The sequence below is a fragment of the Urocampus carinirostris genome, chromosome 2 (genome assembly GCF_059441175.1).
Source record: "Urocampus carinirostris isolate Australia breed hairy pipefish chromosome 2, RoL_Ucar_1.0, whole genome shotgun sequence".
Classification (NCBI taxonomy): Eukaryota; Metazoa; Chordata; class Actinopteri; order Syngnathiformes; family Syngnathidae; genus Urocampus; species Urocampus carinirostris.
Genome location: NC_142350.1, coordinates 63,292,539 through 63,364,627, shown reverse-complemented (window position 1 = coordinate 63,364,627; position 72,089 = coordinate 63,292,539). Strand labels below are relative to the sequence as shown.

The following is a 72,089-nucleotide window of genomic DNA, read 5'->3' as shown; positions in this document are numbered from 1 at the left end:
CTGCGCTCCCCGTGCGCTTCGATGTTTTCCACCAGCACTCGATGATCTTATTTGGTCATGAGTTCGCATTTACCATGATTACGGATGGTACCGAAGACTTATAACGCCGCTAGCCGCTTCGCTAGCTCCGGCTTTTCCTCCACGATAGGCCCCTTCATCACGCCGGCACGAGAATTTTTCAGGGCAAGGAGTTGAAATTCCTTGAATACACGCATTTCTTGTGCGTTAAAACCCATGTCCATAGGATAGAAGTAATCCATAGTGTAGTTGTCAAAACGGGAAGAAAAAACACCGAAGATAGGAGCAGACAATAAACAATAGGGCAGCTGCTGGAAAAGACAGCCGCTTGTGGCAGCGCCGTATATGAAATCCATGCCATTTTGCTATTTCTCCCAATTAGAAATCATGGAGGGGTCTGAAATTTTCATCATAGGTCCACTGTGAGAGAGATAAACTAAAAAGAAAAAATCCAGAAATCACAATGCATGATTTTTTTTAACGATTTATTTGTGTGATACAGCTGCAAATAAGTATTTGAACACTTGAGAAAATGAATGTTAATATTTGGTACAGAAGCCTTTGTTTGTTATTACAGAGGTCAAACGTCAAATTAATCGATCAGACTCGGGTTGAGTCGGGCTGGATTATTTTAGGCTTACGTTCATACAGAAAAAGGAAATGAAAACATGCTAATAATGTGAAAATGCAGCCTTGGTGCAAACAGTTCTAGACACAGATGCCCTAAAACGTTTTTTTTCCACTGTTTGCCATTTTTGCTCTAAAACCAAACCTGAAAGCCATATTGTGCACTGTATACATTTATTGGGACACCCTCTATTCGAATATATTTTTAATTTTAGAATTTTTATGATGACAGGTGAGGCACTGTCACACCTGCCTCCCCTTAGTCACTAATAGGCAGGCAACTAAATCTTTATTAGTTTTTGCTGTGTAGGTTTATCAAGTAAAATCAAAACATTAAATAAGCATAGAAAAAACATTTCTCGAAACAATAAAAATGTCAATAGAATTGGTGGAGAAATTCTATTATTGTCATGATTACTGATGGGATTTACCTGTGCCGGTTCCTTTGGCGCCAACTGCCTCGGTCTCTGATTGGCTCCCTGTCCCTATTTAAACCCACTCCTGTCCCCTTTTGTCAGTCCGTCTGCGAACCTCAGTTACCATTAGGCAAGCCGTTTTCGACCCTGACTCCCACCTGTTTTTTGCTCCTGTCTGTTCCCCTGTTCGGCCCGTTGTTGATCCTGACCACGTCTACTTTCCCGTCCCGGCTTTCGACCGGTTTTTTGATCCTGACCACGTCTACTCTCCTTTCCCGGATTACGACTCGCCTCCGACCCGACCACATTTTTGCTCTCCTGTACCGGCTACTGACCCGCTTTTCCCTTCCCGACATCGCTCGCCACGGATGATCCACTTCCGCGTTCAGAGCGACCGGCTTCCCGCGTCCAGCCATCCCCAGATTGTGGGCGCAACCCTTTCTCTTTCTTCCAATAAAACGCAACGCAAGTGGGTCCTGTCTCCGTTCTGGTCCTGACAATTATAGAATTGAAAAGAGTTGCACAGCTTCGAAATCTTCGTACAGGCTGCTTTATGCCGTAAAATCATTACAGCGTTACGCTGATCAAGGTTTATTTTCTCCCGGGTTTTTCCAAGGTTTGTTTTGGAGAAGGAATCAGATTCAGGGAGAATGGGTTAAACAAATGCTCCTGAGGTTGGCACCAATATTTTTAACATAGCTTGGAAAATAGAGCCAATATCACTGGCAGGTTTTGACCCGCGTAGTCAGTTTTGTTTTTTTAGCCCAAACAACGTTGATGTAAATAGCCAGTGGGGTTCCTCAGGGCATTTTGGATACAGGGTGCATGTGTGTGAGTCCGGGTTATAAAGGTATTTTATTCCATTGCCAAATAGGATGGATTATTTTGTGCACCCTTGCAATACATGACTACAGTGGAACCTCGGTTTTCGAACGCCTCTCAGTTCGAACAAATCGGAGTCCGACCAAAAATTTTGAGAAATTCTTGCTGTTCGGTCAAAAAAACGGAGTTCGAACGCCGGTAATGTGTGAGTGCGTACGCTAGGGTGCGATGCTGAGCGGTGTACGGGTGTAGATCGCTCTTTTCGTTATCGCGTGCGGACGTGCTTCGTTTTGCTTTCGCTTTTAATATAGGTGTACCAAGTGTTTTACCCCCTAATTATGCCTCTGAAGAAAGCAAAGTTTCTGCAGGTGAAAAAAAGAAAAGTAGTGCGTACAACTATTGCAAGAAATAATAGCAAAATATGAAGGAGGTGTGCGAGTGTCTGATCTTGCTAGGGAATACCCCACTGTCCACCTACGCCACAGGTGTCAAACAGGCGGCCCGCGGGCCAAATCAGGCCCGCGAAGGGATTGAATCCGGCCCAAGAGATAACACACAGAGAAGCGCAAGAGAAAAACAAGCTGCAGGTTGAAATATGTCAACTTAATGTTGCCAAAGCCAGGTGCCTCGAACACTGTACTTGTATTTACTTCTCTCTTTCTCTCTCTCTCTTCCTCTCTTTTTCCCTTTCTCTCTCTCTCTCTCTCTCTCTCTCTCTCTTTTCCACCCCTTTTCTCCCACTCTGTCTCTTTCACTCTCTGTGTCTCTCTTTTTCTCTTCCTTTGTTGCTCTTTGTCACTTTCTCTCTCTGTGTCTTTTAACCTCTTGCTCTAACCTCCTTTTATTCCTTTTCTCTCTTCTCTCTTTCTCTCTTCATACCCTTCGCGCTTTCTTTTCTCTTTTCTCTCCTTCTGTCTTTCTATTTCTCTTTGGATTTATTTCTTCCTCTCCCTTTCTTTTCCCCCTCTCTCGCGACTTTTTATCTTTTGTTTCTCTCTCTCTCTCTCTCTCTCTCTCTCTCTCTCACTCTCTCTCTTTCTTTGTCCCGCCCTCTCTCTTGTTTTCCATCCCTCTTTCTCTTATTTCTTTATCTCTCTTTTTCTTTCTTTTTATTCTACTAGTCCGGCCCCCGACAGAATGTTTGTTCTATCGTGTGGCCCCCGAGTTCAAATGAGTTTGACACCCCTGACCTACGCCTTCTGCTGACCACCACAAAGGTAAGAAATCCTATTCATAATTATTTTCTTTATCCTTTTTTTTTATTTTTACACGTTCATGTTAGCGTAATATTTCGTACGGAAGATTACAATAACGCGAACGTACGATTAGCCTGGGTTAGCTTTATGATTCGAGGTAAACATTCAGGGTGTTGGAACGCAGCCCCCTTTCCAATGAACCGCTCACCACTTGTTGTGGAGACGCGGGTGCTAAATGACTTGTAAACGACCTGATTTTTTTATTTTTACAAGTTCATGTAATCGTAATATTTCGTACGGAAGATTACGATAACGCGAACGTACGATTAGCCTGGGTTAGCATTATGTTTACGTTGAACATTCAAGGTAAACATTCAGGGTGTTGGAACGGATTAAAACGATTTACATTATTTTTAATGGGAAAAATGATTTCGGTGATCGAACAAATCGGTTTCCGAACAGGGTTCTGGAACGGATTATGGTCGAGAACCGAGGTTCCACTGTATAATTTTTTTTTGGGTAGCCATATTTGGACGACTGTTATGATTTTTATTTTGATGTAGGCAAGTTGCTCTTTACTTAAGGCAAAAAAAGAAAGCCCTTTTGAAAAAAATGTATATGAACCAGTTTACCCATTTTTTGTTTCTTTATTTTGCCCAGCCTTTCACAAGGTTTTTGATTTTTGGGGGGTACGTGTAGAAGTAAGATGGTGTCAGGACCAGAACGGAAACAGGACCCAATTGTGTTACGTTTCTCACAAGTTTTAAGTGTCCGCCAACCTGCTGCTACGGGTACCGCTAAAGACCAAAAACCTTGTGAAAGGCTATGCAAAAAAGAGAAGAAAAACAATGCTTTTTGGTCACCATGAATCTCTGCAGTGTGTTTGTGGATTGTTTATTGTAGTTTCCCAATGCTTTTCGGCACTCGTTTTCAGTTTCACAATGCAGCGACATCTAGGGCTGAAATATTACACGTTGTCCCTGTGAATCATGTGATAAATATATGTTTCTCAATGTGCTGGTTTTGACCAGGTAAGGAAGGACTACATTTGGCAGGAGCTCAGTAGGTATCAAGCTCGATTTTGTAACCAAGAGGTTGCAGGTTTGATTCCCGGATCTTCAGAGTTTAGTGTCTAATTGTGTCAGGACCAGAACGGAGACAGGACCCAATTGCGTTACTTTTCTCTCAGTTTTATTGAAAGAAAGGAAAGGGTTGCACCCACAATCCTGTGATCGCTGGACGCGGGAAGCAGGTCGCTCTGAACGCGGAACTGGGACTTCCGTGGCGAGTGATGGTGGTGTTGGGAACGGAAAAAACGGGTCAGTCGCCGGGACAGGAGAGCAAAAAACCTGGTCAGGATCGGAAACAAGTCGAAAGCCAGGAGAGGAGAGTAGACGTGGTCAAGATCAAAAAATGGGTCGAAGCCGGGAAACAGACAGATGGGGGTCAGGGTCGAGAAAGCTTGCCTATACTACACTGAGGTTCGCAGATGGACTGACAACAGGTGACAGAAAGGAATGGATTTAATTTGGGACAGGGAGCCAATCAGAGTCCGAGGCAGTAGGCGCCAAAGGAACGGGCACAGGTGCATGACATCGGTAATCATGACAGAGTGACTCTGGGCAAGACACTGAACCCCTCACGCCCACGGTAAGCAGGTAGGCTCCTAGCATTGCTGACCCCGGTATCGCTTTGTGAGTGTGTAAGTGAACGGGTAAGTGTGAAGTACATTGTAAAGGGAGGTCTTCAGCGACTGGTTAAAAGCACTATAGAAATACATGACGTGTCCTGCATGGTCGCCGTGGCGACCGGCTGGCCCCGCCCCCTGGGTACCGGCTGTAGTAAATCAGCTAATTTGCGTGTGTGCTACTTAAGGGTGGGTTGTGGGTATTGCGGGTGCTGGTTCATTACATTTTCTGTTCTGTTTTGCTCTGTCCTGTTTTGTTTGAGTCGGAAGAAACCTGTGTTTGCACGTTTTGAGTTAAAACCTGTTTTGTGAGTATTCCCTGGTCTTAGTTCCTGTTTGCCTGTAAGCCTGTTTTTGTTTTGTTTGTCCCTGAGAGTTGGACGACTTTTATTTTGCTAAATAAAAGTACTAATCGTTAACGGAAATGAGTTCTCCCTTCCTGCCTCCTGCCTCCGTTCTGGTCCGGTCTCCTCGTGATAATACAGTCTATTTACCATGTCTAGGAATTTAAAGACCAGTTAAATAAATACTGTTTTATGATGATACCTTTGATGCCAGGTTGCAGATTTCCATATTCTGTGCCTGGATCTGTTTTGTATCCCCTTGTGATAATGAGGGGTGTTCATTTCATTAGAAATCTAATAAACAGGTCTTAATATGTTACTGTTTATGTCGGGTTTCCAATTACGCTCACATTATGCGACAATGAAGCCTGCGTTTAGCTCGGCGATGACAGCCAGCCATCCAGTCATCGCTGACAGACATTTTTTTTCTCTCTCTGCTGCCATAGCAACACGCTGGGAAAAAAAAGCATACTGACCTGATGTTAATATGATCTGACAGGCAAGAACGTGCAAGCGTGCATGTGTGTGTGTGTGCTTTACTCAAATAGACACTTTTTGTCTGCGTTTCTGCCTGCAGTTATTGTGTTTGGGCATGCACACGCGTGTTTGGGGAAAAAAACAACCCATAAATGGGCCGTTGTTCTGCTTCTCAGCGGGGAAAAACAAACCTGAACCAGCCCACCAGTCCCACTCACTCACAAGGTTAGTGTGGGAAGGATGGCGGAATTAGAGCCAGAGTTCTTTGATAAGCAGTTTTTTGTGTTGTTGGTTTGAGAATCAATTGAAAACCATACACAGGGTAGGATATCGGGATCATACCAATATTTTATTCATGCAGATGATTTAATAAAAATTTTCACTTCACAACTGTTATTTAAGGTCAACAAAAACATAGTGCCAGAAAACATACAAAAATTATTCACTCGGGGGCAGCACGGCGGCGCAGTGGTTAGCGCGTGTGCGGGCACAGTTCTGAGGTCGTGGGAACCTCCTGCGTGGGTTCAAATTCAGCTACCGGCCTTACTGTGCGGAGTTTGTATGTTCTCCCGTGCTTGCGTGGGTTTCCTCTGGGCACTCCGGTTTCCTCCCACATTCCAAAGACATGCATTTCAGGTGGATTGGAAATATACTTTTTTTTTCCTTGGATTACTTTCAACGGGACCCGGACTCTGCAGGTCTGCATCAAACCTTAAGTACCGGTATTATTATCTGTTCATTTTGCCGGCTGTGGTTTTTAGACTGTGCACTGTCTGTCCCCTTGTGCCCTGCGATTGGCTGGCAACCAGTTCAGGGTGTGCCCTGCCCACTGCCTGGAGATGGCTGGGATGGGCTCCATTTCGCAATATCAGAAAATGACCAAACAATGTCAAGACACGTGAAGTGAATACTGTGTTTTAAGTCAATCACATAGATATGTTATCTGACTGATACTGGTGGAATGTAAGGTTGGGGAGCGGGGCGTTAGCTTGCATTTGTGCATCAAAGGTTGCCTTGACAACTCTACCATAGGGGGGTTTGCCCCTCCCAGGAGACCGGAAACCAGAGCTGGTATAGTCGCACCTCACAAGGGATGTCTGAATTCGGCCAGCCAGAAAGCAACAGAGCATATCCTAACAAGAAGATCTGGACCCAAACCTGACCTGAATTCTCAGCTCAAGGGGCAGCCAGAGAACCTTGCCAAGTCAGCAGCCAAGCTTGATCAAGCTAACGGCCATGGTCAGGATCAAAACGGGTCGTAGCCGGAGACAGACGGGAGCAAAAACGGGTTGAAAAAGGCTTGCCTAGTATACACTGAGGTTCGCAGACGAACTGACAACAGGGGATTGACAGGACTGGGTTTAAATAGGGACAGGGAGCCAATCAGAGCCCGCAGCGATTGGCGCAAAATGATAATGCATAGGCGATTCACATCGGTAATCATGACAGCTAATGGGTGATCATTTTATCTAAAAGAAAATTAAAAAAACATGAATTGCCTATCTCATTTACTCAACTTATTTTTTTTAAATATAATTGCATTTAATCCTAATATAAGTGCAAAAATTTAATGACCCAAAAATGAAATGAAGCAGTAGCTCAGGAGGTAGAGCGCTCGTCTTGGGATCAAGGGGTTCCTGTTCGAATCCCGGCTCGTCCGTGTTACATGTCGAAGTGTCCTTGGGTAAGACACTGAACCCCTAATACCCCCAATAAGCAGGTGAGCGCCTTCCATGGCTGCAAGGCCGCTATTGGGAAATGTGGAGCACATTGTAAAGCGCTTTGGGAAGTCTTCATTGACTTGAAAAGCGCTACATAAATGCAGATCATTTCATTTCAATAACCCAAAACAAAACTTTCTCCAAGAAGTAACATACTGTAAAAAATATGCAGCAATTATTGGTGTATAATACAAAAGATTCACCTCATGGGCTGTAGAAAATGTCTTGCGGGACAGTTTTGGCTCATGTGCCTTCCTTGACTTACGTGCACTACTTGGATACGTTTGGGTCCAACATTCTTGGTTGGTTTGCAAAAACAAAATGATTTTTTGGGATGTTGTTAATGAAATGAGTGTTGGGGGCATTGTTTAATGCAATACTAGCCGAGTGTTTTAGCCTTTTAATCAGTAACGACCAGTTTGGCAATTTAAAACAAGGTGACCCATTTTTACTCCTACAATACATCCCATTTTTGGGCCATTCTAATAAACAGAAAACACAATTTTGAGGGGGCTTTAGAGGAAAACAAGCCGTTTTGTGGTTGATGTATCATTTAGCACCTCTTGGAAGTAAAAACAAATACATATAATAATACAGTGGAACCTCGGTTCTCGACGATAATTCGTTCCAGAACCCTGTTCGAAAACCGATTTGTTCGATCACCGAAATCATTTTTCCCATTAAAAATAATGCAAATCGTTTTAATCCGTTCCAACACCCTGAATGTTTACCTTGAATGTTTAACGTAAATAAAGCTAACCCAGGCTAATCGTACGTTCGCGTTAGCGTAATCTTCCATACGAAAAATTACGCTAACATGAAAAGGGGGCTCCGTTTAAACACCCTGAATGTTGGGCTCCGTTACAACACCCCGAATGTTAACCTTCCTTGAATAATTAACGTAAACATAAAGCTAACCCGGTCTAATCGTACGTTAAGGTTATCGTAATCTTCCGTACGAAAGATTACGCTAACATGAACGTGTAAAAATAAAAAAATTTAGGTCGTTTACAAGTCGTTTAGCACCCGGGTCTCCACAACAAGTGGTGAGCGGTTCATTGGAATGGGGGCTGCGTTCCAACACCTTCAATGTTGGGCTCCGTTCCAACACCCTGAATGTTTACCTGAATGTTCAACGTAAACATAATGCTAACCCGGGCTAATCGTACGTTCACGTTATCGTAATCGCATGAACGTGTATAATTAAAAAAGGGCTAAAACACTCCGTACACCTATATTAAAAGCGAAAGCAAAACAAAGCGCGTCCGCACGCATAACAGTTGTTCACGAAAAGAGCGATCTACACCAGTACGCCGCTCAACATCGCACCCTGGCGTACGCACTCACGCATTACCGCGTTCGAACTCCGATTTTTTGACCGAACAGCAAGAATTTCTCAAAATTTTTGGTCGGACTCCGATTTGTTCGAACCGAGAGGCGTTCGAAAACCGAGGTTCCACTGTAATACATTGTATTTCGAAGCGTCTTTCAGAACACCCAAGGTCGCTGTAGTAGGACAAAACAATAAACGAAGAGGAAAACAAGAAGGTAATAAATAGCAAATAAAACACATTAGAGTTAAAAGGGGCAGTGTGTGAGGCATATGGTCAAGAATAGGCAAGTCTGAAGAGGTGAGTTTGGAGTCCGGATTTGAAGGTGGACAGGGTCTCAGAATTTCGGAGGTCCTGCAGCAATGAGTTCCAGAGCTGGGGGGCAGAGCGGCTGAAAGCTCTGCTCCCCGTGGAGCTGAGGCGGGCACGGGTATAGTGAGATGGAGGGAGGAAGATGATCTGAGGGTATGGGATGGCGTGGCAGTGTGAAGGAGGTTGGAGAGGTAGGGAGGGGCAAGGTTAAGAACGGCCAATGTAAAGCAGGATTTGGAGTAGATTGAATGCCAGTTGAGTTGTTGAAGGACAGGGGTGATGTGATGGCCAGAGGGTTTTTTTTTTATGTTTTAGTTATGGACCAGCTAAAGTTTGTGGAGGGACTTTTAAAGTAAACCGTAGAGGAAATTGAATTAATCAAGGCGTGAGGTGACAAGATTATGGACAAGGATGGCTGTTTTGTGTGGGGTGAGGGATGGGCAGAGAAGGCTGACCGGGTGATGTTATTTATATGAGAGTTAAAGGAGCGTGTGCTGTCGAGGATGACATCCAGACTTTTGACCAGAGGGGAGGGAAAACTGAGGAATTGTCAATGGAAAGAGAGAATAATTACCATAAATTCCGGACTATACTAGAGCGCACCTGATTATAAGCCGCACCCACCAAATCTTAAGAGGATAACCGCTTTTGTACTTACACAAGCCGCACCTGCATATAAGCCGCATGCGCCCACTTTAAAACATGTAACACAATCACAAAATTAACCCAAAACCGACTGTAAGTCCCCCGATTGTAACTGAATATAAAGTGCACAGTCTAAAAACCACAGCCGGCAAAATGAACAGATAATGATACCGGTACTTAAGGTTTGATGCAGACCTGCAGAGTCCGGGTCCCGTTGAAAGTAATCCAAGGAAAAAAAATGTATATTTCCAAAGGTAAGGGTGGGAAGAATATATATCCACTATTGTCCGCTGCGTCCACAAACACTCACCTTTACCGGTCCGCTCTTCCCGTCAGCCCGCGTTTTTTTCACCCCTTCTTTTTTATTCGCCCGTGGGAAACATATCAGAATAAGTCTCTAAAATAAATACATTACAAAAATATACAGTTGCAAATACATCTTATACATGGTTACACATATTTACAAAGAAAGTCGGTACACCGAGAGAATTTTCAAAGCTTTAATAATAATAATATAACTTTCATCCCAAACCGTGCCTTTGAAAGGTAGCAACACGCTACTAGGAACACGATCGCGACACAGTAAACGGGTCTGTTAAAAAAATATACCGTACTTGTAAAAATCAAGGTAAACCGTCCTCACCTTCTTCCTTAGAACTGACGCCATCAAAGTCGTCTTCTTCAGTATCGGACAGAAACTGTCATCCAAGCTAAGAAGTTGCAGTCTTCCTCGGCGCATATATTCCATCGGTCTAAATCTTACTTTGTGTACTCGAGCGCCGCTGGCGGCCGTTAGAAAAAATACATAAATCGGCCGCATCACTGAATAAGCCGCAGGGCTGAACGTTTGGGAAAAAAGTAGCGGCTTATAGTCCGGAATTTACGGTAATCTTTAGAGAGGGTGGATTTGGTGCCGATGAGAAGTAGTTCCGTTTTATTGCTGTTTCTTTTTTAGAAAGTTGACGGTGAACCATGATTTTATTTCAGAAAGGCAAGAGTTGAGGTCAGGTGGTGGGAGTATCGAGTTGGGTTTGCAGGAAAGGTAAAGCTTGGTATCATTCAAAATCACTAATTAAAAAACAATCAGGGTTGGGTAAGGTTACTTTATCTTGATTACTTTCAATTACTTTTGGATTACTCCAATACCAAATATGCTAATAAAAGACAAAAGAAACGAAATAAAAAGTGCATTTTTATCCCAGGTCATTAAATGTTTATTAATATGAGACTCATCTCATGGAGCTGACAAGATTGTCTGTCATCTTGCTGCTAAGGATACTTAAATAAAAACAAAACCCTGTGAAAGGCTGAGAAAGAAAATAACCGAGACGAAAATGTTGAGGTTTTGGTAATTATTTGTCAGGACCAGAACAGAAACAGGACCCACTCACGTAACATTTCTCACAGTTTTATTGGGAAGAAGTGAAAGGATTGCACAAACGATCCGGTGATCGCTGGGCGCGGGAATCAGGTCGTTCTGAACGCGGAAGTGGCACTTCCGTGGCGAGCGATGGCGGTGTTGGGAGCGGAAAAAACAGGCCAGTAGCCGGGATAGGAGAGCAATAACGTGGTCGGGATCGGAAACAAGTCGAAAGCCAGGAGCGGAGATTAAAAATGGTCAAGATCAATAACGGATCGTTATTCGGGACGGAAGAGTGGTCGTGGTAGAGATCAAAGCAGATCGTAGCGGTAGACAAACAGGAGCAAAAAACGGGACAAGCGAAAAAGGGCTTGCCGTGTAAAAACAGAGATTCGCAGACGGACCGACAACCGAGGATTGACATGACAGGGTTAAAATGGTGGGGAAGCCAATCTGTCAACAAGCTGCAACTGGCGCCACACGGGCGGGGCCAATTGGGTGCCATGGCAACAGTGACATTATTAGTCTCTGTTATTTGTTTTTTATAGCACTCAATTTTGTTGCGCGAAACAATAGAGCACATGTAGTGATAACAGTATACGCTATAAACCTTTATGGTGGGTTGAATTAAAGAAAAACAATTTGTGCTTGTATGTATGTTTGTTTATTCTATATTTTAGGCAACTAGTCTTATACTGGACCATTGTTTTGTCAAAAATAGCAAATTTGTGAAGATATTGAAACAAAATGTTTCCACAACAACAAAACAGAAAACACAGGAAGCAGAGACGGGTTCAATTAGATAGAGGACCGGTCCACTGTTAAACAAATTTGGGTTATTTTTACACCAAGTATTTCAGATTGCATCTTTTATGTATATGCATTTCCCAATTTTCCATTCACGGGTGGACTTAAACTTGTTACGCTGTTGTCTGTTTATTTTCGAAACTGTCAGCCTGCATTCGAGCTCGGTGCATCTAATTTGTCATTGTTTATTTCCAGGTTCCGGCTTACATATTTGTTATTATTTTAGGTTTTTCCTTATTTCAGAGTCCACTGCTCCCAATGCCACTCTATAAATCTATCTATCTATCTACCGTGGTCATATCCCTAGAGAGGGGTGACCGAAAGCAAGACAAACACATACAAAAAAAAAAAGGAAATAAAAAAAGGGTAAAAGAAGCAAAAAACATAAAAAATCTGACCATGGCCAACCCAAATGCCTTCGTCCTTCCAGATGAAACGGGACACCAGAAAGCGGCCGTGTCACTCGGGTCAGGGTGACACAACACACTCTTCTATTCAACAGCAGCGCCCGACAGCTTTCGCTGGTTTACCCCTGCCGTATCATACAAGTGCTCTGCCCATCCCTTAGAATGCGTCCAAACATCCCACTATCCTGGGGCGGCAGTAGCTCAGGAGGTAGAGCGATCGTTTTAGGATTAAGGGATCCCAGTTCGAATCCCGGATTGTCCGTGTTACATGTCGAAGTGTCCTTGGGTAAGACACTGAACCCCCAATACCCCCAATAAGCAGGTTAGCGCCTTGCATGGCTGCACAGATATTGGGAAATGTGAAGCACAATGTATTTCATTTTATTTCATCCTTTCGCAACGCCTCCACCAAGAAACTCTATCAAGAACTATATATATATATATATATATATATATATACAGTATATATATATATATATATATATATATATATATATATATATATATATATATATATATATATATATATATATATATATATATATATATACCGTATTTTCCGCCCTATATATATATATATATATATATATATATATATATATATATATATATATATATATATATATATATACCGTATTTTCCGCCCTATAAGGCGCACCGGGTTATAGGGCGCACCCCGAAAAAATAGTTTTTGGTCCTATTTTTGACATACATAAGACGCACCGGATTATAAGGCGCTACAATGGGAACGTCGACAAAACAGTCAGATAGTTCAGTCAAACTTATTACCCCCTTAACGTTCCGAAAGCTTGAAAAGACGCAAATACGTGTCGAGAACACGTGCGGATGCGGTGTCCGTAAGATGTCACTCAAATGCATTGTTCCATCATTCGGAAGGTTAAAGTCTTGGGATTCAAGAAATGCCAACCATTCCTTAGTTTCTATTTTCTCTTTCGCTCGCAACTTTACTGTATATATGACAATAAACACTTGGAATTGAGATTAATTTAAAAATGGACACTCCATTCCATCCGTTATCTGCATCGCTTATCACAGAAACATCGAGTTCAGTCTGAAACAAGATACAGGGATAATATAGAAAGCCGGAGTAGCTCACCGAAGTCGTTGTGTTCAAAATAATGTGCAGCCGTGGTCCTCTTATATCCGTGAGTTTAGTAAATCCAGGAGAATAAAATACTTACAAATACAAAATTGTAAAAAAATGCTTTCTGTATGCCGTCAGCCATGTGCTATACGCATTCATCTTTTTCGGCCAATTGCAGGCTTTGTTTTACAGCTTAAGCCTATGCGAGCCTGTAAATGATAAAAAGGATCCTCCCCTTGACCTCCGAATAACTTTAGCCAATAGTAATCCATTCAAATGATGATTGACACATTGGTTAGCCAATGAAACGCCGGTAAATAAATCCCAGCACACACCGCGGACTACTTGGCGTTCGGGGGGAAATCTAGTCGTCGGCGGCAAGTTAGTCGCAAGACTTTGCGAATTAATACTGATCCATAAATAAGGCGCACTGTATTATAAGGCGCATGGTCAGCTTTTGAAAAAAATAAAGGCTTTTGGGTGCGCCTTATAGTGCGGAAAATACGGTATGTTGATTTGAACTTACTTTTACTTACTTACTTTCGGAAAATGCTCTTCAAGAGTTAATCGACTTCCGTCTCCGTGGTAAAAAGTGGCCGAAAATAAGCGATCAGACCATTTTCTCAACCGCATCAAGCTTTCATATTCCGCTTTCATTTTTCACACCAAAGATATTGAATGGATGCACGGGATATTAGACAACAAAAATGTCAAAGTTCTTAGCGCGCTGGAGATACAGTATTGAATTTTTACGAATGAACTAGGAAGAAGAGGCGGATTTCTTCTTTGGGGAGGATGTTCGGTGACCTCTCACAGCGCCAAATGGATATTTTTCAATATCCGGAAAAATGTTAGTATCTACCGTAGTAAGTAGGGGAGCGTCTGATAACCATTTGATATATTTTTGAAAGTATCCGGTTTGTATGCATGATGAAGCAAAGCCTCACCCTGCCTCCTCTGACTGCACATCACTAATTGTGACGGTTTTAGCTTTTAACATTTCATACCTGGGCAAATACCTGTCGCCCTCTAGTAGGCGCTACAGGTTTCTTAAAATGAAGATAAACAAGCTCAGAGACTTTTTCTTCCCCAGGGCCATCACAACACTAAACGAGCGCTCAAAACTGTGAAAATATACATCTTCTGACCTATTCGTAAATCTGTGTTGCTGCTAGATATTTATCGCACTACTTTTAAAAAAAAACAAGATATTGCTTAACTGTTACAATGCACTGTTCTATTATTGCGCTATTATCACAACTCAGGCCAGTCTCTAAGCACGACGTTGCGAATATCAAGCCTATTATAAAATCCAAACTACAAAGTAAGTACATGTGCTCAGTGCAGTAGAGAGATTCACTGACTGTTTTTTTTCGAGGTACATTAGAAGGTTAGGCTGTCTGGAATGCATCAGACGTATTTTGATAACAGAATTCCTGTGAGTGCTGACGGGAGAAGGCCAGATGCACAAGGACGTCAGGCATCTGCTGATATGAGTTTTTTTAGACATTGCAACGCCCTTCGGCGAGGAGGTGGTGAAGCTGGCACCTGGCGCGCCCATGGGTGGAGTCAGCATGCCCATGGGAGGAGTCAGCACGCCCATGGGAGGAGCCGGCACGCCAGCTTGTGAAAAGACAGGGGCAGAAGAACTTTAGAAGATCGATCGCGAGGGACAATCGAGAGAGAGGCTCGACAAAGAGCGACAATAATTCGGCTAATTCGATGAAATTCACTTAGTTAAATACTTTAGGAAAATAAATTTCCCCCCGTGTGAAAACGTCGGCTATTCTTGTCCATCTTTTCCCAGAAAGAAACGAGCATGCATTGTTAGGAGAATGAAGTTTGTGTTTGGTTAATGGAGTCAGATAACAAATTCGAACAATTTGGTAAACGCGACATTTTTACTAGTTTAATTCTAAACAGTTGGCAGCACGGCGGAGCAGTGGTTAGCGCGTGTGCAGCACAGTTCTAAGGTCTTCGGAACCTCCTGTGTGGGTTCAAATCCAGCTGCCGGACTTCCTGTGCGGAGTTTGTATGTTCTCCCCGTGCTTGCGTGGGTTTCCTCCCACATTCCAAAGACATGCATTTCAGGTGGATTGGCCGGTCCAAATTGTCCCTGGGTGTGAATGAGCGAGCGAATTGTCTGTCCCTGTGTGCCCTGCGATTGGCTGGCAACCATTTCAGGGTGTCCCCTGCCCTCTGCCTGATGATTACTGGGATGGGCTCCAGCAACCCCGCGACCCTACTGAGGATAGGCGGTGCAGCTAATGAGATGAGATGAAATAATTCCTACCACTATGTATTCCGACAGTCTTCTGTCTTATTTTTCTCTTTAAAGAATTAATTACATGTCAACCCTGGAGTACCATGTCTTATCTGGTGGCATACAATGTTCCACCACGCTATTATCAATGTCGATAAAGACATTTCTTTTTTATACTCGAAAGTTCAAAACTTCCTACTCGAAGTAGGAACCGGTGCCGGTGATTTTTTCATCTGTTCCGAGACGATAAGAAATAGCCACACATTTTAAAAGTGAATGTGAGACTCTGGTGGCACATACACCCAGAAACACAATCGTGTCCTCAGGCATACTGTGCTTCCCAAATAGCTGATTCATTAGTCTGAAGAGAGATTCCGAGAGGGCCTCATTAACAGTAACTGAGAAACTACGAAATCTTCTCATCCGTGGGATGCCTTTCCACCATGATCCTACCTTCTTTCGTATACTGACGACATCTTTCCCTCCAGGTCTTCTGGATACCATGGCAGTGTAGTTAAGTTCCTCTCACGCCGCCTGATCAATTTACTAAATGAGAAGGTGATCAAGAGCCGGGAGAGTCGCCACATCCGACTGTCACATCCGATTTGTTGTGTCGACCGTCAAGGAGCGACGCCCATGACTCGTCGGCCTCCAGTTGAAGATCTGACACGCCTTCGCCGCCTTCATCTCGACACTTCTTTGGTCTCTCTGACAGTACGAGTAGAAGTCATTACTGCAAGGCTGGGGGACGGGAGCTTCGTAGTTCTTTGTGTGAAAAAGAGCTACGATCCTACGATTATGCTCGGTTGAAATCAACAGTTGCTCAAGATCCGATTCGGAACCGGCATGATTTTTTTTAGGTTAAATGAAAAGATCTGTACTTATATAGCGCTTTTCAAGTCATTGACTTCCCAAAGGGCTTTACAATGTGCTCCACATTTTCCAATAGCGGCCTAGCAGCCATGTAAGGCGCTAACCTGCTTATTGGGGGTATTAGGGGTTCAGTGTCTTACCCAAGGACACTTCGACATGTAACACGGACGAGCCGGGATTCGAACTGGGATCCCTTGATCCCAAGACGAGCGCTCTACCTCCTGAGCTACTACCGCCGCCCATAGGCCAGGTTGTCCGCAAAGATCTGTAAACAGGGTTGGGTAGGGTTACTTTAACTTGATTACTTTCAATTACTTTTGGATCACTCCAATACCAAATACAGTATGGCAGGAGGGGATGTCCTAACAGGAGGAACTGGAACAAGGCCCTGGCTGCTCCTGACCAAAATGACTAAATTTTGTGCAGGCTTGGGGAGTAACGGAATACGTGGAACGGCAAAAATGATGTTGGCAAGCTGTTTGGATTTATTTTCATTTTGTTTCTGTCGTATTTTATGTTAGTTTTGCCAGAGATCCGATTTTCAATCAGTCCAGTCCTACGATTGATAGCACGACTGACAGTGTCATGATATGCTTCACCTGTGCCCGATACTTTGGCGCCAACTGCCTCGGACTCTGATTGGCTCTCTGTCCCTATTATACCTACTCCTATCCGTCCCCTGTTGTCAGTCCGTCTGCAAACCTCAGTTTACAATAAGCAAGCCTTTTCTCCGACCCGGACTCCAACCTGTTTTTTGCTCCTGACCATGTCTACTCTCCTTTCCTGGCTTCCGACCACATTTTTGTTCTCCTGTCCCGGCTACTGACCTGTTTTCCGTTCCTGACACCACCATCGCTCTCCACAAAAGATCCACTTCCGCGTTTAGAGCAACCTGCTTCCCGCGCAACCCTTTCTCTTTCTTCCAATAAAACCTGTGAGCAGTGTTAGGTAGGGTTACTTTAACTGGATTACTTTCAATTACTTTTGGATTACTCCAATACCAAGTATGCTAATAAAAGACAAAATAAACTAAATATGAATAGAATAACAAAATTTTGTGCAGGCCTGGGGAGTAACGGAACACATGGAACGGCAAAAATGATGTTGGCAAGCTTTTTGTTTTGCCGGAGATCAAAGAGATCAAAGCCAGGAGAGAAAGCTTAACACGTGTTGTGAGTCATCATTTTATTCATATTTAGTTTATTTTGTCTTTTATTAGTAGATTTGGTATTGGAGTAATCCAAAAGTCATTGAAAGTAATCCAGTTAAAGTAACTCTACCCAACCCTGTCTGTGAGTTCTGAGTTCTGAAAGCTTCTGTGTAGGGGAGTAATATAATCTTAAAGCGACATTGTGTATCAGTTAATAATGATAAATAAAGTTGAGTTTAACTTACTTTTGGAAGATGTGCTTCAAGATTTAGGTGACTTCCTCCTCCGTGGTAAAAAGTGGCCAAAAAAAAAACAATCCGACCAAGCTTTCTTATTCCACTATCATTTCCTTTTCCAAGTGGTGAACAAAAAACTATTGCATACAAAACATATAGTATTTTGCAATTTAAGGCAAATTGTACAAAAGGATCGCCACCAATAGTCTTTTGTGAAATAGTTTTCATATTTAAGGTGCTTTGGAATATGAGGAGCATGAAATTAGCTACAGTAAGAGATAGGGTAGCATTTAAACAAAAATAATTGATTTTATAGAACACTCGAAGACCACTCTATATGTTTCTCAAAGGCAGAAAAGTTACCGAATTCCAGTGGTTCTGAAATATCGGGGCGGACCCCCCTCGGTAGGTGCGAGGCTCTGTCAAGAGGGCCACGCGTTTGACCTTTGGGACCCTTTTTTTAACTATCTAGAGCAGTGTTTTTCAACCAGTGTGCCGGGGCACACTAGTGTGCCAAGAGACTTTGTCTAGCGTGCTGCTGGAATTTGCCCAATTTGATCTTTCCAAATAAATCAAGCCATTATTCAGTATTTTTGCTTTCTTCAGATGAAGAACTGTAATAGTCATCCATACCAGTAGGTGGCAGTAGATTTTCATACACTTTTTATATACTAATCTGCTGTCAGGACTAGAACAGAAACAAGACCCAATTGCGTTAAGTTTGTCAAAATTTTTATTGAAGGGAAGAAGAAAGGCTGCGCCCAAGATCCAGTGTTCGCTGGGCGCGGAAAGCAAGTCGCTCCCGTACTCGGATTGTGATCCCAAGGTGGATCTTCCGTAGGGAACGATAGCGGTGTCAGGGACAGTAAAACCGGTCGATAGCCGGGACAGGAGAGCAAAAAGTTGGTCGGGATCGGAAACGAGTCGTACGACAGAACGGGAGAGTAGACATAGTTGGGTACAAAAAAAAGTCGTAAGCCAGAACGGGAGAGTAGACGTGGTCAGGACCAAAACTGATCGAAGCCGGAGACAGACGGAAGCAAAAACGGGACAGGTGGGAGTCAGGGTCGAAAAAGGCTTGCATAGTATATACTTGGGTTTGCAGACGGACTGACAACTGGGGACAGACAAGAGTTGGCGCCAAAAGAGCGTGCACAGCTGAGTTACATCAGTAATCATGACATCTGCTCATGAGGTAGTACACTACATTTAAAAACTTAATTTGTTTAACAAAGCAGTTTAAGATTCTTTTTATATACTAATTATCTGCTTATGAGGTAGTGAAATATTTGACATGACTTAAATTTTCGAACATTTTCGAAGGACGGTGTGCCTTGGAACTTTTTTATAAATAAAAGTGTACCTTGGTTCAAAAAGGATTGAAAAACACTGATCTAGAGAATGAAGTGCCATAGCACCTCCACTACACTAGGGAGCAGTAGCGCCCTCATTGGCAGCGTTTTGTTTCCATTTAACCTTACCAATGGAACACTAGGGCTCAAAATCCATCCGTCCATCAGATGTCTGCACGGCTTATCCTCAGTAGGGTTGCGGGGATGCCAGAGCCCGTCCCAGCTATCTTCAGGCAATGGCCAGGGGACACCCTGAACTGGTTGCCAGCCTTTCCCATGGCAAACAGGGACAGACAACTCATTAGGCCATTAAACCTGACACGCATGTTTTTGGGAAGGAAACCGGAGCGCCCAGAGGAAACCCACGCAAGCATGGGGAGAACATGCAAACTCCGCACAGGAAGGCTAGTAGCTGGATTAGATCCCATGACCTCAGAATTGTGCTGCGGACGCGCTTAAACTAAAATTGTAAGAATTTGATTTAATTTAGCTTTTCGAAAGGCTGCTGTTTTATTTTTTATATAAATGCATGCAGCGTTTTAATGATATATTTTTGGGGCGAAATAAGGGGTATACCACGCACGTTCCATTTTGTTGTTGTTTTTTCAAATCAAAATAAAGATGACTTCACAAATTGGATTTCTTCAGTGCATTTTTTTAATGTTATCAAAGCAATGAGTCATAATGTAATTCATTTATTTTGTAATGAAGTTAAACTTGTGGCAGTATTCTAGAACAGAGTAGTCACGTGGTGCATCATTCTCCAAAGGATGTCCAGCATTCAACCTAGTCATTTTCAGGGTTGGGTAGGGTTACTTTAACTGGATTACTTTCAATGACTTTTGGATTACTCCAATACCAAATATGCTAATAAAAGACAAAAGAAACTAAATATGAATAAAATGATGACTCACAACACGCGGTAAGCTTTCTCTCTTTGCTTTGATCTCTTTGATCACCGGCAAAACTAACATAAAATGCGACAAAAACAAAATGAAAATAAATCCATAAAATAAAATAATATGCTCTATAAAAATAAATTAAGTGAAGTTTAACTTACTTTCCAAAGATGGGTTTCAAGAGTTTGGCTACTTTCTCCTCCGAGGAAAAAAGTAACCAAAAATAAGTGATCCAACCATTTTCTCAACCGCATCAAGCTTTCTTATTCCACTTTCATTTCAAATGAAACGGCTCGCCTCTTCTTTAACACTTTACAATAAAATGATGACTCACAGCACGTGGTAAGCTTTCTCTCCTGGCTTTGATCTCTTTGATCTCCGGCAAAACGAACATAAAATGCGACAGAAACAAAATGAAAATAAATCCAAACAGCTTGCCGACATCATTTTTGCCGTTCCATGTATTCCGTTACTCCCCAAGCCTGCACAAAATTTAGTCGTTTTATTCATATTTAGTTTCTTTTGTCTTTTATTAGCATATTTGCTATTGGAGTAATCCAAAAGTAATTGAAAGTAATCCAGTTAAAGTAACCCTACCCAACCCTGGTCATTTTGATAGTAGGCTTATATGGCTAACTCATTAAAAGGCTTTTATGGTTGGTTGGTTGGTTGGTTGGTTGCCTGCTTGGTTGAGTAGCAAATATGGGTGTTGAATAAATTGTTATAACACACAATTTAATGACCAATTGAATTAAAGAGCCGAGTTTATTCTTTTCAAAACTCGTCTGGCCTTTTTGGAGCACCACAATTGTTTTTAGATCATCATGTCAGGAAAACGCAAGAAAAACCTTGTTTAGTTAGTCTGAAGAGTGGCTACACACACTTTAGGTGAATTTTTTTTACCGTTTACTTAAATCAAGATGCACGGGCTCTTGATTTTATGGACTTTTTTTTAATAAATCATCTACTGAGGAAGCTTGGATAGAACACAAATCACCGAGAAGAAAATAAACCAGACAACTGTAAGTTGAGAACCTAAACGGGCACCGTTTGGAAAGGAAACAACGTTGGCTTGATTATTACGTTTTGATAGTGTGTTTTGATAGAATTCCCCATTTTATGTCAAACCAATACCTAGCAACAACGAGATGTTCTGCGAAGTTCTGATTTGATGAAGATGATGGCCCAGTCTTTGTGTTCTCGGCTGTGGAGCGAAGAGAAATCCTGGTAGGCCTGGTATGAGGACCACCAGGATGCAGGGTGTTGAAGCAGAGGTTGACTGTTGGTGGCCCAAGGCTTCTCTGAGGTCGCTGGCCTTGTCCCACTAATTTGGCCGCAAGCCTGATCCAACCTGGCTGCTGACTTGGCAAGGCTCTCTGGCTGCCCATTGAGCTGAGACTTGGTCAGGACCGGCCAGGGCCTTGGTCCAGTTCCTCCTGTTAGGACATTCCCTCCTGCCTTCTGGCTGGCTAAATTCAGACTTCCCTTGCGAGGTGAAACGTGTACCAGCTCTGGGTTCTGGTCTCCTAGGAGGGGCGGACCCCTTGTGGTGGAGTTGTCACGGCAACCTTTGATGCGCAAATGACAGCTAACGCCCCCCTCCCAAACCTCATATTCCACCAGTATCAGTCAGATAACATATCTATGTGATTGACTTAAAACACAGTCTTCACTTCACATGTTTTGACATTGTTTGATCATTTTCTGACATTGCAAAACGAAATTTTGACCAAACATTGAATACTCTAGAGTTGGTTGGTTGGTTGCTCACTTGGTTGGTTGGTTGGTTGCTGTTTAATGTTTTTTTTGCGTCTCCAGACAAATTTGTTTTTGTTTTCTTGGTCCACTATGGCTCTTTCAATATTTTTGGCTGCCGCCCCCGGTTCATAGGGATGCAGTGTTCTCGTTTGCCCGCGTCCCTGCGTCCTAGACGCATCATTTTTGCTGGGGACGCATAGTGTCAAGTCAACGTACGTCCCCGGGACGCAACTTTTTTGACACAAAATTGTCATTTTTACCCAATTACATTTTTTTTAAAACAAAGATTTACCGCTCTCCAAACTTTTCCTCAGGCAGATCCGCCATTGTTGTTTTGGTCTCGCGGTTCGAGTTTTCGTCTGCACGCCGATCTCGGCAAACGAGATCTCTTTGTTTCGAGATTACGTCATTGTTGTGGTGGTTATCGTCGCCTCCGAAAAAAGTAAGTATTATGTGAAAATCAACACAAAATTGGTAATTTCTTTAGTGTCAGTGATAAGTCAAAACTTAATGCAGAAAGTGATAACAACGGCAATAATTCCGGCACGAAAAAACGGCGGAGAAATTCTTCGGAAGATCGCAAAGGCAAGGAAAACACGTGTGTTGAAGCCAACGATTCGACGAAAGAAAACAAACAAAAGATAGATAGATAGATAGATAGATAGATAGATAGATAGATAGATAGATAGATAGATAGATAGATAGATAGATAGATAGATAGATGAAACAGAAAGATGTTATCAAGGCTATAAAACCCGCATGTGTGACTATTTCAAAATTGCGAACCACTAATCAAGACGAGATGGAGAGACTTTTAATATTGTGGATACAACGAGCTAGCGAGAGATACCGGCACGAAGAGCAGGAGTCGCTGTCTATCTACAGGGACTGGAAAATTGAGGTATCGTCGGGTACAATCGGAATAGATTTCAATGCCCGCCATGGATAGTTTGAGAAATTCAAGAAGACGGCTGGCTCTGTCATTGGGGTTTGGCATGAAGCAGCAGCGAGTGATAGATAGATAGATAGATAGATAGATAGATAGATAGATAGATAGATAGATAGATAGATAGATAGATAGATAGATAGATAGATAGATAGATAGATAGATAGATAGATAGATAGATAGATAGATAGATAGATAGATAGATAGATAGATAGATAGATAGATAGATAGATAGATAGATAGATAGATAGATAGATAGATAGATAGATAGATACTTTATTCATCCTCATAGGGAAATTCACACTTCCAGCAGTCTACCCTGTTGTTTATTAACAGATTAACATGATGCCCTAGGGGTGCTTGTAGCGGAGTGGATGACGTCACACGCTAGTCCAAAAGTTCGACATCCCTGCGGCAGATGAAAATCTTTTCTTTGTGTCCAGGGATACACCACCTCGTGTTAGCAAGTCCGCCTCCTCTCCGATTCCCGCAGGCTTTCGTGTCTCTGTATAGCGGCGCTGAAGCCGGATAGCTCCGGGTAGCTCCAGGTGGCTACACGTTAGCGTCCGGAATGCTAAACGTGAGCCACGTTTCCGCAAAACACAGCAACTGCGCTCCCTGTGCGCTTCGATGTTTTCCACCAGCACTCGTTGGTCTTATTTGGTAGTGAGTTCACATTTACCATGATTACGGATGGTACCGAAGACTTATAACGCCGCTAGCCGCTTCGCTAGCTCCGGCTCTTCTTCCACGATAGGCCCCTTCATCACGCCGGCACGAGAATTCTTCAGGGCAAGGAGTTGATTCCTTGAATAAACGCATTTTTGTCCATAGGATTGAAAGTAATCCATAGTGTAGTTGTCAAAACGGGAAGAAAAACACCAAAGATAGAAGCAGACAATAAAACAAAAAAATCACAAAAAGTGAGAGATAACAGTGGAGCTGCTGGAAAGGCAGCCGCTCGGTGGCGGCGCCGCTTTGATACTCCTAGCAAGGACTTTTCTGCCAAAATGGACTCAATTATATTCCTGGTTACGCTATGAGGAGGATGATAATGGATTGGACCTTGAGAAGGCATTACAACTGTGGCGGGATAGCAAACCACGAAGAATATATGAATTGGAAAATCTGAAGTGATAACTTGCTTTGGATTACCAATTAACTGTGATGATTAAAACTGAATGAATATATAGATTTATATGATATATTTGTCGCCGATTTACAATGTCATCCTTGATAACACTAATTTTTGGGGACCCTAGATCTCTGTTGGGACCCATAGATTTTTGAGCATGCGAGTCCCCGGGATCCATCACTTTTCACTGGTCAAATGAACACTGGGGATGCGAGAGGGGCCGGGCATTAGAAAACGACGCACAATTCAGGTCGAGCAGGCCACAACTGAAGACGACAGATGTGCGGGGAATGATTACACACACACTTCCACACACAAACAATACACAAAACCCCTGTTGTGCTCCATTTGCTCCCTGAAGTGTCCGAGTGCAGGTTGTTGGCCTGTAACAGGACGTCCTGGTGCGTTTTAACATACCAGTTCAACATGGCACCGTTTGACCTCTAAAATAATTCAATTTATTCAAATTCGTTCCACATATTAGGCAGAATTAAATGGCTAGTTGACGTGAGGCTTGTGACTTTAACATCTAAATGTTTGCATGGACTTGCACCCTCTTATCTCTCAGATTTGATTTCCCCCTATGTTCCTGTCTGCGCTAGGAAAATGCCGGTCTACTTGTGACTCCGAGAGCCAAGAAGTCTGCAGGCTTGAGAGCGTTCGTCTGTTTTGCTGTGTGCTGTGTGCTGTGGAATGCCCTGCCTCCGGAGATAAGATCGACAACCTCAATAGAAGTTTTTAAATCAAGGCTTAAGACACACTTCTATTCCAAAGTTTCTGATTGATGCCCACCTCATATTCTGTATTGTCCTGTCTTTTTCCGACTACCTGCCCGGTGGTGATACGAAGGAGAAGGACGATTTGGAGATGAGTCAGCGGACCAGCGTTTGACCTGAAGCATGTGAACGCCTGCATGGACCGGCTGGCAGAGATGGGAAGCTGCGTCGTGGCCGTCATAGACTTTCTGGACTACCGTAAATTCCGGACTATAAGCCGCTACTTCTTTCCCAAATGTTCAGCCCTGCGGCTTATTCAGTGAAGCGGCCAATTTATGTAATTTTTCTAACTGCCACCAGCGGCACTCGAGCACAAAAGGTAAGATTTAGACCGGTGGAATAAGTGGGCCGAGGTAGACGGCATCCTCTTAGTTTGCGTACGAATTGTCAGTCTGACAAAGGTTCTTTCCGATAATGAGGAAGTCGCCCTTGATGGCGGCAGTTATAAGGAGAAAGATGAGGACGGTTAACCGTGAATTTCGCATTTGCGGTATGGCTTTTTTTAACAGATACGCATGATGCGTCGTGAGCGTGTTATTAGTAGGGTGGTGGTACCTTTCACAGGCACGGTTTGGGATGAAAATTATATTATTATTATTAAAGCTTTGAAAACTCTCTCGGTGTACCGTCTTTCTTGGTAAATATGCGTAACCATGTATAATATGTATTTGCAACTGTATATTTTTGTAATGTATTTATTTTAGAAACTTATTCTGATATGTTTTGTACGAGCAAATGAGAAAGAAGGGGCGGGGCAAACGCGGGCTGACGGGAAGTGGAGTAAAGGTGAGACGTGTTTGTGGATGCGGCTGACAATAGTGGATATATATTTTTCCCACCCTTACCTTTGGAAATATACACTTTTTCCCTTGGATTACTTTCAACGGGCACCTGGACTCCGCAGGTCTGCATTAAATGTTAAGTACCGGTATCATTTTCCGTGCATTTTGACGGCTGTGTTTTTTGGTCTGTATCGGGTATGGGTTAATTTTGTGTTTGTATTGCGTTTTTTCAATATGGGCGCATGCGGCTAATATACAGGTGCGGCTTGTGTATGTACAAAATCGGTTTTCCCCCCAAAATGTGGTGGGTGCGGCTTATAATCAGGTGCGCTCTATAGTCCGGAATTTACGGTATCTCTAATCTTGAGAATTGTGATATATTTTCTACGAGCAAACAAAAAAGAAGGGGCGAACGCGGGCTGACAGGAAGTGGGGTGAAGCTGAATTAAATCTCTTTGTTGTTGCAGCGGACAATAGTGGATACCGGTATATATTTTTCCCACCCTTAACTTTGGAAATATACATTTTTTTCATTGGATTACTTTCAACGGGACCCGGACTTTAAAGGTCTGCATTAAATTCTAATTACAGGTATCATTTTCCGTTCATGTTGTGGTGTTTTGATTGTATACTCTATTTATAGTTACAATCGTGGCACCTAGTCAAATTTGGGGTACGCTTCTGACATTGCTACATGTTTTAAAGTGGGCGCATGCGGCTTATATACAGGTGCGGCTTGTCAAGTCAAGTCAAGTCATTTTTATTTGTATAGCCCTAAATCACGAAGAGTCTCAAAGGGCTTCACAGATTTTTACACTATATTACACAGACTATTTTTCAGCCGACGAGAAGAGTAGGTTATTTGTATGCTATGGAGTAGAAGTGAGTTTTAAGCTTAGATTTAAACATTTCCACCGAGGTTGTAGATCGGATCTCAGGGGGAAGAGCATTCCACAGCACCGGTGCCCGGATGGAGAACGCTCTCGAACCAGCAGAACACTTCTTTGCTCTTGGAATCACCAGAAGACCGGCACTCTCAGATCGTAGGCTTCGGACCAGGACATAGGGGGAAATCAGATCTGAAAGAGAAGAGGGAGCAAGTCCATGTATGATTTTGTATAATACTAAGAGAACCTTGAAATCACATCTAAGGCTAACTGGGAGCCAATGCAGGTTAGCCCAAATCGGTGTTATGTGATCGTACTTTTTTGTCCAGGTTAAAAGCCTCGCTGCGGCATTTTGTACCAGCTGAAGAGACTTGATTCTAGACTTCGGGAGACCAGAGAGTAGTGCATTACAGTAATCGAGACGGGAGGTAACAAACGCATGAATTATAATTTCCGCATCAGACTGAGACAGTATTGAACGGATTTTAGCAATGTTACTGTCACGGTCGCCGTGGCGACCAGTCTGCCGCGCCCCCGAACTCAAGCTGTAGCAGATCAGCTGATTGCTGGTCTGCTACTTAAGGCTGGGTTGTGGGTTTGGCGGGGGCTGGCTCATTACACATTCCCCGGTCTGCTATGCCTTGTCCTGTTTTAGTTTTACACATTTTCCGTCTGTTATGCCCTGTCCTGTTGAGTTCGTGCCGGAGGAACTCTGTACCGTTCTGTTCTGAGTGTAAGAATGTTTTTGTTTGTCTTGTCCCGGAGTTTTGGACAACTTTTATTTTGTTAAATAAAACTTATGGATCGTCACGCAATTGAGTTCTCTCAGTTCCTGCCTCCTGCCTCCGTTCTGGTCCGGTCACCCCTTCCACTCCACCACGCCTCGTGACAGTTACGAAGACAGTAATTTTCTTTACATGTGTTTCAAAGGATAGATCAGGTTCAAATATGACACCTAAACTTTTAACTGAGTCACTCTGTGTGATGTGACATTTGTCAATGTTCACAGCAGTTTTTGAGAATAAGTCACGGCATTTAGATGGACCAATTGCGAGAACAAAGCCAATAATGCCTGTAAAATGTAGTGGGTGCGGCTTATAATCAGGTGCTTATAATCAGGTGCGCTCTATAGTCCGGATTTTACGGTAGTTTACAGGCTGGGGGCGTCGCTGCTGTCATGCACTTTCCGGACAAATTTTCAACATGTTACCCAGTGTTTACTATGTTTGTGTACTGTAATACTAAATGTAATTCACCCTGGTCATCCTGGAAGGGGGGATACCACTTGTGGGGTCCCTTCTCAAGGTTTCTCTTTTTCCTCTCGCTGAGGTTTTGAGTTGTACCTTGCCCGCATGTTGGTTTAAGATCAGGTTATCGTGTCATCGTGTCAGTCCTTTGAGACATTTTTGTGATTAAGGGCGTCATAAATAAGTTGGACTTGACTTGACCAATCCACGCGACCATTTGTTCAGACTGTATTTTTTTTTCACTGTCACGCTTTGATCGGACTTATTAATGCAGTTTTGCTCAATTCTGCACCATTTTTCTTGTAAAAAAGGAAAAAAAAGCTCAAAGGTTTTTTTTTTTACCCACAATGTTTTGTCAGCAAACGTCTCTTTTTCTCCACACATTGAATTGTTTTCCAAATCAATTTGACCCCTATGAGATGTGTTTAACCTTCATCTCACGCTGTTTTGTCTGCAACCTGTGCGGTTTTATCTTGATCCTACATTGTTTGTTCCTTCTTTTCCCTGTAAGCTGTATTGTTCTCCTCCACCTGCTGTTTTAACCATTCCGATTGAGTTTTTTTTTCTATATGCACGAAAGATAACACGCGGGACAATTGTAAAGCTGGAAAAACACAACAAGGAAAAGATTGGTATTTGTGCGGTGCAGCAGGGATTTTTGTTTTCATCTCATCTCATCGCTTATCCTCAGTAGGGTCGCGGGGGGGCTGGAGCCCATCCCAGCCATCTCCGGGCAGTGGGCAGGGGACACCCTGAACCGGTTGCCAGCCAATCGCGCGGGGACAGACAACTCACTCGCTCATTCACACCTAGGGACAATTCGGACCGGCCAATTCACCTGAAATGCATGTTTATGGAATGTGGGAGGAAACCGGAGTGCCCGGAGGAAACCCACGCAAGCACGGGGAGAACATACAAACTCCGCACAGGAAGTCTGGAGCTGGATTTGAACCCACGCAGGAGGTTCCCATGACATGAACAGTGCCGATTTTTGTTCTCATTTATGTTTTTCTTAATGACTTGAGTCATTAATGAGGTTTTCTATAGCGTGACAGAACAGATTGATATATTTAGTAGCTTGGTAAAAGAGATTCAGTGCAATCTCATGCTTTGACAACCTGACTTGATAAAAAAAATACTGATTTTTGGAACGAATCTGCTAAAGTTAAATTTTATATAAACTCTTTGGTGGCTGTATTACCCAAGTAAAAAGCAAGTATTAAGTTATAAAATCACCCTGGAGGATGACCCAGCCCTGTCGGGATGGCATGTTGCCAAAAACGTGTCTTCGACAGAACTGGGGACTTCCGGCCAGGTGTGGTTTTATTGACACACACAGGAAAATGAACACACATGAGCACGACTTCACAATAAAAGAATATAAGATTGATAAACGTATAAAAGATATACCGTATTTTCCGCACTATAAGGCGCACCGGGTTATAGGGCGCACCCCGAAAAAATAGTCTTTGGTCCTATATTTGACATACATAAGACGCACCGGATTATAAGGCGCTACAATGGGAACATCGACAAAACAGTCAGATAGTTCAGTCAAACTTATTCCCCCCTTAACATTCCCAAAGCTTGCAAAGACGCAAATACGTGTCGAGAACACGTGCGTCCGTACGATGTCACTCAAATGCATCGTTCCATCATTCGGAAGGTTAAAGTCTTGGGATTCAAGAAATGCCAACCATTCCTTAGTTTCTATTTCCGCTCGCAACTTTACTGTGCATATGACAATAAACACTTGGAATTGAGTTTAATTTAAAAATAGACACTCCATTCCATCCATTATCTGCACCGCTTATCACAGAAACATCGAGTTCAGTCTGAAACAAGATACAGGGAAAATATATAGCCGAAGTAGCTCACCGAAGTCGTTGTGTTCAATAATAATGTGCAGCCATGGTCCTCTTATATCCGTGAGTTTAGTAAATCCAGGAGAATAAAATATTTACAAATACAGAATAGTAAAAAAATGCTTTCTGTATGCCGTCAACCATGTGCTATACGCATTCATCTTTTTCGGCCAATTGCAGGCTTTGTTTTGCCGCTTCAGCCGATGCCAGCCTGTAAATGATAAAAAGGATCCGCCCCTTGACCTCCGAATAACTTTAGCCAATAGTGATAGATTCAACTAATGATTGACACATCTTTTTCGGCCAATTGCAGGCTTTGTTTTACAGCTTAAGCCTATGCGAGCCTGTAAATAATAAAAAGGAACCGCCCCTTGACCTCCGAATAGCTTTAGCCAATAGTGATCGATTCAAATGATGATTGACACATTGGTTAGCCAATGAAACGCCGGTAAATAAATCCCAGCATACACCGCGGACTACTTGGCGTTCGGGGGAAAATCGAGTCGGCGGCTGCAAGTTAGTTGGAAGACTTTGCGATTTAATATTGATCCATAAATAAGGCGCACTGTATTATAAGGCGCATGGTCAGCTTTTGAAAAAAATAAAGGCTTTTAGGTGCGCCTTATAGTGCGGAAAATACGGTAATTAGACTGATGTTTGAAACGTGACTTTATGTGTGTGTGTGTGAGAAAGATAGTTTTTATATTTAGGGATATAAAAACAAGTTATTTTCATTGCATTGAATTCTGAGAAATGCACATATCCAAAACGGCCAACTTTACAGAATCCTCACGGCAGCGCAGTGGTTAGCGAATGTGCCGCATAGTTTTGAGGTCATGCGATCGAACCTTGCTGTGTGGACTTTGCATGTTCTCCCCGTGCTTGTGTGGGTTTGCTCCAGGCACTCCGGTTTCCTCCCACATACCAAATTGGACTTTCCAAATTGTCCCTAGGTGTGAATAAGAGAGTGAGTTGTGCCCTGCAATTGGCTGGCAACCAGTTCATGCCTACTGCCCGAAGATAGCTGGGATTGGCTCCCATACCCCCGCGACCCTACTGAGGATAAGCAGTGCAGATAATGGATGGATGGATGGATGGAACGATTCCTAAAAACAACGAAAACGATACAGTGTTGGTGTAGGCTCCCTGTCCGTATTTAAACCCAATCCTGTCAATCCCCTGTGGTCAGTCCGTCTGCGAACCTCTGTGTATACAAGGCGAGCCTTTTTCGACCCTGACTCCCACCTGTTCCGTTTTTGCACCCGTTTGTCTCCGGCTGAACCTGTTTTGGTCCCGACCCCGTCCACCCCCCTCCCCGTTCAAATCGATTCATAAACACTGACTATGCTTTCATGCTAGGAATGGTCCGACTGGTATCAGAAGTCGGATTTTTGGAGCAATTCCGATTAAACGTTTCCATGCCTAGGGACAAACAAACCTTTATGCAAAAAGACTTTATGATTTTATTCATGTCACTCACCAAATTCAACAACCACCTGTTTCCTCTGTGATGCAAAGGCAAGCTCTAGCAGGGTCTTGTGTATTTACAAGATGTGCTCGGACATAGCTTTCCATAAGCACAGACTTACACTATATATGGATGGATACAATTGTGGCATACATTATATACTTTAGAAGGAATTTTTTGGCCTCGCTGACAGAAATGAAAATGGAATTATGCCTGAGAAACCAAAAGATAACTGTATCCTTTTTCTCTCTTCTATGAGTTCCACATTGTTTTTTGGTTAAAAAAAATTGCCAGATGAGGGGAAATACGCACACGCAGTCTGATGACTCAAATGGAGGAGTCTCTAACCTTTTTTAAGCTGAGCGCTACTTTTTATTACTAATTACTAAAGTTTGATATGTATCTCTAAAATAACAACCTATCGTGTTATTACTATGTTTTTACTATGTTATTACCAGGTTAATTATCGGAAATAGGATTGAATAGACTCATTCAACCACTAAAAAAACAATTTACGACAAAATCACAATGAATTAGCCCTGGCGAGCTATTTTCACAACAAGTCCATAGGCATCATAGCTGTGCCTAGGGGGTACCATGGTGCCATGGGCACCACATTGGAGACCCCTGCTCCAATGCATACACGTAGACGAGTAAATGGAAAATGAAAAGACTAACCCAACCATTGCAATCGGATTACTCAGTCGGACTAAAAACATAATTGGATTTCTGTGCAAGTTCGCATGGCTTCATACGTTCGGAATATTTCTAATCGTGTCATTGCCTGCAAGGGAATATACCGATAGCTAGGAAGGGTTCTATTTCTGCTGTGTTTCACCTCATTTTTTTATCTGATCACTCAGGATTTCAATAACCATGAGTCAGTGGGTGAAACAGCTCAAAATTAGTGTTTTTATGTCAGGACCAGAAAGGAGACAGGACCCACTTGCGTTGCGTTTCTCACAAGTTTTATTGGAAGAAAGAGAAAGGGTTGCGCCCATGATCCGGTAATTGCTGGACGCGGGAAGCAGGTCGCTCTGAACGCGGAAGTGGATCTTCCATGGCGAGCGATGGCGGTGTCGGGAACGGAAAAACGGGTCAGTAGCCAGGACAGAGACCAAATGCGTGGTCGGGGTCGGAAGCGAGTCGTAAGCCAGGAGAGGAGAGTAGACATGGTCAGGATCAAAAACGGGTCGAAGCCGGAGGACGGACGGGAGCAAAAAACAGGTGGGAGTCAGGGTCAAAAAAGGCTTGCCTAGTGTTAACTGAGGTTCGCAGACGGACTGACAAAAGGGGACGGATAGGAGTGGGTCATGGAAGAATTGTGGGTGCAAGTTTTTCCCTCCTTCTATATGAAACTGAGTAACACGAACGCAATTTGGTCCCGTCTCTGTTCCTGGTCCGTGACAGCAGGACTTTTGAAGTTACATAAGCATTTACCGTGCACTTAAATTTAAGGATACTAAACGTAAACAATTTACGGCACCATTTTCTCCTGTTTCAGTTTCATTCATCACTTTCATTAGCCCTCAAAGTTTGCTGTGGATTTCAGCATTAAAACCCAACATAATGAACGGAATTACAGCTTTTTCATCACAAAGTCACCCAGTAAGTCCACATACAACCGGCAACATACAAACGTGTGGTTGTTACTGTACACAGCTTGCAGAAAACTATTTACAATTGTTCAAATCCAATAGAATGATATGCATGACAAAAGCAAAGGACCCCAATTTCAAAATGGCGCATTGATGCTGTGCCTGGTTACGTCTTAAATTCCCGGATGTTCACCTGATCCTGGAAAACAGATGACCTGATGTGCAGTCCCTTATCAAGGTTTTGTCATTTTCCTCATGTTGAGGTTTTTGAGTTTTTCCTTGCCCTCATGTATGTTTCAGATCAGGGGATGGTGTCATAATAGTCTGTGGTTTGCAAGAATCTGTGGTCTGTGTAGCCCTTTGAGACTCCTTGTGCTATACAAATAAAAATGACTTGACCGTCATAATTACTGATGTGACTAAGCTGTGCCCGCTGATTTGGCGCCAACCGCCGCGGATTCTGATTGGCTCCCTGTCACTATTTGAACCCAGTCCTGTCTGTCCCCTGTTGTCAGTCCATCTGCGAACCTCTGTTGATACAAGTCATGTCTTTTTGACCCTGAATTCCGCCTGTCCCGTATTTGCACCCATTTTTCCACCTGCCTGTTCAATCTCCCCGATTGTCTCCGGCTACGACCTGTTTTGATCCCGACCATGTCTGCTCTCCCGTCCTGGCTTACGACCGGTTTCTGACCCCGACCACGTTTTTGCTCTCCTGTCCCAAGTATCGATCTGTTTTTCCGTCCCTGACACCGCCATCGCCCGCTACGGAAGATCCACTTCCGTATTCGGGTTGCAATCCGATTGCGAGAGCGACTTGCTTCCCGCGCCCAGCAAACACCAGATCGTGGGCGCACCCCCTCCTCTTTCTTTCAATAAAACTTGTGAGAAACGTTACACGATTGGGTGTACCCTTTGTGCTGGTCGTGACATTGACATGACTGATCGAAAGTGAAGCCCTTTTTATCTAAAAGGACACTGCACTATTCGACCAGATATCACTGTATCGCGAAAACGAGTGCTAAAAGAACACGGAAGAATACAAACTATGGACTGACCAAACAGCACCATTTTCTTTTCTATTTTATGACCAGCTTTTTACAATCTTTTAGGTTTTAGGGGGTTACCCTTATCAGCAATATGGAGGACATTTTTGAGTTTTTCTTTACCCTCATGTAGGTTTTAGATCAGGGGATGGTGTCATAATAATCTGTGGCCTGTGCGGCCCTTTGAGACTCTTTGTGATCACAAATAAACAAGACTTGACTTGACAATCATGTCAGCTCCCTCTAAGTGAGACATATTTTAAGTAAAATAAATAGATTTCTTGACCTACGAGTATTTGAAAGAAATGCATGTTTATATGATAGTTCATGTATTTCTGCTTACGATTTAAATCTTATTTTTTTGTTAATGAAGGAAGCCTCTTACCACTAGCTAATCCTAATAATACACACTGCCCCTTTAAGTCACATGATGTACCTCCTGTCCCAGTTTTCAATTGTATTCAATTTCATCGTTCAAAATACGTAATTTGCGGATTTCTAAGAGGAGAAGGGAAGCATGGCGAATAACAGCACGCCTTGTGCAAGAAACTACCTAGACGAGGTAGAGGTAAGATTTATGGCCCGAGCCCGAACCCGAACCCGAACCCGAGGCAATTTCGGGCCGGGTCGGGCCCTGAAATGTCAGTCATACGGTCGGGTCGGGTCGGGTTCGGTCCTGCTTTTTTTTTTTTTTTTTTTTTTTTTTTTTTTTTTAATTAATTAATAATGTGTTAAATGTTCATTAAAAATATATACTTAAACTATGTATGGATACTAGACCAAGGAATACTTGTTATAAAATAAATAATTTGGATAAAACGGAGAAGGAGCTGTAATCGCTATTTTTCCGACTCCTATGGAAATTCCTCCCCCCCTCCGATTTTAAATGAAAAAAACAACAATTTGTTTACACCGCGGGATCCAATGCAACCAGGGTTTCATTCACAATAAAAAAGACATTACGTACGGATATTATAGTAAATCAAATGAATATTATTTGTGTACAATTAGTTGTGGTTGCGGAAATCATAGCGTACAGTGACGTTGGTGACTTTTCCATCCGCGTTAAAAAAATGCATTTTGTAAAATACGATCGCGCTTTATTGTTTAAATAAACGCGATCTCCCAATGATTATAATTAGCTCGCTTTATTTTGTTTTAAAGCGTATTATATAGAATACGATCGCTTTTGTCGGAAGCGTACATTGACGTTGGTGAGATTTTCATCCGCGTTAAAAAACGCAATCTGTAGAATACGATCGCGCTTTATTGTTTAAATAAACGCGTTATATAGACTAGGATCTCCCAATGATTATAATTAGCTCGCTTTATTGTTTTAATAAGCGTTTTATATAGAATACGATCAGGGGGGGGGGGGGGGGGGGGGATTTGCATAGGAGTCGGCACAACACGTCAACATCCCCTCTCAATGAAAGTGCTGCGCTAAAATCTTAAAGGCGTACTACTACTGCTGCTGTGGATTATGGCCCAATGATCAAGTCGTCAAAATGACGGACGCCTTTAAATGTTTTCGCTACCTCAAAAAAAAAACCGTCAATGACAGATTGCAGTGCAGACACAGAAATATAAAAGATGTAAATGTTTATACAGTTTTATTTAACTTAGGCCTAGATGTTGTAACAAAAGGCAGAGTTTAATTTGTTATCATAAATCACCCCTCCTTATAAATAAAATATGTAATTTCGGGCCCCCTCGGGCCGGGCCAGCAAATCCAGTTAATTAGTCGGGCCGGGTCCGGGTCGGGTTTAATACCCCCCGGGCCTGCGTCGGGTTCGGGTGCTTTTTTTGGGCCCGATCTTACCTCTAAGACGAGGGGAAAAAAATAAAAAATAGCACAGTTCATAAGCACCATCTTTTGGTAATATGGACATACTGCACCACGTTGGCCAAGAGCCTCCCTCACGAAGATCTCTGAGCCAAAGACATCTGCAGTGAGACCTCGCTACTTCGCGGTTCTCATCTCATCTCATTAGCTGCACCGCTTATCCTCAGTAGGGTCGCGGGGCTGCCGGAGCCCATCCCAGCAATCATCGGGCAGTGGGCAGGGGACACCCTGAACTGGTTGCCAGCCAATCGCAGGGCACACAGGGACGAACAACTCGCTCGCTCATTCACACCTAGGGACAATTTGGACCGGCCAATCCACCTGAAATGCATGTCTTTGGAATGTGGGAGGAAACCGGAGTGCCCGGAGGAAACCCACGCAAGCACGGGGGGAACATACAAACTCCGCACAGGAAGTCCGGTAGCTGGATTTGAACCCACACAGGAGGTTCCCAAGACCTTAGAACTGTGCCGCACACGCGCTAACCACTGTGCCGCCGTGCTGGCGGGTCTAAAAATAATAATAATAAAATAAATATTTATATATATATATATATATATATATATATATATATATATGTAACCGCGTTGTACGTGTCCCACCAAAGATCCACATTCACGCTGGACTGGATGATGAGGTTTTTATTATTACAGTTCTGCAAATGGATGAGTCACAACATTAGCTTTTTCTGCTGGGTTTGATCTCTTTGATCTCTTTGTAGTACTCTGGTTAAACTGACAACAAAGCATATCAAAGAGCTGTCTTTTCACTTTACAGAAAATACATTTTAGAATATCACAATACATTTATAAATCTTTGCATTTTAACAAGATACTTTTAACAAGAGATCGTATAGTGGATTTTTAACGTTTACAATGAATTCAACATGTTTTTCTTTACTCTGAATTTTAACCAACATCATCCTTTTTTAATGTATATGAAAAAATAGGAATAAAAACAATAATGAGTATAAAAATGGGTACAATTTACCTGCAAATGGATGAGTCACAACATTAGCTTTTTCTGCTGGGTTTGATCTCTTTGATCTCTACAAGGGGAATTAATATTTAGTAAAACAGAAACAAAACGAAAATAAATCAAAACAGCTTGACAATATCAATCACATTACTATGCATGGTGAGAGATTTGTCAGCTGGGGTTATAATGTTTAAAATTAACTTATTTTGTGGAGCACCAAAAGATATGTCTTACCTTTGTAGTACTCTGGTTAAACTGACAAAACCCCGCCTCCTGGTCACATGTTAGAAGCCAAAACCAAACCCCACCCCATACCAGCAGATGGCACTGTTGGACTCAGCATTGCAGGACATTTACCAAAAACTATACACATATTTTAGCAGGAATTTCAATAAAATAAAAGTTATTATTACACCCGTTACATACACCCCCCTGAAATTCTGCTAAATATGGGAGTGCTACACTAAAAAGAAAAAAAATCACATGCCAAAAAGGCAAATACTGATGAAAAAGAGGACACGAAAACTGGTACAGTATTACAAGGAACAAACTGAAGTGCATGTCAGTTCTAAAACTCTCCCAAAAAGGAGTGTGAAAAGAAAGGAGGCGAGCAAACTCCTAACTAAGCACAGACTCAAAGATGCCTGTTACATCTCTGAAATATCAAACATTGTTCCTGTAGTTGTAAGTGCTCACATAGGCACAATTCTTGTTTCTTACTCAAGCTTTGTTACTCAAACTGAAAGTGCATCTCTACTGAACTTAAACTAGGAACTTGCAGATATTGCGGACAGATGATTGTCACCTACCACATGGTCATTCATCTGACAAATAAGACGACTAGGAGGCCTGATGGACTGGCGGACCCTAAGACCATAACGGTTAGGTTGAGCACAAATAACCTGAGCTTGAAGGTCTGGGGCAGTCAAGTCTAAACAGTCAGTATCAGGGGAGTCTGCGTCCAGATGGTCAGTGTTCAATGGGGTCTCGTCTGGGAGACCCATACCCAAAGGGATCATGTTTTCAGAGCACTGTGATGGGCTTTCCGTATTGTCACTTGAAGTATGGTCAACATCTTGTTCGGGGATGTGCTGACTTCCTCGGCTGGATGTATCAACACTGCGAGAGTCGGACTGGGCATCAGATCTGCTGTCTAGTGAGTTATCCTCTACCTCTGGATGAACTTGCTCTTCACCTGCCTGTATCACCCAGTTTACTGTACGGACATCACTGTCTTCAACCGCGTCAGGTAAATCAGGGCATACATCACTTCCATGCATAGCAGCGTCAGACTCTGAGTGTTCAGATTCGCTGGCCAGATCATCCTCACAGGGCAAGAAGCTAACAGAGAGCAGCAAATTCCTGTGAACTACCTTCTCTTTGCCCGTCAGACAATCCTTGACTCTGTAGACATTGAGATCAGGCTTGACTGATATGACTTCATACGGGGTTGACTCCCACTTGTCTGCAACTTTGCGTTTCCCCGGGACACCTCTGTTGGCGATCAACACCCGGTCTCCCACGACGAGAGGTGATCCTTTGGCCCTACGGTTGTACAGCTTGGCATGACGAGTCTGTTCTCTGAGAGTATTCCTCTGTACAATCTGAGCAGCTTCATGTAGATCTTTCTTCAGATGGCGTACAAAGTCAGAGTAGCTGACAACAGCATCATTGGTATTAGCATGTTGAAACATGACATCGACAGGGAGACGAGGGATCCTACCAAACACTAGGTAAAACGGTGCAAACCCTGTTGTCTCATGCTCTGTGCAGTTATAGCAGAATGTGAGCTGCTGCAGCATTTGTGGCCACTTTGCTTTGGGCTGAGGGGGAAGGGTTCTGATCATATCTCCCAATGTTCGGTTGAATCGTTCTGCGATGCCATTTCCCATGGGGTGGTACGGAGTGGTATGGGATTTCTGCACCCCTGCCATCTCTAGAAGCTCTTTGATCAGTTTGCTCTCAAAATTAGCTCCCTGATCAGAGTGGATACGCCGTGGGAAACCATAGACAAGGAAGAAATCCTGCCACAGACGGCGAGCAACTTGTTTGGCGGTTTGATTTCTGCAAGGGAAGGCGTGCGCCATCTTGGAGAAATGATCAGTTACGACCAGGACATCTACAGACTTGTTCTCTTGCTCAGCAGTCCAAAAGTCTATACAGACCAACTCCATAGGCTCAGAGGTGACTATGTTCTTGAGTGGTGCACGGTTGTGTGGTTCCGGTGTTTTCCCTACTACACAGCGCTGACAGGATTTGACATAATTCACAACATCACGTTCCATGCCATTCCAGAAGAATCGTTGCCGCACCAGAGACAAAGTACGGTTCTGGCCTTGGTGACCTGCTGAGTCATGTAAACCGTGAAGGACTTTCTGTTTCAATGAATCAGGCACCACAAACTGGAAGATTTTCTTGGCCATGTGAGGATCTTTCCTTATTTTGTAGAGCATGCCATTCTGTATGGTGAGTCTGCTCCAATGCTTCAGTAGTTTCATCACACTAGGCGACTCGACAGCTCTCTCACGCCTGGTAGGTCTCTTGTGTCTATGCACAAAGTACATGGTCCTGCTTATTGTGTTGTCCTGTTCTTGTAAACCAACAAGCTGACTCTGTGGGAGTGCCGTTGACTGATCTCCCTTCTGCAGAAGATTGAAGTTGGCGTCTGTTCCCATCACTTGACCCACGCCACCAGTGGACTGAGCACTGAAGACAGCAGCAACCTCTTCTGATGTCACAGAACCATTGGAGCCTGATGGAATTGCCCTTTTTACTGACTCGTCTGATGTCCCAGCACTCTCGTCTACAACAGCGTGACAATTGTTGGATACTCTGAACACCTCTTGCACAGTACTGTTGTTCACCCTGTTGACTTGGTCCAAGAGCGAAGTATAGGGCTCGGTAACAAGGCGATGACCCACACATGACCGTACAAATGGCTCACGGCTCAGAGCGTCGGCTACGATGTTCTTTGGTCCGGGAATGTACTTCAGGTCAAAATTGTATGCAGCTAGCTTCGCTACCCACCGCTGTTCACACGCATCAAGTCTTGGTTTGGTCAAAATGTATGTAAGTGGGTTATTGTCGGTCCACGTGGTAAAGTGTCTTCCTTTCAACCAATGGCTGAATTTATCACATACCGCCCATTTCAAGGCAAGAAATTCGAGCCTGTGTGCAGGGTAGTTGAGCTGGGAGCGAGAGAGCGTCTTACTTGCAAAGGCGACTGGTCTGGCTACTTTTCCACCAGGTGGCAGCTGTGACAGGACTGCTCCAATCCCATCAAAGGATGCGTCGACAGCCAGAATAAACGGCGCATCAAAATCTGGGTGGGCCAGAGTGACACCTGTCACGAGGTCGTGCTTCAGTGTTTCAAAGGCGTTCTGGCATGCATCGGACCAATCTGCAGGCGACAGCTTCACTTGACCTTTCTTGCGGGCTCTCTTGCGCTTATGCTTGTCACCAGATTCAGATGTGAGCCTGAACAGAGGTTTTGCCTTCGCAGAACATGCTTCAATGAAGCTTTGGAAATACATCACCATGCCTAGAAAAGATCTGATTTTACTAGGGCATGGCGTCTTGCCATCCGACTCCATTAGATCAGTGACTTGTACGTCATTTATCGCTCTCACTTTCTCGGGGTCAGTCCGAATTCCATCCTCACTGATGACATGCCCAAGAAATTTCACAGTCCGTCTGAGGAAAAAACACTTTTTGGGTGCGAGCTTGAGGTTGTGTTCCTTAAGGCGAGTAAACACCATCTGCAGGCGTTGGAGTGCAACTTCCTCTGTGGGGGCAAACACCATCAGATCGTCGAGGTAACATAATAGGCTCATGAAATTCTGATCACCAAATATTGACATCATCATCCTCATAAATGTTGCTGGGCTGTTGCAAAGTCCCTGAGGGAGCCGGTTGTACTCGTGAAGGCCGAATGGTGAGGAGAATGCCGTGTACTTTTTGTCGTCAGGGTGCAAGGGGACATTGTAGTAGCCTGACGTCAGATCCATTGTGGAGAAAAAGGCATTTCCCCCAAGTGCGGCCAAAGCATCAGCTTGATGCGGTAGTGGGTAGGCATCCTTTATGGTTCTTGCATTAAGCCTTCTGAAATCAGTACATACCCTTAGTTCTCCATTCCGCTTCCATATGAGAACAAGCGCAGATGCATAGTCGCTAGTCGACTTCTGAATAATTCCTTTCTCTTCCATCTCGTTCAGAGTCGTCCTCAGTTTTTCATACTGACTTGGTGGTATACGTCTGTAGGGTAGACGGAACGGCTTATCATCAACAAGGTGGATACGATGTACAAACTCTTTGGCCTCTCCACAGTCCATCTTATGGCGAGAAAAGATTGACTCGAATTGTTCGATGATATGAAGGAGCTTGTCTTTACACTGCAGCGAAACCTCACATGACTTCAGGTCAATGTCTTGCAGTCCCAGAGCTTCCAATGCACGCATCATGTCCTCTTCTGACCTGGGTCGGACCTCTTTGCTCTGTACACTCTGCACGTTGCACTTGACCTCCTCTGCATTGGGCAGGTCTTCCGCTGCGATACAAGGAGACACATCTGCAATTTTCCTGTTTCTTCTCAGCACCACAACTCTGTCCGTGGGATTAAAGACTTTAACAGGCACCCATCCATCTCCCCAGAGTGGAGTAACAACTCGTCCGACAAGGACTTGTCTGGGCGCAGCCTTAGATTGGGTTGGCTCAACGACCACTGTGCTGCCCGCTGATGCCCCGGCCAACTCAGGTAACTTGCCCCAAATAACGTACTCGGTCCGTGGATTCAGCGTCACGCAACTCTTGATCTTTACTGTCCCTACCTTGTCTGGAATGCAATCACCTCTCCATCTCTCTGTGTTGGAAAGCATTGACAGGAATTGACTGTGGTTATCGGACAGACCGTTGTCAGGAGTGGAAACTAATCTCCAATAGCCATCAGTACTTTTCAATTGAGTCAAAATATATTTGATGGCATTGCTGCCAAGGATCATCTGTTCTGTCTGGCCTGGCACCACCATTACTGGTATTATCATTTGGCACCCGTAAACTGTGACGTGAATGTCGTACATATCTCTGGGAGAAACTTGGTGTCCACCGCAGCCTACAATGACATAATCATCGGCCGTGTAACTCATCATATCAGGGAATTGCTGCAGGAGGTACTTAGCTGTGTCCTCACTTACTGTACAAGCCATCGACCCGCTGTCCAACAGCGCTCTGAAAGTGGGGCCTTCTTGCACAAGTACAGGTGTGTAAAACAGTTCGTCAGTCTCCGCTATTCTCTGAAACCCCTGAAAGATCAGCTTCTTCGATGGAGGTATCTTGTTGCTATACAACTCATAAATTGATTTATTGTCTTGCATGTCAGGCTTCACATTAGTGGTGGGAGGTATACTCAGTTGATCTGCACTGTTCTCCCCTAAGCGCAGATCAGTTAGTTTCCCTGAGGCAGCGGGACAACTTTCGTCACTGGACAATCACGTCGAGAATGCCCTGGGGCATGGCAGTGAAAGCAAAGGTTTTTGTCTCGGCAATGAGAGAGAGCACTGTGTTCGACTTCTTTGCAAATGATACATGGCTTGGCAGTGAAACCATTTATTCTGGCTCCAGGTCGCCTGGTTGGAGCTCCCCCTCTCTCTTGAAACTGGTTCGAAGTAACACGTATCAGAACTTTCTCCAACATACTAATAACGTCCGTTAGAGAGACATACTGTGGGCTCGAAGTCTGAGGTGGCTCGTGCACGAGGGTTGGACCATGGTTCACCTCAGCTTTGTGTACGGCAATTTCCGCTCTATTCGCAGGTTGTTGTAGGGAATCTGCTTTGTAGCTCTTCTCAGCGTGGTATTCATTCAGCACCTCTAGTACCTCACATGCTGACCACTTTTCGATGGTTTTTGATCTGTAAGTGAGTGCCAGTTCCTTGCATGGGCAGTTCCGAATAAACATGCGAGTAACCTCTATTTCAGGGTTGTCAAATGTTTTGCCCTGCTCTCTCAAGCACTCAGAGGCAAGGTCAGCTGCTCTGTTTAGTCTCAGCCAGTAGTCATAGGGGTCTTCCTGGTCTTTGGGCAAAGTTGAATAAAAGTCAGCTAAAGGGACAGCAGAGTACTTGGTACAGCTAAAGTATTTCCTGAGAAGACTATAAATCATGTCAGGGCGGGTATAGACGTCTATATTACTGTTTCTAATGCTAAACCTAACTACATCTTTAGCTTTTCCTCTCAAATGTATAAGGATTTCCTCTGCTTGCTCTTCAAGTTTCACATCACTCCTTTTTATAAATGTCCTCATTAGATCTTCCCACTCATGTATTGTTATTGAGTCTGAGCCATCCCCAATAAATGACGGCGGTTCCTTAACCTTTCTCTGCGTTACCACCTGACTCAATCTGTTTGCTTCATCTTGTGTGGCAGCAGCGTTAGGTGCTACTATATTACGTGACTGTATATTTGTGAATATGCTATCAGCCAATTTATGTCCTATCTCCTGAATAATATTTGTCATCTGATCAGCTACACCCTCAGAAACGTCACTTGTGCTCTGAGTAAACATGTTTCAAAGATGTAAATAAGTCAAAATCGCCTGCGTAACACGTCACTGTATAGCAGTTTTAAATACTGTGAGCTGATGGCTTTATGAAATGATGTGGCAGGTAGGACAGTCCTCGGTTCGGAGAGCTTGATAGAAGTCACGGGTCACGGCACCAATGTAACCGCGTTGTACGTGTCCCACCAAAGATCCACATTCACGCTGGACTGGATGATGAGGTTTTTATTATTACAGTTCTGCAAATGGATGAGTCACAACATTAGCTTTTTCTGCTGGGTTTGATCTCTTTGATCTCTTTGTAGTACTCTGGTTAAACTGACAACAAAGCATATCAAAGAGCTGTCTTTTCACTTTACAGAAAATACATTTTAGAATATCACAATACATTTATAAATCTTTGCATTTTAACAAGATACTTTTAACAAGAGATCGTATAGTGGATTTTTAACGTTTACAATGAATTCAACATGTTTTTCTTTACTCTGAATTTTAACCAACATCATCCTTTTTTAATGTATATGAAAAAATAGGAATAAAAACAATAATGAGTATAAAAATGGGTACAATTTACCTGCAAATGGATGAGTCACAACATTAGCTTTTTCTGCTGGGTTTGATCTCTTTGATCTCTACAAGGGGAATTAATATTTAGTAAAACAGAAACAAAACGAAAATAAATCAAAACAGCTTGACAATATCAATCACATTACTATGCATGGTGAGAGATTTGTCAGCTGGGGTTATAATGTTTAAAATTAACTTATTTTGTGGAGCACCAAAAGATATGTCTTACCTTTGTAGTACTCTGGTTAAACTGACAAAACCCCGCCTCCTGGTCACATGTTAGAAGCCAAAACCAAACCCCACCCCATACCAGCAGATGGCACTGTTGGACTCAGCATTGCAGGACATTTACCAAAAACTATACACATATTTTAGCAGGAATTTCAATAAAATAAAAGTTATTATTACACCCGTTACATATATATATATGAGCGAGCGAGCGAGTTGTTTGTCCCTGTGTGCCCTGCGATTGGCTGGCAACCAGTTCAGGGTGTCCCCTGCCTACTGCCCGATGATTGCTGGGATGGGCTCCAGCACCCCCGCGACCCTACTGAGGATAAGCGGTGCAGCTAATCAGATGATATATATATATATATATATATATATATATATATTTGTATTTTTTCATTTTTTTTTTAAGCATTTTTGCGGGTGGTTTTGGTCCCCATTAACCGGGTCTAAAAAAAATAAAAAAATAGAAATAAAAAAATAAATAAGCATTTTTGAAGGGGCGTCGCCACTTTGCGGATTTTCACTTTTCGCGGGTGGTTTTGGTCCCCATTAACCGCGATAACTGAGGGATTACTGTATTTCAATTTCAGCCATTGCAGGTTTCTTCAACAAATCTCATTTCACCCCACAATATATACCCGAATGCATTCTCTGGTAGTTTAAAACTCGAGATAATTCACGGTTGAAATATTGGACCAGTGGCAGCGGTACGTCATCAAAAGCCATCAAAACTGGTAAATCTGTCCGACCGGGTGGATTTTGAAGGCTTTTGCTTGATGCCCATTTTTGTCTCGTAGCCCGAGCATCAGAACAAACTCAAATGATGCCAAGTAGGTCATTATGATGGGCGAACTGATGTTTGATTTTCATCATATTTCACTAGGCTGCAAGCCAGCCTACAAATTGACAATGACCTACGATAAACCGCCATGCCGGATAAATCAAATTGATGTTTAGCTTTGAAATTTGACGTTTGAAATGACGTGAATCAAATCAGATGGATTTCTGGGAAGTCTGGAACAGAGGGAAGGCAGGAAAGGCTCAAAACCATTCAAAATGTCTTAGTCATAATATAATGAGTCTGTCAGGCCTGGTTGCACACGACTGTATAGAAATGAAACTAACTTTTGGGTTTTTTTTTAATAAAGTGATTCAATACTACAGTGTGCTTTGTCAGTTTCCATATAAAGCTTTTATATATACATAGGAATACGTTTGTCAAGCAATATTTGATCAACAAAAACAAAACTAAACCTGAAAGTAGCTTGAATATGTCAGGACCAGAACGGAAACGGGACTCAATTGCGCAAAATTTGCCACATATTCTATTGAAGGAAAGAAAAAGTTCGGCGCCCACGATCCGGTGTTCGCTGGACGCGGGAAGCAAGTCGCTCTCGTACTCGGATTGTGATCCGAACACGGAAGTGGATCTTCCGTACCGAGCGATGGCGGTGTCAGGGACAGGAAACTGGTCGGTAGCCGGGACTGGGAGAGCAAGGCATGGTCGAGGTCGGAAAGGAGTCGTAAGCCAGAACCAGAGAGTAGGCATAGTCGGGAACAAAAAATCTAGCCAGCGCACAAAAATGAGGGCTCAAAATTACTCATTAAGAAGCGACTCAAGTCAAAGTTACAGTACATGAAGGTAAAAATACACAGGTTCCCCTGACGTTGTGTCCTAAATGCGGTATTTTGAAGACGAGTCGAAGGAGAACGAAGTTGAGTAAAGTTAGTAGAGTTTGTCGGGGAACCGGCTTCTTCGGCTCGGTTCACTAAAAGGAACCGGCTCTTTCGGGTCCTAAACGGCTCTTCTGGTGGGTTTTTGCTTCTTTAATCCCAACATGACCAAATATTATGTAAAATTAAGCACAAAATGACTTAAAGGAAGGGGGAAATAGAATATAAAAAAAATACCAAAATGAAAAAGTAGAGAAAAGCTGAGAAAAAAAGAATAAAAAGGAAGAGAAAAAAGAAGGAAAAATTTAGAAAAAAGCCAGAAAAAAAGAAAAGAAAGAAATGTAGGAAAAAAAGTAAATAGAGAACAAAAAGAAAAAGTAACAGCTAGGAAAAAATAAACAGAATGACATTTTTTTTAAAGGAATTTAAAAAAATGTAGAAAAAAAAACAGGGAAAAAAGAAAAAGTTTGTGTTGCATTCAAATAATTTCCAATTATATCAAGTGAATCTTGTTGCCAACATTGTACTTCCACTAAAATATGTGATTAATGGATAACTTGTGAAAGAATTGTAAGAACAAACGACATTTGTAGGCCGTACAACCTTTGCAATAGTACATGAGTCAATTTATTCAAAAGGGACAAATAATTTTGCATTGCCGGAAACTCAGCAAAATGTAACTTGATGTCAAGTTTTTGACATGTTTGATAATGAATTATCTTGCCACACTTGGGATTATGGTTGCTCACTGTTGTTTCAAGCGTTGCTCACCGACTTTGTGTGAACGCTCAGACCCCTGGAAAATTACAGGGAAGATTGGTCGTAAGCCAGGGGGAGCGGGGAGGGGGGTAGACGGGGTCGGGACCAAAACAGGTCGTAGCCGGAGACAAACGGGCGCAAAAACGGGACAGGTGGGAGTCAGGGTCGAAAAAGGCTTGCCTTGTATACACAGAGGTTCGCAGACGGACTGACCACAGGGGATTGACAGGATTGGGTTTAAATAGCGGTTGGCGCCAAATGAGTGGGCACAGGTGATTCACATCGGTAATCATGACAGAATACAAATATTTAATGCTTTTGAACAAAATAGCCATTAAAGCCTTCGGAAATCAATCACAAATATAGTTGTATTTTTTCACATATTTAGATATACCGTATGTAAAGGTGTATATATAACATGCATATATATTTTTTTTTCTTTAATCTTTTTTTTTTTTTGTTAGAACTTGATATAAAATCTTGCCTCACTTTTACTTAGCTCAACCTTTACTGTTAGATGGAACTGGAATTGAACGCAGTGGTCAGAGCACAACATTCTGAGCACTGGACTACCAGAGGTATAGTAGTTATATGAAAAGGCAGTCGATTTTATCTCACGATCACACTATTTTTAGAATGTTAATTTTCTTGTGCGGGTCACATGTTACAATGACAATACATTTGTAGGTAGGTAGGTAGGTAGGTAGGTAGGTAGGTAGGTAGGTAGGTAGGTGGGTGGGCATGCAGGCAGGTAGGTACGCAGGCAGATAGGCAGGCAGGTAGATAGGTAGGTGGGTAGGTAGGTAGGTAGCTAGGAAAGTAGCTAGGAAAGTCGGTAGGTAGGTAGGTAGGTAGGTAGGTAGGTAGGTAGGTAGGTAGGTAGGTAGGTAGGTAGGTAGGTAGGTAGGTAGGTAGGTAGGTAGGTAGGTAGGTAGGTAGGTAGGTAGGTAGGTAGGTGGGTGGGCATGCAGGCAGGTAGGTACGCAGGCAGATAGGCAGGCAGGTAGATAGGTAGGTGGGTAGGTAGGTAGGTAGGTAGGTAGGTAGGTAGGTAGGTAGGTAGGTAGGTGGGTGGGCATGCAGGCAGGTAGGTACGCAGGCAGATAGGCAGGCAGGTAGATAGGTAGGTGGGTAGGTAGGTAGGTAGGTAGGTAGGTAGGTAGGTAGGTAGGTAGGTAGGTAGGTAGCTAGGAAAGTAGCTAGGAAAGTCGGTAGGTAGGTAGGTAGGTAGGTAGGTAGGTAGGTAGGTAGGTAGGTAGGTAGGTAGGTAGGTAGGTGGGCATGCAGGCAGGTAGGTATGCAGGCAGATAGGCAGGCAGGTAGATAGGTAAGTGGGTAGGTAGGTAGCTAGGAAAGTAGGTAGGTAGGTAGGTAGGTAGGTAGGTAGGTAGGTAGGTAGGTAGGTAGGTAGGTAGGTAGGTAGGTAGGTAGGTAGGTAGGTAGGTAGGTAGGTGGGTGGGCATGCAGGCAGGTAGGTATGCAGGCAGATAGGCAGGCAGGTCGATAGGTAGGTGGGTAGGTAGGTAGGTAGCTAGGAAAGTAGGTAGGTAGGTAGGTAAGTAGGTAGGTAGGTAGGTAGGTAGGTAGGTAGGTAGGTAGGTAGGTAGGTAGGTAGGTAGGTAGGTAGGTAGGTAGGTAGGTGGGTGGGCATGCAGGCAGGTAGGTACGCAGGCAGATAGGCAGGCAGGTCGATAGGTAGGTGGGTAGGTAGGTAGGTAGGTAGCTAGGAAAGTAGCTAGGAAAGTCGGTAGGTAGGTAGGTAGGTAGGTAGGTAGGTAGGTAGGTAGGTAGATAGGTAGGAAGATAGGTAGGTAGGTAGGAAGGTTGGTAGGTAGGCAGGTAGGTAGGAAGGTTGGTAGGTAGGTAGGGAGCTAGGAAGGTAGGTAGGTAAAAACGTAGGTTGGTGGCAAGGAAGGTAGGTCGGTAGGTAGGTAGGTAGGAAGGTTGGTAGGTAGGTAGGTAGGTAGAAAGGTTGGTAGGTAGGTAGGTAGGTAAAAAGATAGGTTGGTGGCAAGGAAGGTAGGTCGGTAGGTCGGTAGGTAGGTGGGTAGGTAGGTAGGTAAGAAGGTAGGTAGGTAGGTAGGTAGGTAGGTAGGTACCAACGTTGTGAAGCATTGTACATAACGAGATATGGCACTCCAGGGTAAACATTTAATAAAAACTTCAAAGAGAAAAATAAGTCTTTACAAAAATAAAATAAAAATAATAATAATAAAAAATCAAAAAATTATATATATATATATATATATATATATATATATATATATATATATATATATATATATATATATATATAAACAAGTTTGTATAGTTTTGTACATTAAAGATGAATGATGTATGTTTATTAGTTATTTATTTTGTTTTTAAATATTATTCACCATTTTGCTTTTTTCTTCGATGAACAGTCTGTAAACGTGACGTCACGATTATCGACGGTTTCTGACCAATGGGGCGAAGAAGGGGGAGGTCCCAAATAGCTTCCTTCTCCCCTGCGGATCAGAAGCATAACAAACCCGGCACTCGTAGCGCATGACGGCAAATTGACCCAAATAACGAGCGACGACACGGGTGAGTCATCACGTAATGCATTAACATTTTCCACATTTATTAAGAAAATATATTAAATTTACGAGGAAAAAACAAGCAGAGAGCTCGTAAATCGCTCGCAGTGACGCATTGGCGTCCATTGATCGTGTTGCTTTGTCTCGTGAGAACCAATCGCTCCATGACAGCAGATCGAAGACATTGTTCGAATATTCCGGTGAACGATGGCTAATGAAACATTTGTAGCGGAATAATGTCGAATGCGAGGAAACGGCAGCGTTCGCGAGGATTTCGAGCTGGCGGTACTTCATGTTCCCGAGCGTGTCCGCTTGAGAGAACAGGGCGGACAGGGCCGAAGCGTTTGTGCAACATGTTAAATCGTTGAGGCAAATGTATGGAATAGTTAACTAGAGTGACACGCTGCACGAATGTCTCACCTACACAATAATTTGGAATAATTGTGAATATGATTTACATCGTGGATCAAATGAAATGCCATACGAAATATCCACGCGTTCGCTTTATTCCGTAATTTATCAACAATGTAAACAATATCAATTTCGATCTATCTCTATCTAGATTACATTAGATATTCTACCTATCTATCTCTATTTAGATTACATTAAATATTCTATCTATCTCTAACTAGATTACATCAAATATTCTATCTTTTTATCTCTATCTAGATTACATTAGATATTCTACCTATCTATCTCTATTTAGATTACATTAAATATTCTATCTATCTCTAACTAGATTACATCAAATATTCTATCTTTTTATCTCTATTTAGATTACATTAAATATTCTATCTATTTATCTCTAACTACATTACATAAAATATTCTATCTTTTTATCTCTATCTAGATTACATTAGATATTCTACCTATCTATCTCTATTTAGATTACATTAAATATTCTATCTATCTATCTGGATTACATTAGATATTCTACCTATCTATCTCTATTTAGATTACATTAAATATTCTATCTATCTCTATTTAGATTACATTAGATATTCTATCTATCTATCTAGATTACATTAGATATTCTATCCATCTATCTCTTTCTAGATCACATTAGATATTCTATCCATCTATCTCTTTCTAGATCACATTAGATATTCTATCCATCTATCTAGATTACATTAGATATTCTATCCATCTATCTATCTAGATTACATTAGATATTCTATCTATCTAGATTACATTAGATATTCTATCCATCTATCTATCTAGATTACATTAGATATTCTATCCATCTATCTATCTCTAGATTACATTAGATATTCTATCCATCTATCTATCTCTAGATTACATTAGATATTCTATCTAGATTACATTAGATATTTTATTCATCTATCTATCTCTATCTAGATTACATTAGATATTCTACCTATCTATCTCTATTTAGATTACATTAAATATTCTATCTATCTCTATCTGGATTACATTAGATATTCTACCTATCTATCTCTATTTAGATTACATTAAATATTCTATCTATCTCTATTTAGATTACATTAGATATTCTATCTATCTATCTAGATTACATTAGATATTATATCCATCTATCTCTTTCTAGATCACATTAGATATTCTTTCCATCTATCTATCCAGATTACATTAGATATTCTATCCATCTATCTATCTCTATCTAGATTACATTAGATATTCTATCCATCCATCTATCTCTAGATTACATTAGATATTTGATCCATCTATCTATCTCTAGATTACATTAGATATTCTATCTATCTCTATCTAGATTACATTAGATATTTTATTCATCTATCTCTATCTAGATTACATTAGATATTATATCTATCTCTATCTAGATTACATTAGATATTCTACCTATCTATCTCTATTTAGATTACATTAGATATTCTACCTATCTATCTCTATTTAGATTACATTAGATATTCTACCTATCTATCTCTATTTAGATTACATTAAATATTCTATCTATCTCCATCTGGATTACATTAGATATTCTACCTATCTATCTCTATTTAGATTACATTAAATATTCTATCTCTATTTAGATTACATTAGATATTCTATCCATTTATCTCTTTCTAGATCACATTAGATATTCTATCCATCTATCTCTATCTAGGTTACATTAGATATTCTATCCATCTATCTATCTCTATCTAGATTACATAAGATATTCTATCCATCTATCTATCTCTAGATTACATTAGATATTTTATCCATCTATCTATCTCTTTCTAGATTACATTTGATATTCTATCCATCTATCTATCGAGATTACATTAGATATTCTATCCATCTCTATCTAGATTACATTAGATATTTTATTCATCTATCTATCTCTATCTAGATTACATTAGATATTATATCTATCTCTATCTAGATTACATTAGATATTATATCTATCTCTATCTAGATTACATTAGATATTTTATTCATCTATCTATCTCTATCTAGATTACATTAGATATTCTATCTCTATCTATCTAGATTACATTAGGTATTCTATCTATCTCTATCTAGATTACATTAGATATTCTATCTATCTCTATCTAGATTACATTAGATATTCTATCTAGATTATATTAGATAGATAATCTAATCTAAGGCCATTTTTAAATTTCCAACTGCATTATGGTCCGTATCCGTAGCGCAGTGGTTGACACAATTGCCTAACACGTGTAAGGTTCTTGGCTCGAGCCCAAGTGGAAACATTTGTTGGCCTGGGAAGGGATGGGTGCCACCAGGCTGTACTTGCCCAAGACCCACCACAGGAAATGATGCCCCGACGACCCCAGTAGTTAAGGGATCCACTGGTTAACTAACCAACCCTACAGCGCTTTGAAAAAAGAAAAAAAATTCAATTTTCTGGTGCCTGGTATACACAAGCTTTTTTTTTTTACCATAATTTCTATATTCCTGTATTCCCCAACCACACTCGCAATATATTGGATGCAACAGGAATCAAACCTGGGTCCTGGCAGTGAGAGAGCAGAATTCTAACCACTGGACCACTCATGAAATAGATGAGATACATAAACGCATTGGATGTTATCATCACACTCTTTGTGACTTAACAGTACCAGAGACAAAATCAAATGATGAAAACAGAAATTCTGTCCTTTAAATATATGAATCAACGCAAAAAGTGTGATAAGGGAAGCAACTCTGTGATGTATCCGATGATCAATTGGACTGAAGGACATTAAATAAGTACAAATGTTATGTTGATGCTCATTGTCAATATGTTATTTTAACAATGGCAGTGTTCTCGTTTGTCCGCGTCCCTGCGTCCTAGACACATCATTTTTGCTGGGGACACATTGTGTCAAATCAACGTGCGTCCCCGGGACGCAACTTTTTGGACAATAAGTTGTCATTATTACCTGATTACTTTTTTTTTTTAACAAAGATTTACCGCACTCCAAACTTTCCGTCAGGCAGATCCGCCATTGTTGTTTTAGTCTCGCGCCGATCTCCGCAAACGAGATCTCGTTGCTTCGAGATGACGTCATTGTTTTGGTGGTTGTCAATGAAAGAGAAGTATGCCTCCGAAAAAACAGTTGGTATTGGGTGCAAAGCAACAAAAAATTGGTAATTTCTTCAGTGTCGGTAATAAGTCGAAACATAATACAGAAAGTGGTAACAACGGCAATAATTCTTCAGAAGACCGCGAAGGCAAGGAAAACACGTGTTTTGAAGCAAACAATTCGACGAAAGATAAACAAAAGAATACTCCTAGCAAGAAAAGGACATTTCTGCCAAAATGGCCTCAATTATATTCCTGGTGACGCTATGAGGAGGATGATAATGGAGGCTAAATGTTCTGTGATGCGTGTACCCAGCGTGACAAAAAAACTGGATTGCATAAATCATTTCGCAATACGAACTTTCAGAAAAGCACATTGGATCGGCACAATGAAAACCACAAATTAGCTATGGAAATTCCGTAGCTGCAATTGGACCTCGAGAAGGCGTCACAACTGTGGCGGGACAGCAAACCACGAAAAATATATGAACTGAAATATCTGAAGTGATAACTGCTTTGAATTAATAATTAAGTGTGATGATTAAAACTGAATGAATATATAGATTTATATATTTATTTATATATTTGTTGCCGATTTACAATTTCAACCCCGATAACACTAAATTTTGGGGACCCATAGATCTCTGTTGGGACCCATAGATTTTTGAGCATACGAGTCCCCGGGACCCATCACTTTTCACAGGTCAAATGAACACTGCAATGGCCACATAAATTGTTACTCAGAATGATTAGATTAAGAAAAAAATCGAGGTGCATGTTATAGACCAGGGTTGTCAAACTCATTTGAAGTCGGGGGCCACACGATAGAACAAACATTCTGTCGGGGGCCGGACTAGTGGATTAAAGAGAAAGAAAAAGAGAGATAGAGAAAAAAGAGAAAGAGGGCGGGAAAAGGAGAGAAGGCGGGACAAAGAAAGAAAAAGAGAGAGAGTGAGAGAGCGTGAGAAACAAAAGAGATAAAAAAGATAAGTTGTGAGAGAGGGGGAAAGAAAGGAAGCGGAAGAAAAAAAAGAGCGACACAGAGAGTGAAAGAGACAAAGACAGAGAGTGGGAGAAAAGGGGTGGAAGAGAGGGGGAGTGAGATAGAGAGAGAGAGAGAGAGAGAGAGAAAAAGAAATACAAGTAGAGTGTCTTTCTTTGGCAACATCAAGTGGACATATTTCAAGCTGCAGCTTGTTTTTCTCTTGCGCTTCTCAGAGTGTTGTCTCGCGGGCCAAATTCAATCCCATAGCGGGCCTGATCTGGCCCGCGGGCCGCCTGTTTGACACCTGTGTTATAGACAATTACGCTATGTGTTTGTGGAACACATAGTCAGATTAGGAAAGTGCTGACCGGAGGGTTTTCTTCAAGGAGCAAGTCAAGTCACATTTATTTGTATAGCCCTTAATCAATGAGTCTCAAAGGGTTGCACAGGCCACAATTACAACACCCCTTTCCAAAACCTACACAAAGGCACAAAAAACAACATGCAGAAAATGAAGAAACCCTGAGAAGGGGTCACACATGAAGTAATCCCCCAGCAGGATGAGCGGACTGCAATGGATGTTGCATGGACACCCCCAGGGTTGGGTAGGGTTACTTTAACTGGATTACTTTCAATTACTTTTGGATGACTCCATTACCAAATATACTAATAAAAGACAAAAGAAACTGAATATGAATAAAATGACTACATTTAGTGCAGGCTCGGGGAGTAACGGAATACATGGAATAGCAAAAATGATGTCGGCAAGCTGTTTGGATTTATTTTCATTTTGTTTCTGTCGCATTAGTTAGTTTTGCCGGAGATCAAAGCCAGGAGTGAAAGCTTACCACGTGTTGTGAGTCATCATTTTATTGTAAAGTGTTAAAGAAGAGGCGAGCCTTTTCATTTCAAATGAAAGTGGAATAAGAAAGCTTGATGCGGTTGCGCACGGCGGCGCAGTGGTTAGCGCTTGTGCGGCACAGTTCATGTCATGGGAACCTGTCGTGGGTTCAAATCCAGCTCCAGACATCCTGTGCGGAGTTTGTATGTTCTCCCCGTGCTTGCGTGGGTTTCCTCCGGGCACTCCGCTTTCCTCCCACGTTCCAAAAACATGCATTTCAGGTGAATTGGCCGGTCCAAATTGTCCCTAGGTGTGAATGAGCGAATGAGTTGTCTGTCCCCGTGTGCCCTGCGATTGGCTGGCAACCAGTTCAGGGTGTCCCCTGCCCACTGCCCGGAGATGGCTGGGATGGGCTCCAGCCCCCCCGCGACCCTAATGAGGATAAGCGGTACGGCTGATGAGATGAGATGAGATGCGGTTGAGAAAATGGTTGGATCACTTATTTTTGGTTACTTTTTTTCCTCGGAGGAGAATGTAGCCAAACTCTTGAAATCCATCTTTGGAAAGTAAGTTCAACTTCACTTAATTTATTTTTATAGAGCATTTTATTTTATGGATTTATTTTCATTTTGTTTTTGTCGCATTTTATGTTAGTTTTGCCGGAGATCAAAGAGATCAAAGCCAGAAGAGAAAGCTTACCGCGTGTTGTGAGTCATCATTTTATTCATATTTAGTTTCTTTTGTCTTTTATTAGCATATTTGGTATTGGAGTAATCCAAAAGTCATTGAAAGTAATCCAGTTCAAGTAACCCTACCCAATCCTGGACACCACTAGACAAAACAGGGTCAACAACAGTAAACATAGGTAGTGATTTAATATGAGCAGAGTCCAAGATGAATTGTGTGTATGGTGCAGCATTTATAGATTTTAAAAGGGTTATAGCGGTGTCTGAAACTCATGACAAAAAAGTTACATGACACCAGCGCCACTGCCGATTAGTGTAGTGAAGTGGAATTGCACTTTATTCTAGGAAGTTATTAAAAAAAAATCGTTCCCCAATGTCAAACTCACCACCCATGACAGAGTCTCAGGTCCCCTTGGGGAAGAACCTCTGGCTTAAAAGGACAGTGTGTATTATTGAGGGTCTCCTAGGGGTACAAAAAAAAACTCAATAAAAAATAAACATGAATTTTAATAATGGGTAAAAACACATGGTTTTATTTATATTTATAGGTCGAGGAATTTGTATTTCTTTAACGTAGCGGGATCCATACTTAGTACTCACCGCCATGTTTGTCTGGCATCTTGCTCTAACGCTGTGCTCATTGACACTGATTTTTTTTTCACATTAGGTAATACAGTGCCATCTAGTGGTCAAATATAACGTAATGTACCTTTAAAGGAAGATTGTGTAATAAAAAAAACTCAAACAATATTGATTTGAAAAATAAGCATAAACAAATGTTTGAGACTATCATAAATACGTGCACTTTTTAAAAAAAAACTCAAGGGTCAAGAATTTTGCATTTATTTGACATATCATAGGGCTCACCTAGGGGGAGCTGAAATGATTGTCCACCATCTTGCTGCAAAAGGGTACCCCAACAAACAAAAACCTTGTAAAAGCCTGGGCAATAAAAAAAAGAAGGGAATAAAAATGGTGCTGTTCGGTCACTTTGAGTTGGAGGTAAGATCCAAAAACACCCTTCGTCCCTCAAATCAAAGTATGCTTTTGGGCTCGGGCTATGCCGGACTTTGATACCTGCGGGCTGGGTCGGGCTGGATTTTTTTTAGGCCGGATCTTTACCTCTACTTTGAGTTTCCGTATTTTGTATTCCTCCTTATGCTCTGTAGCACTCTTGATGCACTACACAATGCAGTGGCATCTAGTGGTCAAATATTACAAAGTATTCCTTATTACTACAGTCCTTTTACTCTGGTGTAAAATTGTGCGTGTGTTTTGTGTGTTCTTCTAGTGAAGGCATCAACCATGGGGAAGTCCCAGTCACTGCTGTCCTGGTACAGAGACGGCACCCAAGAAGCTTTGACCCCAAACACAGACGAATACGATGAGACGCCAGTACAGGGGGACGGCAAAGACGTGTCCCAGTTCCCTTATGTGGAGTTCACTGGAAGGGACAGCGTGACCTGTCCCACGTGTCAGGGCACGGGTCGCATCCCGCGAGGTACAATAATATTTCGGGATTTTTTTTAACGGCTTTTTGTCTTTTGCAAGGATACTTTTTCTATATGGAATATAAGAGTGATTTTTAAGCAGCGTGCCGGAGCACACTAGTGTGCCATGAGACCTTGTCTAGTATGCCGCAGGAAGTTGCTTAAGTTTATTTTTGCAAAAAAATATGTAATTGTTCAGCAACTGTGCTATCTTTCAGTGATCACCCGGGTAACCGCTACATTCTCCCATATCAATAAGTGTCTGCAGGAAAAAAAATAACTTGAGTAACTTCTGCTCAAGAGGTGGTACGAGGGAAATATATTGGGTAACTTATTTTGTCTGATTAAGTTTTCACTGCAGAAAAATAATAACATAAATCAAATATACCGTAAATTCCGGACTATAGAGCGCACCTGAGGTAAAAAATATATATCCACTATTGTCCGCTGCGACAACAGACAGATCTACCGGTAACTCAGCTTTACCCTACTTCCCATCAGCCCGCGTTTGCTCCGCCCCTTCTTTTTGATTCGTCCGTAGAACACATAACAGAATAAATCTCTAAAATAAATACATTAAGAAAATATACAGTTGCAAATACATTTTATACATGGTTACGCATATTTACGAAGAAAGACGGTACACTGAGAGAGTTTTCAAAGCTTTGATAATAATAATATAACTTTCATCCTAAACCGTGCCTTTGAAAGGTACCAACACGCTAGTAGGATCACGCTCGCAATGTATCAAACGTGCCTGTTAGAAAAAGCATCCCGTAATTGTGAAATTCACGGTAGATCGCCTTCAACTTCCTCCTCATAACTATCGCCATCAAGGGCGTCTTCCTCATTATCGGAACGTACCTTAACTTTACAGACAATGTATGCTTAAACTTAGAGGTTGCAGTCTTTCTTGGCGCACATATTCTACTGGTCTTAATCTTACCTTTTAAACTCCAGCGCCGCTGGTGGCCGTTAGAAAAATTACATAAATTGGCCGCTTCGCTGAATAAGCCGCAGGGCTGAACATTTGGGAAAAAAGGAGCGGCTTATAGTCCGGAATTTACAGTAGTAAACATTTTACACATAATCTTTCTCATTTTAATGTAGGGGTTTTTCTAGCTTTAATTTTAAAAATCGATAGAATAGAAACCAATTATTCTTTCAATTATTCTGTAATCAGTAAACCAATTTGCCTCTATGTGTTGCTTGTGCTCCACCATAATTATTTTTTTCTCTTAACGATGCTAGAATTTCCTACAATGAAAAAAAAAAAATTAATTACTTTAGGTTTTTTGAGTTCTGGTATAAATTACTAATCCCAAGAAAATGGATTCAATGAACCAGGCCGATGGAAATAGCACAAACAATTTATTAACACACAGAATTAATGATAGAAAAAAAGGGGAAGGAAAAGCGCCAGAGATTATTGGAGTTTTCAACCGCTAAGGTCTTGAAGTCACTAGCACCAAAAGAAAGTTTCCCGCTGGAATGCTAGTCGATCATTCCCAAGAATCAGCAAACATGGTGTTGAATCTGAAACCGTCCTCTTACTTGTTGTTGCGGTGAAATTCGGTCTCGTGCTCCGTATGGTCTCAACGTATGGCCCACATGCTGATCTCAAGGCCGCAGCGCAAACCCGCTCGACCGCGTTAAGCGGTCAGCTTTCGATGAAGCAGAGTGGAGAAAAAGAGGACGAGCTATTGATCAGCTCCTCTTTTTATATGGACCAGGGACGCTTCACCAGATCATGCCTCTATGGGTGTGGTCTTAGATATCTGATACACTCAGTATCAGATGACGGTGGTTGAAATTGTTAAACTTGGAAAGCCAAAGAAGTGCGAAATTTGCATAATGTCCCTCCAATCGACATAATTACGTACGATGAGAACATTATTTTATCAATACATTGCCTTGGATGTTTGAATTACATTCAAAACTTCATGTTATCAGATTTCATCATGGTACATGGTGAATTGGTATGTTCGGGAACTGTCCAAAAGGGGACGCCGTTGCTCCATCCATTCCAAAACTCTGAGTTACTTGAAACAAAAAAATGAGGTAGTCAATTTTGTGCTGGGCTTATTTACTCTACATAAGAATTAATTTATTATTTTAAATATGTTAGTTTTTGACTGTATCTTGTGATAATATTTATAAATTCCTTTGGGTACAATTGTATGTTAAATGAAATGAAAATGAAATGATCTGTATTTATATAGCGCTTTTCAAGTCAATGACTTCCCAAAGCGTTTTACAATGTGCTCCACATTTCCCAATAGCGGCCTTGCAGCCATGTAAGGCGCTAACCTGCTTATTGGGGGTATTAGGGGTTCAGTGTCTTACCCAAGGACACTTCGACATGTAACACGGACGAGCCGGGATTCGAACTGGGATCCCTTGATCCCAAGACGAGCGCTCTACCTCCTGAGCTATTGCCGCCCAAAAATGTACTGTTATATTTACCAGTGAAATGGACTAGAATGCTTTGTCCTACAATTCTGTAATGAGGAAGTAAATTCCAAATTCACAAGAGGTGACTGAAACATTATAACAATAGTCCACTGTTACAGAATATAAACTGGTCTGTGTGTCTCCAATGTATAACAATCTGTTTTATTGTTTCCCAAATTATTTATCAGGTCAGGAGAATCAGTTGGTGGCTCTAATTCCCTACAGCGACCAAAGGCTGAGGCCGAGCAGGACGTGAGTGCTTTTGTCCTCCTGATAAGCAAACAAGTGGATGGTTGACTATGTTGTGTCTCACCTTTGTTCGCTTTCCGGCATGCAGAAAACTCTACGTGACCATTTCGGTGTGTGTTTGCCTGCTGCTGTCCAGCCTGGCCGTTTTCTTTCTGTTCCCTCGCACCATCGACGTCTACTATGTCGGCGTGAAGTCGGCGTATGTGGCCTACGATCACGAGAAGCAGATCATCTATCTCAATATCACAGTAAGATCGCCGTCCGAACCGGTGGTCGGCAACCGCCCGGCCTCGCTAAAAGAGAGAAAAGTTGCCCTTGTTTATTGGTTGTATCGTATTTATTTATGTGGTAAGTTATAGATTTTGGGCACTGGTTATTCAGTTGACACATATATGTGCTTGCTTTTCTTTAATAAACGAGTTTCATTGTAACTTAAAAGTTTCCTAAATCATCCGGTCATTGTTTTAAACATGACAGATTGCAGTACGGAAAATTTTAAATCATCTAGAGTAAAGCGTTAAAATTCAATTGACATGATAAATAATAAAAAAAAACACTATATCTACCTTGGTCATGTTCCTCAAGAGGGGTGACTGACAGCAAGACAAACACAATAACAAAGAAAATCAAAAAGGGAAAAAATAGCAAAAAAAAACACACACGAAATTTTTGGGACCATGGCCAACCCAAATGCCCAAACATCCAAAGAAGTTAGTTACCTCGGCACCCAAGTTGGTCATGCTTTCATCCCTCCAGATGAAACAGGACATGTCACTCGGGTGAGGGTGACACAACACACTCTTTTGTTCAACAGCAGGGCCCGACAGCTTTCAATGGTTTACCCCTGCCGCATCATACAGGTGCCCTGCCCATCCCTTAGAACACGTCTACCACTATCCTTTTATAACACCTACCCACTCATTCCTATCACCAACAAGAGCTCTTGCTTCCACTAGATTTAGACCTCTTTCCTGCAGTGCACTCATAACACCATCCATCCACGTCAATGGCCGCCTTCCTCTTGGTCTCCTTCCATTTACCCCTGCTCTGTAGATCTTCTTAAACATTAGCTCCTCATCCATACTCTCCATGTGTCCAGACCAACCGAGTACTTTCTTATCCACATGCTTGCTCAGTTCCACCACTACTCCAGTTCTGTCTCTCACAATTTCATTTCTCAATCTATCCAATCTTGTCACTCCTTAAATACTCCCAAAACACTTCATCTCAAACGCATTCAATTTCCTTCTCAAATCTGCGTTTTGGCTCCAAGTCTCTGCACAATACAACACAGTCGGCACAATCACACTCTCATACAGTCCCCTCTTAACATCCATACTCATACTATTGTTGCACATCACTCTCTTCAGAGCACCCAAAACCTTGAAAAAATACAGCAGCCAGGAATTAACTTTTTAACACTTTCAATGGATGATGTGTCTCGAAAAAAAAAAACGTGTACTTCCTCTCAAAAAAGGTTGGGAAACACTGATCCAAATTATGTAAGATCCTTGATGCTGAACTCGAATTCGATTTAACAGATTGAGTGCCATTGACCTCTATGGACGTCAAACCACCATTCTCCATCAAAGTCGGCTGACAGCCATTCCTAATTTCCCATATCGACCTGCCTACTGTATCTATTTTTTTCCTCCAGAATACTCTGAACATCACAAACAACAACTATTACGCCATCTCGGTCACCAATATCACCGCCCAGGTGGAGTTCGCCAAGACGGTGATCGGCAAGGCTAAATTCAACATCAACAGCACCGTCATCGTACCTCTTGACCAGCGACAGGTCTGTATAAGTCATCAGCTTTACAGTTGTTTTTTATGTAATATGAACTCTTCAAAATAGTTTTTATTCAAATAAATAATCTTTTTATTATACTTCCATAATTTTTAGCGCATAATTGGATGCCTTTTGGCTATACTTTTGAAACAAATAATTTAATCTGAGACTTTTGCCATGGTCTAGGTCAGGCGTGTCAAACAGAGGGCCAACACTCAAACCACACCCTTGGTCGTGGGCAGAACAGGATAGATATTTATCGAATACACTAAAAACTTGACCTTTTAAACATAAATATGAAAACTTTAAACATTAAACAACTTTAAAAACGTTGCTCTCCATAAAATATCTCCCGTCAAAAGCATCCACATTCAAAACATGAAACAATGGAAATATAAATACAATTTGGTGCTTTTTACTTTAGAGAAAAACATATACTATCTTATTTAACTCTTCATCTTTCTGTATCTTCTTCTGTGCATTCAGGTTTTTTAGGCTTACTCTGATATTTTGTCTTGTAGTGCCGTTTTTCATTAAATTCCTCAATCACGGCCTTATTAGGTCCACAAAGAAGACACACAGGATTACCGGCAATGTCAGTTAACAAATATTCAGCCTATCCTCGGTTTTGAAAGGCTCCGTTTTCCTAATCAACTTTTTCCTAGGCCATTGTGAGGGCTTAGCATCTGTGTTATCCACAGCAACAGAAACAGCACCCTGTTTTTATCCTTTTAGCCTTCCGTTATATTGTGATGGATGGAAGTTCGTCCCTGAGCGTTACGTCTCTGCTTCCTGACACCAAAGACTCACAATTAATGCACTTGTTGGTCTTGTTTTTCAACTGGCCGGCGTGTTTTTTTTTTCCAGTAGTTTTAAGCTTTCGGCTACAGCTACCTCGATTGATGCGGGAACATTTTCGGGAAGTCTTGTGGCGGCAGCAGAAGCGCTGCATTTTGGGATCTGTAGTTTGAGAGTTATCACCATTTCACATATTATATAGTTATAGTATATAGTTATAGTAGATGTATATAAAATGATTTAATGGGCCGGATATAATTAAATGCTGGGCCAGATGTTGCCAGATGTGAGTTTGACACCTAGGTTAAACCATTTGTACATCCTAGTACAGTGATTTTCACCACAGGTATTAATTGTTGTACTGTGCTGTGGGAAACTTATCCATTTTGTGTGCCTGTGCTGTCTAGCAAAAGCTATATTTCATTTGGATTTTACTTTTAATGCAACGACTCTAATCGCGGGATTTTTTTTCAATGAAAGAAATGTCTCATCTCATCTCATTAGCTGCACCGCTTATCCTCAGTAGGGTCGCGGGGGTGCTGGAGCCCATCCCAGCAATCATCGGGCAGTGGGCAGGGGACACCCTGAACTGGTTGCCAGCCAATCACAGGGCACACAGGGACAGACAACTCGCTCGCTCATTCACACCTAGGGACAATTTGGACCGGCCAATCCACCTGAAATGCATGTTTTTGGAATGTGGGAGGAAACCGGAGTGCCCGGAGGAAACCCACGCAAGCACGGGGAGAACATACAAACTCCGCATAGGAAGTCTGGTAGCTGGATTTGAACCCACACAGGAGGTTCCTGAGACCTTAGAACTGTGCCGCACACGCGCTAACCACTGCGCCGCCGTGCTGCCTTGAAAGAAATGAAAGAAATGTGCCTTATTTTAATAAAGGTTGAAAAACACTTTCCTAGTAAATTCCTCAAAACACTTAAAAAAGCCGTTAGTGAATGAAGCTTCAAGGTATGGAGGATCGATTCTGTCATATGTAGAAATAAATGTCTAAACTAAAAAAAAAATACCTACACGTGACATGAATTTAATCGAATTAATTGCAGTTGATTAGTGCGCTTGTCGATCAACCAATAGGCGAAAATCTCAGCCACTTTTACCCGCTACCTCGTTCAAATAACAACAAAATAAATGATGAAACAAAAACATAAATCGCATTTCTTATTTAACAAGGTATTGCATGATACATTTGTGGGCTAATTTATTTATAGGGCATATATTTGTAGGTATTCATCTGTTTGTATATTAATTTCTATATATGGCAGGATCAGTCCTCATGAGAGCTTAAATATATCAAAACATATTTGTAAAAATAGCACACATGCCCTCTAGTGGTCAAAACCACCAACAACAATCCAGCACAAGTCAAGTCATGTTTATTTGTGACACCCTTAATCAAAAAGAGTATCAAAGGGCTGCACAGACCACAGATTATTGCAAACCACAGACTATTATGACACCATCCCCTGATCTAAAACCTACATGAGGGCAAGGAAAAACTCAAAAACCTCAACTTGAGGAAAATGAAGAAACCTTGAGAAAGGACTGCACATGAGGCAATCTCCCTTCCAGGATGACCAGGCTGCAATGGATGTTGCAATAACAAATAATACACAGATATTCTCAACATGAAATATAGGTTATTCATATGCTATAGAATAGAAGTGTGTTTTCTATGTAATCTATTATGTCACTTCTCACCCTTTAACTACTACCTCTGTATGTTTTTTTGCCCCCAGATTGACTACACAGTGCCCACTGTGATTGCAGATGAATTAAATTACATGTTGTAAGTCGAGCTGCTTAAAAGTGTATTTTGGCCTTTAAAGTACTTTGGTCAGAACGTACTGATATTTCTTCTCACGTTCCACAGCGACTACTGTACGCTGCAGTCCATCAAGGTGCACAACATGGTGGTCATGATGCAGTAAGTAGGACTTCAACATATGGTACTGGAAAGATTTTCATACATCAGTCTGGAAGGCAAAGTCAAATTGCCGTATAGCAGGGAATAGAAACTTATAGTGACGCATTCCGAACCCCCTGTACCTCAAATAACAAATGTAAAAAACTATCAAGTATATAGTAAGTACTAGTTGTTTTTTTATACACGTGTATTTGATCAAATATCATTATTTATAAATAAAAATGTCGTGACATGACATGAGCTGGTCTAGTGGAGTAGCAGGTGGATGCGACAGTAATCTGTTCTCAGGAGGAGATCGTAAATTGACAAATAGCGGGGATAAACGCCCATTACTAAATGAAATGATCTGCATTTATATAGCGCTTTTCAAGTCAATGAAGACTTCCCAAAGCGCTTTACAATGTGCTTCACATTTACCCATTCACACACACTCACACACCAATAGCGTCCGTGCAGCCATGCAAGGCGCCAACCTGCGTATTGGGGGCATTAGGGATTCAGTGTCTTGCCCGAAGACACTTCGACATGTAACACGGAGGAGCCGGGATTCGAACCTGCGATTTCTTGATCCCAAGACTAGCGCTCTACCTCCTTAGCTAATGCCGCCCATTAGTAATGCATTCTGAACCCACAGTAGCCCAAATAACAAATAAGATCGTATATAGCAGTACCAATTACATGTAATATATGAATAAATAAGTATACCAATAAATGTACATGTAAAGGTTGGTCTGGTGGAGTAGCGGGTAGATGCACGGGGTGTGCGGAGAAGTCGAAGGTGGATTAAAAATGACAGATTTTAAAGCTACCACTTGCCAGGATTGTCATTCCCCTAGAATATTTTCTTGCTTTAATCACCTTCTTATTTTAAATATGAAAATATTCCCTATCATCCATTGGTTACATCCATGGAACATAGTAGTAGTAGTAGTATTTCTTGATAATTGCCAGCTTTGTTTCCAGGTTTTTGCATCCCTGCAAGCCTTGTGTCCCATAGCATTTAAATGCAGTACAGAAAATAAAGTATTTATCACCAACACGTTACATAGCACGTGAACTAAATAAAGAGACGGAAAGGCATCGTGGAAGGTAATTCAGCCAATAGCACATACTCATTTTCATGATGCCGTGACAAACCAATCGCCGAGCAGCTACGATATGACGTTGACCAATAGCAAACGGGCATCTGAGAGACGTAACTACATATGGACAAAAATTTCAAAGTTTTTGGGCATGCAAAATCGTAATGTAGAGAAATTGGCATCAAGAGGGTAGGAAAACATCACTCGACGGTGTCGCTGTATCCTGGGGGCTTACTGGAAAGTATGTTGAGTTTTAGTCTGGAAACTAGGTTTTGTGGCAAAGACTAGCCACCAATGTTCCCTCTAAGCTGCGCGCATGCGCACTGCCCGCACCTTCTAAGCGCACAAGAAAATCTAACCAGCTCACAAAAATGAGGGCTCGAAATTGCTAGTTAAGAAGTGAATTAAGTCAAAATTACAGTGCATGAAGGTAAAAATACACGGGTTTCCCTGACGCTGTGTTCTAAATGCGGTATTTGGAAGTCAAGGTCGAAGGAGAACGAAGTTGAGTAAAGTCAGGAGAGTTTTTCGAGAACCGGCTTCTTCGGCTCGGCTCACTAAAAGGAACCGGCTCTTTCGGGTCCTAAACGGCTTTTCGGGTTGGTTTTGCTTCTTTAATCCCAACATGACCAAATATTATTTAAAATTATGCACAAAATAACTTAAAGGAAGGGGGGAATAGAACAAAATAGAAAAAAATACCAAAATGAAAAAGTAGTGAAAAGCTGAGAAAAAAAGAAGGAAACATTTAGAAAAAAGCCAGAAAAAAAGAAAAGAAAAACAAGGAAAAAAGGAAAAAAGCAAATAGAGAACAAAAAGAAAAAAGTAACAGCTAGGAAAAAATAAACACAATGAGATTTTTTTAAAGGAATTAAAAAAAAAGTAGAAAAAAAACACAGAAAGACGAAAAAGTTTGTGTTGCATTCAAATAATTTCCAATTATATAAGTGAATCTTTTTGCCAACATTGTACTTCCACTAAAAAAATGTGATTAAGTACAGTTCTGTATCTTGCAACCGACTCAATAAGCCCCCAAAAATGTTAATATTATGCGACAAAATATATCAGGAAATAAAAATAAATGGATATCTTGTGAAAGAATTGTAAGAACAAAGGACGTTTTTAGGCCGTACAACCTTTGCAATAGTACGAGTCAATTCATTCAAAAGAGAAAAATAATTTTGCATTGCTGGAAACCCTGCAAAATGTAACTTGATGTCAAGTTTTGGACATGTTTGATAGTGAATTATCTTGCCACACTTGGGATTATGGTTGCTCACTGTTGTTTCAAGCGCAGACCCGTGGAAAATGACAGGGAACATTGCTGAAATCCGAAAAACAGATACTATGAAATAACGACTACTACTTTTTCTGAAACAGGGTTACGGTGACCACGTCGTACTTTGGCCATGCCGAGCAGGTTTCCCAGGAGATGTACCAGTACGTGGACTGCGGCGGGAACACCACCACCTTGCACGGCCACGTGCAAGTTTTCTAAGTCCAACCCAAGAAAGCATTTGTCCCAGCAGGAACGGTGAAGTCCTAGTCACCCCATTTTCCCAACTATAAGGTCCACCTGATTATAAGACGCACTTCGATAAACATTTGGAAGATTTTCTTACATTAGGCGCACTGTACTATAAGGCACATGAAATTCAAACGAGTGTAAACATTGAAGAAAACAAATGTCATTAGATAAAAATATGGATCGATTTTATGGTTTGTTTGGATCATGCATCATTCAAAATGAAACAATTCATGCATCGTAATTATTTTCTACGAAATTAGTATTTTGACGCAACCCTAGCTAGCTCTTACAGCAGTTTCAGGAGTTTGAATCGCATGTGCCTTATACTCCAATGTGCCTTGTATATACAAATATTTAATAAAATACTTTTTTTTTGAAGTGCGCCTGATAATCTGGTGAAACCTTATCCTCTGGGAAATATTTGAGTTGTGTACTCTCTTTTCCGGTTCAAAAGTTGGGGAGATGTCAAGAAAACATCTGTGTTTATGGAAGCTTGTTCGCTATTGACGCTGTGATGAGGCCAAGTAAAATGATATGTATATTCGATCAATTTTTAAAAATGTGTTTTAATACATTTGCATAGTTCACTCTAACTACTGTTTGGCATGTTTTTCCCGGCTGGTCTGGACCACTATACTCCATGCCACTGTTACCTCCTGAAGGTACTTGTTGATGCTCTTAGGATAACAAGGAATATTTTAGTTTTGAATTAAAAAAAGTGTAACAGGTACTTTTAATTGTTTTTTTCATTAACCAATCCGCGACTTTGTTTTCTGTTTTGTCGTGTGTTTTTGTCTCTTTAGTATTTTTTTCCAGTTGTGAAAGCATTTTTTTGAATTATTTTAACATAAACATGATTACAGAATACAAAACATTTATTTTTTTTGCATTTTAAGTAGCAGATTGTAACTTATAATAGTTCAAATTATCCACACGTGTGTGATGTATTCTATGTTTAATTTGTGATGTTATGTTTGGAAATATATTTGATTTGGATTCTTGATTTGTTGTTTTAGAAAAGAGTTTTGCACACAGGAATGCACAAATTAAAAGGTTTTGTCATTTATTTGTGTTGTGTTTCACTGTGGCCGGCAGGTGGCGCTGTAGACGCTCAAATTATTACTGTCACTACACAAACGCATGCACAAATATCAACGGTCGAAATTCTGAGTAGCGAAACGATCATTGGCAGCTTATTCTTCATTGATCCTATGTTCTAAGTCAGGGGTGTCAAACTCATTTTACCTCTGGGGCCACAAGATAGAACAAACATTCTCTCGGGGGCCGAACTAGTGTACTAGAGGGAAAGAAAAATAGAGAAAGAAATAAGACAAAGCGAAGGAGAGAAAAAGAGAGAGGGTGGGACAATAAAAAAGACAAAGGGAGAGAGAGAGAAGAGAGAAAGAAGAGCGAGGGAAAGAGAATTTGAGAAAAAAAAAGATATAAAGACAAATATTGAGAGAGGGGAAAGAAAGAGAGAAAGACTGATATCCAAAGAGAAATAGAGAGAGGGAAGGAGAGAAAAGAGAAGGAAAGAAAGAGAGATTGGGAGAAGGAGAGAAAGGGAAAGCAGGAGAGAGCAAAAGAGAGAAAAGGAAAAATGGAAGAGAGACCAAAATAAGGTAAAAAGACGCAGATGAGAAAGAGGCAAAGAGAAACAAAGAAAGAGACAGAGTGAAAGAGAGAGAGAGAGAAAAAAAGGGAGATAAAGAGAGAGAGAGATAAAGAGAGAGAGGGATAAAGAGAGAGATAAAGATAGCGAGAGATAAAGAGAGAGAGAGAGATAAAGAGAGAGAGAGAGATAAAGAGAGAGATAAAGAAAAAAATACAAGTACACCGTCTTTGTGAGAGGCACCTGGCTTTGGCAACATCAAGTGGACGTATTTAGACCTGCAGCTCGTTTTTCTCTTGCGCTTCTCTGAGCGTTGTCTCGCGGGCCGGATTCAATCCCTTAGCCGGCCTGATCTGGCCCCCGGGCCGCATGTTTGACACCCCTGTTCTAAGTCATTGTAATTTTCTAGGAAACTTGATTTTTAACATGGCATGAGAGATCAATGACAAGATTAGGGTCTATATACATTACCAATCCCTCCAATATTGCTTTTAAAGGGACAGTGTGTATTGTTGTGAAGCTCAAGTTTTGGTGGCAGTGAGTATTTAAAAAATGCACGTTAATATTATAGTTCATGGTTTTTTTTTTGCTTATTGTTGTTAATAGTTGTTTTTTAATAATACATATTGACCCTTTAAGTCAAGTCATGTTTATTTGTGACAACCTTAATCACAAGGAGTCTCAAAGGGCCGCAAAGACCACAGACTATTATGACACCATCCCCTGATCTAAGACCTACATGAGGGCAAGGGAAAACTCAAAAACCTCAACATGAAGAAAATGAAACCACTGAGGTTGCAGATCGAATCTCAGGAGGCAGAGCATTCCACGACACCAGGGCCCAAATTTAGTATGAGCCTTATACAATGCGGATGATTTAGTGGTGTTCTGATCCCATTTTGACCCTACTTTCAATAATTACAACTTGGTATTTACATAGCGAGTTATAGCATTTCAGAAATGCCTATCAAACGGTAAGCCATTGGTACTCATTTGTAACAAGAAGCTAGCAAGCTCTTACATTTCTGTGCAAAACATGAGTGAAGCTGTACAAACAAATGCTGTGACACGTTTATTGACTTAAAGTCAGGTTTAGGGAACCTTTATGACCCAAAGAGCATAAAAGCACACCTTTTGTTTTTCTTGAGAGAGCCACACCATCAATTTTAAGACTAAATTCACTGTGTGATATTTGATGATTTGATGAAATCTATTAAAAAAATAAAAATGCCGGAGCCTGTGTCCCATATCAATATAAATATTTTACTTAAAATGTATTTCCCTTCCGCAGTTACTTAAGAGTGTCAAGGCTTCTTTTGACTCATTTTTGTCCTCAATAATGGTTTCAAAACAAGGTGCGAGCAAAGTTCTCTGGTGAAAATGTCACAAAATACTGCAAACGAGGATACCAACGTATGTACCTATAGTGCAGACATCGCTGGGCAAGGAAAAGGAATGTGCACGCTGTGTGTTTAGCTCCGCCTCTTCCTACTGCTCACCCAATTAAATTGCTCTACATGCTTTGCTAGAGATTCTGAGTAAAATGTTTGTTTTGGGTTAAAGTTTGTTTTCATAAAGTGTCTCAACAATGAACACGACAGTGCTTAATGGGCTTCAGTAGAAAGGATTATTTAGCGATTTACAGCCAATGTGACACCTGGACAGTGAATTGTAGTTAAAAGTGTGTCTTATATACACTGGATCAAACACCATTATTGTTATTACAGATATATATAGATAAGATATATTTTGTAATTACACAAGTTCTATTTTTGCCCCTAGCCATCTCATTAAAATAAGGCATAGTTTCCTGACCCCTGCCTTAAAGGGACACTTCATTGTTTCACCACTAGATGTCGTTGTGTTGTGTACTGCAACCAAAAACGAGTGGTACGGAGCACAGGTAAAGAATTGCACCATTTTACTTGTATTATTTTTTTTATTATTTTGCGAAGCAATTCACATTTAAACTGGTGTTTGGGGGTATTCGTGTAATCATGTCAGCTCCTTCTAGGTAAGCCTCATTTTATGTAAAATAAGTACAAATTTCTTGATCTACGAGTATTTTTAAATTTATGTTTGTGTATTTGTTCTTATCATTCAAAGAAACAGAATGACAATGAGTATCAACAGCAATTGTCACAGGCAGTCAGGTACGTTACCCCGGATGTGAAAAATGTCACATAAAAAAAGCTGACTGTATTTTTCATTTTGCTGACTCAGCATATTCCCCAGAAAAAAACATTTTACTCTCCCAGTCCAGGATTACAATCATTCTCAACCAAATCAGGCCACTCTAGAGGTAAAAATGCGCCACAAAAACTGACTCAGCACTTTTTGCTTTGCTGACTCAGCATTTGTCCTGAAAGCTATCCCCCTCTTCAAGCTAAAACAACATTTAATTCCAACAGAACATCTTGCACACTGAAGGGTTTAAGTATATCAGGCAGTCAGGTAGGTTACCCCAGATGTGAAAATCGCCACATAAAAAAAGCTGACTCTGTATTTTTTATTTTGCTGACTCAGCATATTTCCCAGAAAAAAACATTCTACTCTCCCAGTCCAGAACAATTTTGTCCAGGATTACAAACATTCGCAACCAATCAGGTCATTCTAGAGGTAAAAATGCGCCACAACAAAACTGACTCAGCACTTTTTGCTTTGTTGACTCAGCATTTTTTCCTGAAAGATATCCCGCTCTTCAAGCTAAAACAACATTCAATTTCAACATAATATCTTGCACACAGAAGGGTTTAAGTATATCAGGCAGTCAGGTAGGTTACCTCAGATGTGAAAATCACCACGTAAAAAAGCTGACTCTGTATTTTTTATTTTGCTGACTTAGCATATTTCCCAGAAAAAAACATTCTACTCTCCCAGTCTAGAACAATTTTGGCCAGGATTACAAACATTCGCAACCAATCAGGTCATTCTAGAGGTAAAAATGTGCCACAAAAACTGACTCAGCACTTTTTGCTTTGCTGACTCAGCATTTGTCCTGAAAGCTATTCCCCTCTTTAAGCTAAAACAACATTCAATTTCAACATAATATCTTGGACACAGAAGGGTTTAAGTATATCAGGCAGTCAGGTAAGTTACCCCAGATGTGAAAAATGCCACATGAAAAAAGCTGACTCTGTATTTTTATTTTGTTGACTCACCATATTTCCCGGAAAAAAACATTCTACTCTCCCAGTCCAGAACAATTTTGGCCAGGATTACAAACATTCGCAACCAATCAGGTCATTCTAGAGGTAAAAATGCGCCACAAAAAACTGACTCAGCACTTTTTGCTTTGCTGACTCAGCATTTGTCCTGAAAGCTATTCCTCTCTTCAAGCTAAAACAACATTCAATTCCAACAGAACATCTTGCACACTGAAGGGTTTAAGTAGCAGTAGCTCAGGAGGTAGAGCGCTTGTCTTAGGATCAAGGGATCCCAGTTCGAATCCCGGCTTGTCCGTGTTACATGTCGAAGTGTCCTTGGGTAAGACACTGAACCCCTAATACCCCCAATAAGCAGGTTAGCGCCTTACATGGCTGCACGGCCACTATTGGGAAATGTGGAGCACATTGTAAAGCGCTTTGGGAAGTCATTGACTTGAAAAGCGCTATATAAAAAAAAAATGCAGATGCAGAAGTATATCAGGCAATCGGGTAGGTTACCTCAGATGTGAAATCGCCACATAAAAAAAAGCTGACTGTATTTTTTATTTTGCCGACTCAGCATCTCTCCCAGAAAAACATTCTACTCTCCCAGTCCAGAACAATTTTGGCCAGGATAACAAACATTCACAACCAATCAGGTCACTCTAGAGGTAAAAATGTGCCACAAAAACTGACCCAGCACTTTTTGCTTTGCTGACTCAGTGGTTTTTCCTGAAAGATACCCCTCTTGTCAAGCTAAAACAACATTCAATTTCAACATAATATCTTGCAGACAGAAGGTTTAAGTACATCAGGCTGCCAGGTAGGTGACCCCAGATGTGAAAATCGCAGCAAAAAAAGCTCAGGCAACATTTTAGGTTTTACTGACTTGGCAGTTTTCTCATAAAGACATTCTACTCTCGTAGGCCAGGACAAGTAAGGCCAGAACCACAATCTTTAACAAGCAAACAGGTACTCACTCTTGAGTACCCAAAATGACCATTCTAGTTTTAGATGTTAAACATTTCACAATGTCCCTTTAAACAACACAATGGGTTAAAACTTATAAACCAGAAGAGTGAAGCGAGCAATGTGCAGCAGCATCCGTGAATGGAAACACAGCACACGCATAAATCCTACCACATAGTCTTATTTATTAGCTATTCAAACTCCCAGTGCTATTGACATGCCAACACGTTCATGTTATTCCAAAAACTTCCTCGGCCTAGAAACCACGCCAG

General features: G+C 41.6%; 1 protein-coding gene across 1 annotated transcript; it reads left to right on the top strand.

The window, feature by feature from the left end:
• The first annotated feature begins 48,605 nt into the window (after window positions 1–48,605).
• On the top strand, window positions 48,606–67,156 carry tmem106ba (transmembrane protein 106Ba). Its single transcript, XM_088327484.1, has 8 exons — window positions 48,606–48,732; window positions 56,040–56,249; window positions 58,881–58,944; window positions 59,030–59,189; window positions 60,599–60,742; window positions 63,293–63,342; window positions 63,427–63,480; window positions 65,943–67,156. Exons 2-8 carry the CDS (start codon window positions 56,054–56,056, stop codon window positions 66,058–66,060), a joined length of 786 nt encoding a protein of 261 aa, XP_088183610.1. The 5' UTR covers window positions 48,606–48,732; window positions 56,040–56,053; the 3' UTR covers window positions 66,061–67,156.
• Window positions 67,157–72,089: the final 4,933 nt, after the last annotated feature.

Bases quoted from the DNA above. Each gene is read 5' to 3' on its own strand.
- tmem106ba (XM_088327484.1), top strand. From the start codon at position 56,054: ATGGGGAAGTCCCAGTCACTGCTGTCCTGGTACAGAGACGGCACCCAA. The intron at 59,190-60,598 runs GTAAGATCGCCG...TTTTTCCTCCAG, and splicing joins TCATCTATCTCAATATCACA to AATACTCTGAACATCACAAA. The intron at 63,481-65,942 runs GTAAGTAGGACT...TTTCTGAAACAG, and splicing joins AACATGGTGGTCATGATGCA to GGTTACGGTGACCACGTCGT.